Source organism: Neolamprologus brichardi, chromosome 11 (genome assembly GCF_056152115.1).
Source record: "Neolamprologus brichardi isolate AB-2024 chromosome 11, ASM5615211v1, whole genome shotgun sequence".
Taxonomy (NCBI): domain Eukaryota; kingdom Metazoa; phylum Chordata; class Actinopteri; order Cichliformes; family Cichlidae; genus Neolamprologus; species Neolamprologus brichardi.
The window spans coordinates 29,068,580-29,140,449 of record NC_142114.1 but is presented as its reverse complement, the minus strand read 5'-3'; the positions used below and the strand labels follow the sequence as shown (position 1 = coordinate 29,140,449).

The following is a 71,870-nucleotide window of genomic DNA, read 5'->3' as shown; positions in this document are numbered from 1 at the left end:
GAGAGTAAAAGTTCAGTTTACAGTACACACAATTGGAGTGCCTCGGGCTCTTGTGCTGGAGCTGTATGGACTGGAGCAGACTGATGGACAGACTATTTTGCCATCTGCAGTGATGCAGACACTGTATCTGACACTGTTTTAGTGAAGGAGAGCAGAGTGTGACAGTAAAGCTGTCAATTTACCAGCTGACCTATGTTCCTACCCATATTTATGAATACAAGGTGTAGGTAGTGACTGAATTAAATCATAAATCATGTCTGGCCTCAGCCTTGATGATCGGGTGTGGCGTCTCAGTCACCTTTTGTTCTGTCTGTTAGCAGAGTTGGCACTCTGTGCTGGCTCGTTTAGCTGTTGCACCAGGTGATGTTGCTAATTTTAACCTTTTCACTTGGTGGGCATCCAGCTATTCAGGAATCTTCTGCAGGCTCAAATTAGAAGACTACTGACTGTCAGCAGGCCTCACCACTGAGAGCTTAACTGTGCACTTAATGTACAAAGTAACTTTGGGAAGAGAGTGAGAAAAATGGGCAGCTGAAGTTTGGCTGAACTATAAATGGGGCTCCAGCTGACCAACAGCCCAACAGGGAGTATTTGTCATTGGTGGGTGGGCGCGATACACAGAATTTACTTGAGGGAAGAGAAGGAAAAGGGCAAAATAAGTATAGGTAGTTGGAGTATGTGGAGACCAGGGTGATGGAGGAGCCAACAGAGTGCTGTGAACTAAACCTGTTGAAGGAGCTGCTCTGATCTACAGCCACCCCCCATATAACAATTTGATCACTGTATAGCTATGGAGATAAACCTTTTCTAAAAAGAAGACTCTTGTTTGGAAAAGAAACCTGAGAGAGTTATTAGAGGAGGAGGTTGAGAAAAGAAAAGGTTGTGAAACATACAACAAAAGAAGAAAATAACACAAACGCACAAATGCACAGTCAGTTTGATAAAACATGAACACACATGCGATGAGGATCAGCTTACACTCATTAACACGCCCTTTTCTCAAATTACTGTGAAACTACAAAACCTAACAGACACAGCTATTATTCAGCACATTAGTAAAAGCTGAGTTCATCCACTGCGCACAGGTTTGCCACAACTACCTGTCAGGTTTCCAGGGACAACAGGTTAACTTTACAGTAGATACTGGAGCTAACCAGCTCAGTGGCTTGACTCCATAACCAAACTTAAGTAGATAAAATCTGTAGGAGAAGGAGGCTTTCTAATGAGTTAACATATCGAAGAAATTATACTTTAAATCCTGTTTCTCAAGGTTTGCTGTTATGGTAAGGCTCACAGCTGAGAGAGTGTGCCCGGGGAGGTTAAGTCGAGCCTGTAGCATAACAAAGGCACAGCATTTATCGGGGGGCACAACATTCAGTGAAGGGTATGTTTTTTTACATTTGGGTGTTAAATTGAGATAAATGGCATCAAGAGTCTGGAAGACAACAGTGGGGTGACAAGATCAAAGACTAAGAGATAAACAGGCCACTGCCTTCTGTTTACAGGTAATGTAATCAGAAATAGCAGAATGTTGAAGGCAAAAGATTCTGCATCTGTATGCATGTGAGTGGAGATTCCAACAGTGCGTCCCAGGGCAGCTGTGGCTACAATGTAGCTGCCATCACCAGTGTGTGAATGTGTGGATGACTGAATGTAGTGTAAAGCGCTTTGGGGTCCTTAGGGACTAAGTAAAGTACATTTACAGGCCATTTACATGAATGATGACTCACTAAAAGAGCTGTATTTGGGAGCTTGGACGTATTTGTCGACAATAAGCTGAGCCTTTCATTGATCATTTTTGCAAGAGCGATATATTTATTTATTTGCCAGTTAGTAGAGAAGGAGCCCGGATGACACATTTGGCAGTATCGCTCACCTGATTCTTAAGCACCTGGAAAGTCCCAAGGCCTATGCCCATATTTTGTTTATTGACTTTAGTTCTGCTTTTAACATGTTGGAGCCGCCTCTGTTTTTACAGAAACTGAGTCTTTTCCTATCTTTGCTCTCAAACTATAAATCCATCAGCACTAGCGTACCTCAGGACTGTGTTACCTCACCACTCCTGTTTCTTTTATAAAATAGATTGTACTAGCTGTAACCCCAGTAATCTGATTTTCAAATTTTTCAATGACACTGCCATACTTACCCTGCTATACGAAAACTCTGATCGCTCGCTGTACTTCACTGAGGTAAAGACTTTTGTCTTTTATTGTGATGATCACCATCTAGTCATCGATACAAGAAAAACTAAGGAGATGCTGCCTGACCCTGAAGCGGTGACAGCTGACACCCCAGTGATTATTCACAATGAAGAAATCGTTTAGGTTAAATCCTACAGGTGTTTTGGGATTCTCCTCCATTACCCCCGTAGCTGGAATGACCACACTGATAATCTATGTTCTCGCTTACAGCAAAAGCTTTGTTTCACAATTTAATGGAAGAAAGTGGCTTGCCTTAAATAATTTAGCTCATGTTTTTACCTGTTTGGCTATTCAAAGTAGCAAAGGTTTGATCCTGTGTGAAACCTCTGCATGCCACAGTTTAAAATAATCAAAAAATATCATAAATATCAGAAGTAATGGTGAATGTTTAGTGACAAAATACACCCTAAAGCAAAATCCCCAGATGTTGGCCTCACAGGAGTGAGAACCCACCCCCCCAAGATGATGTTGAAAAAGGAAAATGAACTATACAGTTTTCTTCTTCAGAGAAAAGAGACTTATTGTTGCTGATTAGTGAGTTTTACTGCAAATCGGTCCTGAAAATCTAAACCTGAAAGAATACTGCCAAGTCATGATGCAGTCATCAGTTACTGGCCCTCAGTTTCATCCCCAGTATTCCAACAACAGCACTGTGTTATTTATGGTCTGTTTTCACTGACTGCAGCAATGAGTCGTCTGGAAAATAATTTAACTGCAATGCATTTTCTTGTATTGCTGTGCACTGCTCCACTGACCTGGGGCTGCTGCTCAGGTCTGGTTATAGACAGCTGTGAAGAATTGAAATCCCACTACTCTGGGTTGAGCCCACAAACGGGACCATCTCCCTTCACTGTCACTACAGACTTGGAGAGGATGTTAAAGGTAAGTAGACAGGAGTAAAAGGGCGCCAGATCGAAGTTTTACCTTCAGTGACTGAGGTATTAAATCTGCTGTGCAGATTAAGCCATAACACTGCTGAGAGAGGTCATTTTTATTGTGCTAGGGACTCTCCACCATTTGGCTACTTTTCAAGCCCTAAAAACTTTTCCTGAGTCTCAGATCAACTGCTCGTCAAATTTGTCAGGAACCACTATCAACACACCAGAAAATAAATCTAGTTCATATTTTATCTTCAAAAATGCATTTCATTGCTTGATGTCCTTTAACATGACTCCATGTTACAATAAGAAGAAAGTGTTCATAATTACGGTATAGCGTTTGGTACCAGCTATTGTTGCTGTTTTTGATGATGAAAAAGCAAGACTGCGAAACACTGAAAGAGTGAGAAGTAACAAGGCCAGAACTGTGTCGCAGTTTTGAAACAGACCGATCTCTACAGCGATACCTAATCGCCACTTTTGCTACAGTTGCATCTAACTATAATCATATGAACACATTTATGCAGCCATTCTACCCAAAAATGCGTGGGCCAGTCTGACCAAAACTTTGGATGGACACACTGTATATGTGGCAAATGTTTTTGTCAAATTTATTTAAAAACCAAATCACAAACCTTTGGATTGTTGTATATATTACAAAGCTTCTCCATTTCCTTTTTGTTTCATGTGTCATGTTAAACGATTAACGAAATTTGAATCCACCAGGCCGGGACTCGGACGTAAAGTCAGCCACTGGTCCAGGTGTGGGACCATGATCGGTCAAAACAGCACAGACGGTCCAGTTAAATTTGTGCAATTCCTCAAGGCAATGTAAAGTTGAGTAACACAAGAATAAGAACATAGAATAAAGTTTAAATAAATTTTACTTGAGTCATTCACTCTTTAATCCTTATTACATCCCTCCAGATATTTGCTTCCCACGTTAATTACGCCTTTTCTCTTCCTCGCCGTCTGTTTTACCTGCTGCACCGCAGAGGCTCCGCCCCCCTCATCTTTTGCTTCATCTCTTTCTAGTTTCTTTATCTTTGTTCTTTCTCGCCTTTTCAGCTTGACTTTTTCGCTTTTATTTGTCAATCTTTATCAACTTGCATGAGCGCAATGGGAAGGTAGAGAAAGACCGAATGCGTTAAGAGATCTGATTGGGCAATCCAGTGTTGGTAATAAGAATGAGCGGCTGTCAGTAATTGTAGGGCAGGTGTTCAGGATCCCTTCGAGTCGGTGTTGTGCCGTTGCCTGTATACTGTCGGCCTAAATGATTGAGCCGACACTACATGGGTAAGGAATAAAAATTTAAAACGCATTCGCTCTGGCTCCACCCCTGCTTAGAAGCAACAGGTAAGCCACCTTGGGAAACTCCATGGTGACGTGGGTGTTTTGACCCACACTTTGAAGCAGAATTCCTGAAACACCTGCGCTTCTTAAGCTCGACACACTGTCGAAGCAGAAGTATCCCTATTCAACACCTATTGCTTCTCCCAGATTCACCTGCAGTGCTCCACCCTATACATCAGTAGCACGCGGTACTCGTTGTTTTTCACTGACCGCAGTAACGAGTCGCCTGGAAAATAATGTATCTTCTTGTATTGCTGCTGTTGTGCAGTGCTCCACTCATCCGAGGACACAGCTCAGGTCTGGTTATAGACAGTTGTGAAGAGTTGAAATCCCATCAATCAGGGCTGAGCCCACAAACGGCACCATCGCCCTTCATAGTCACCACAGAGCAAAGGCGCTACAGAGTTGGAGAGGATGTTAAAGGTAAGAAGAGAGGAGTAAGAGGGTGCCAACTATACGGACTGGTGTTCTGGTACCTTCAGTATCGAACAAATAAATCCGATGTATAGATTAATGCATAGTGCTGTCGCGGGAGTTAACTGGTCGTGAGCTAAAGTCGGGAGATTCAGATTTGCTATTGTCGGTCAAACGGATAAAACGCTACGTCCTGATGATTTCATGATCGATCAGCTGTTCTCTCATTGCCATTGATATGTTTGTGATTTCAGCCATGCAACTAAATCAACAAAGAGCATTAAACCTCAAAGCAGCAGGATCTCAGTACATAGAGAAAATCATAATACAAATGATGTATTATTATCTAAGAATTTGTTTTTAAGGGCTAACCCCAAAATAGGGAAACGATTATATATTTTCAGGCAATTTAAGATGCATCTGTTTTATATGTCAGACTCTGACATATCTGCTTGTAATACAGTAAAACTTTGTTTTCATCACATGACTGAGAACACCGGTGCCGGTGTTGTGCCAAAAACTGATTTCCAATGTTTCTGTGTATTTTTTCTGTGTAATATCTTTACGTATGTTGGTAAATAGACTTCGGTGAACAGGGTTTACAAAGGGGTTATATATAGAATTAAAAAATTATGTTTTTCAAGTATCTTTATAACTGTTATTGTACTTGCATTATAACCAATCCGGTGCTTTATCCCCACTTAAAATATTTTTACTGAACTATTGTAATATTTGCTGCCATTTCTGTTGTTGTCTTGGCCAACTTACTCTTACAAAAGACATTTTTAATGTTAATGAGATTTTTTTTTATTTTTTTTTAACTGCATAAATAAAGGTTATATAAAAGTCACTGCCACAAACTGATTGCGGCTTCTACCTTGTTACACGAATGTTGTTTGTGGCTCAAGATGACTTTATGTCATCCGTGAAGGATGCATTTGACATGTTTCACATATTATAGCCCAACAAGTTACTTATAGCAGTTTAAATACGAGCAATCAGTTTTTGGCACAACACCGGCTGGGGTAAGGGGGGCAACTCTCCCTTAAACAAACATCCTGCCCCCCTTAAATCAAACTTTTAGAAGTTGAGAAAGAAAATAATAGATTACCCAAAAACTGAAAATGGGCATGATTTGCTACAGAAGCTGGAAAATCCGCTGGAAAAGGCACAAATGAGATGATAGGTTTCACCTCTGGTTGGCTCTTTCCCTCCGTGCTGTTGGTGAGGCTCGCACAGCCTAGGCAGAAAACCCCCACTCACCCTCCCGCCAGCTGAACAGCCAGTCACTGTATGCAATGAGCTGGTGTCAGGTTTCTCAGCAGGCAGGGCTGAGCAAAACGAAGCAACACATGTCTGTCGTCAAAATCATAGCGACTCTTAAGATAATTAACAGCTAAACATGCATCTATCTTTCTACACTCAATGGGAGACTAGTCCATTGTTCTTCTCACAGTTTCAGTCCGGAAGAGTTTCTTTCTGTGAGCCAGTCTGCTGCATAGAGCAGACTGGAGGATCTGTGTCTGTCAGACACCACATGTAACAAAAATGAACAAGCAGAGTTTCATATACTGATGTAATCACAGCGATTTAAGTAAAGCTTGTTCATTTTTGTTACATAAAAAGAGGAATTTAGTGATTTTGGCCCATGAGAAGTCCATAAGAAATAACTTGGATATGAATCTATAAGAGTTTTTGGAAAGGGAAGCAGGAGACTGTTGTTACAGAGTGGATTGAGGAGAAAGGAGAGTGGAGCTGTTCAGTTGCAGACAGAGTTCAGTTCCTTGCAAAACAAACAAGTTTAAAACGAGACCAAAAAATTAAAATGTTCTGTTCTAAATCTGTTGTGTTCTACAAATTAGTTTGAGAATTGTAGGAAAAGACATGGTGAATTGTTTTTTTTGTTTTTTTTATTACTATGCCAACCCTGTTTAGTTTTGTAAATACAGGCTATATTGAGAGGTCTTATTTTATTCTTGCTTTATTTTGCAAATTTATTTGAGAATCAGGTCATTCAATTAAGATACATTCTATGTTGTTGGCTGTAAAGAGTTGAACGGATACTTAATTTTATTCTGTGTTTTAATTTTTATTGTATTTTTCGGTTTTATTTCTTAAGATTTGGTGAACTACCTTTTTTTTTTTTTTTTTTTTTTTTTTTTTTTTTAATAATTTGGCCTACCCAGTTAGTTTTGTTAATATTGGCAATTGTTATATTTAATAAAGGCCATCCAATTAAGGTAAATGTCATGTTTTTAGTTGCTATAATCTGATGAGGAAGATTTTATTTCAATTTTGGTGGTTTTATTCCTCAGTGTTCCCCCTTAGGGATTGCCACCTTAACGTGGTCAGGGGGTTTGCATGCCTCGGTGACCCTAAGAGCTAGACCAGCAGAAGCTTAGCGTTCAGGTGGGATACTGGTCATTGGTCAGGTCTTAGGGAAGAAGTGCAATCCAATTACATGACAAAAATTGTTATCCAGACCCAGATCCAACCCACCACACCCCACCACTTTCCTGCCTCCGTTGCCACCATTTGCCCCGTTTACATTTCTGTCTGGCCCCTCATATATGCCTGTCTAGAAGTGGCCCAGTTGAGAACTGTCCAACTGACTGAATAAAATGTTTTTCTGTGATTCCAAGTTGAGCTACAGGGTCCGGCCTCCACACCATTCACAGGTTTCCTGTTGGAGGCTATAGAAGTGGGAAGTGAGACTCCTGTGGGTTCCTTTGCCATACCAGCAGGGGCTGCTAAACTCCTCGCCTGCAGCCAAAGACCTGTGAGTTTCCTTTCATGTTAATGTGAGCATCATGCATGATCATATGTTATACCTTAAGTCTACTGAAGGGCATATCAATCAATGAAGTAAAATGAAAACATTTAATCTATTCAATACATTACAGAAAAAGACAGTCAGTTTTTTTTCTGATGCAAATACTAAAGAAAACAATGTGAACATGTGCAATCTTAGAACTACCTATTCTAAATACAAAGTTAATACATAGTTTTAGTGACAAGCTGCATAATTAAAATTATATTGCAATATGTCACATTGTGTTTCACAGCACATCATTTGATTTGCTTTCCTTTGGTAACTTTAACGATGTATAACAGTGACTGTAACAGTATAAACATGTCAAATAACAAAAACAGATGATATACAGTACATTCAAACAACATAATGATGTCATAGTCTCTCTCACGTTTTTGTGTCCAGAGCTCGGCGGTGTCCCACACATCAGGCTTTAATAGCAGCTACATTCAGGTGACATGGAGCTCAGAACCATCAGGAGACATCAAAGCTGTTCAGTTCCGGTAAAGTTTATTCATTCTAGCAAAGCACTTTGATAACAATTAAGTGTTTATACCCCAGTTGACACTGGTTTTGGTGTCGCTGCAGTGCATCCTTTGTGCAGAATTCTACAACATTTTGGGTTAATGTGACGAGCCCTGTCCTGACCTTCACTAACGGCAGAGCTGCTAGATCTGCAGGTGCCCTCAGTGGGAGTGGCAGTACAGACCCTGCACCACTTGTTGTAAGTAACAATGTCTGTTTTGAACACAATATGAAATTCACTGCCAAACAAGCTGGTTGAATCATCGGCCAGTTTAACTGGTTTGAAAGTATCCGTTGGTTTTGAGGCTGATGGCAGTCTACACATCTTCTACTGGGGCTGACTGTGGATCAGGAGATAGAGCAGTGTACACCTATCTAGCACAGACACACTAAATGGAAAGCAATAAATATTCTGGCCTGGATGGACATATAAAAGATGAAAAAGTCCGTCTAGCAAAACTGCTGTTTATGTAGTTCATGTGTAAACCTGAGTTTTTAGAAATCTGCATCAAGTTTGTCATACACTCTTGAATTTCTAGAGCTTTTCTTGAGAGCCCAGAGTTAGCATGGCCCATTGAGCTAGGTGCTTTCATACAATAGGTGTTTTCTCAAAATCAGAATTTTCTTTTTTAATATTTGACTGTTTTTTTGTTTTTTTTTTTTATTAACTCTTAATATCTATCACGTTAGTGTTTGGTTTTCTCTCAACTGTGAGAGAGATTTTTCAAGCGAAGTCTCACACATGCATTTTGGTCTTGCACTTAATTTCCCAGTTGGGAAAATAGGCAAAAACCTCAGAGTAAAATGGAGAGAGTGTTGTCTCCGGGAGTTTAGCTGATTTGATTTAGAGCGGCAAGGTATGGTGGGTGTGTTCCGGTTAAAGAACACTGAGGCAGCTTCCAAGTTTAGGAGATTTATTCAGCTGTGGTCTGTAGTAACGATACATAAAGCAACTATCAGTACAGCACACATAAAACATTCAACATGTCCAGACATTATTCTAGCACAGAGATAGCACAAGGAACTGTATTCAACACTCTCATCTATAACAACTTCAACAATTACACAAGATTTATAATTAGCATTAACTAGCTTAGTAGCTTACATAGCGTATTAGCATAGTCACGAGGGAACAAATACACACAATAGCAGCTGACATACACAACATCATGTAAACAGAACCCGCCTTCTGGCATTCACACACAGCAATAAACCAAAACCCACGAGATACTGGTGAGAGGACACAAGGAAAAATGCTGGCTATCAGCAGCTACAAAGGAAGGCTAGCAGCACATGGCACATCATGGCGCATTCATGGCGCGTCAGCATAGATATGGTGAGTTCAATGACGTAGGACATATCAATTTCCACAGCGCAAACACTATCTATAAACAAACCACAACAATTCAACCAAGCAAATAACGTGTAAACAGTGGGCTTTCTAACACAGAGGTTGATGTTAGGGCCAACATGGTGGTTAACGGTTAGTACTGTCATTGACCCAGGAACTCTGCGTGTTCTAACTGTGCCTCTGTGGATGATATGCTTGTTAGATTAGTTGGTGATTGTAAACAGGCCAAAGGTGTGTATATGAGAGCTGGATAAGTGGTAAAGGAAATGTATGGATGTACTCAAGCCATTTATACCTAGTTTCTAAATAGCTTGTTAGCAGAACTATAGAACAGTAACGTGCAGTACTGAGCTCGGCTTAATGTTAATATACATGCAAACTGAGAAAAGAAAATGCTAAATGGTATATTCAAGTACAACATGACGATGTCATGGTTTCTTTCTCTCTCTTCCTCTGTGTATGTCCAGAAATCAGCTGCATCCATCTCTAGCGCTAACTGTGGTGTCACCAAAGTGTGCTTCAGTCAGCCTTCAAACTGTGACCCAGCGGTCAGCGCTAGCTGTTATTTCATGTCAGCCATGATGTTAGCCGGTGGTACAGCTGTGCAGTATGAGATGACTGGTCCTTATGAAGGCTACATCGCTTTTGGATTCTCTGATGATCGGAAGATGGTAGTGTAATGAAAATGTTCTTGATTCTATGACTTGTTACATTTTTTAAGAGATAACAATAATAAGGCTCTTGGCATTCTTGTACATGAGCAGCACCTGTGGGTGAACAGCTGCTGTTACAACTTCAGTTTGTTTTTGAAAGGTCACAATTTTTAGAAAACATCTGGTTGCCTTGTTTTCCCAAACAATATCAACAAGTTTGGATTTTCCCCCCCCCAAAAGAATTAATCATTAAATAATAGTTAAAAACTTTCATATGTGTTATAAGCATGCTAATTCTTTACTATATTTGTCTTTCCTCAGGGAAACGATGACATTTATGTTTGTGGAATGAACAGTAATGGACAAGTTGGTGTGCAACATATGTATTCAACAGGACTAACAACTCCACAAGTTGTTCCTCTGGTACTAAAGTTTTCTGATATCAGCGATTTATATGAGGCTAGAACGTTTAGATATAATGCTTTTGTTTCTGCTCTTAAAAATTGTGAAATTTCTTATGTGTCCTACAGGGGAACGTTTATAATATAACAACGTCATTGCAGAACAATGTCATCAGTTGTTCCTTCACTACTACGGAGATAATTTCTATACAGGGGACTTCAGGTTTCAGCCAATCCTACTACTTCATGTTTGTCCACGGACCCAGCAGCAATGGTAACGTACATGTGCCAGACTGTTTCTTACACCACAGCAGTGTAGTTTATCTAACTTAACCTATCATATCAGTAAATTGAAGATAGCATGCAATGAAGAAGACTATGGACTTCATAATATACTTAGAGAAAATAGCACATATGTCTCAAGACATGCATGCAGGTGATTGGATGAAAACGATACCTACTAGATAAGGAGTGTCCAAACTCTTCATGTCAAGGCTACATGGTGGTGAGGGTTTGTCGCTCATAAGAAAGATCTTATTTACATGTGCAATCTTTAAGCACTTCACTCTGAAAAAACGTACTAATAACAAAATTATACTCAAGTAAATACTTTTATTTTGAACAGTTAAGCAGGACCTTTGATTGTACTTCCTTTTCCAATCATGTGAACATTTTAAAAGAAGTCACATGTTTAACAACCCTGGCCAGTTTATGTAAAAAATAAACATGTTTCATTGTCTATGTAAACCTTAAAGTGTTTTTCTTTTGTAAAACGACAAAAACATTAAATAAAAATATCAAGGAATCATACACCAGCATGTATCTAAATTTTTGATTACAGATTCAGACTTACTCAGCCATTGTTGTTGTTGTTGTTGTTGCCATGGTTGTTGATCAATGGTCATGGTCATGAGAATTTGCATAATTATGATTAAGGAACTGACCTCCCAGCCCATAGTACATTTGCATAATGACTGAAACCAGCCCACTGAAGGAACAGTTTATAAGATTGAAACCTGCAGTCAGCTGAGACAGAAGAAGTCACCTGGATGAGTGACAAAACATTTCTTCCAGAAAACGCTACGTCCAGATGAACAGAATCAACTTTTGGAAATACTCAGCCATTAGCATTAAAATAATGTGTTTCATGCATGGCCATGTAATCACTTTCATCACCTTTCAATACTTCAATGTTTCGTCTCGACTGAGAGAGCAGGTGGTTATTTTCCTTCATTTGTCCTGGCCGTGTTACTCTTTTTTGATTCAACATATACAAACAGTTGTGTATAAGCTTTGCGATATCTTTCCTACAGGACAAATCCAATTCCATAAGCACGACTTCGTCAGCACTACTAAGATGGCCATTCCTACTCCTGTGGTTGTCAGTAAAAGGAGATTTCCTGATATCATCAAAGCTCATGGTAAGATCCTGCACAGAGAGGTCTCTGTGTGAAAGAGTCACTATGTAAAGTCCTTTGTCACTTACTTTGGCCAACCAGTTGACAGTTAGTACACTGTGTTAACCGGTGAATAGTCAGGATCCTCAGAGGATAAATGCTACTGGGAACATGGGAAGACATTCAAGACATTAAATTTTTTCTTCCATTAAGATTAAACTATTTTATCTATAATACCAAGTAGACTTACATTTCTGTTGTATTTCACAGCGTTTAATGACTAGATTAGATTAGATTAGATTAGATGAAACTTTATTAATTCCTTGGGTTGGTTCCTCCGGGAAATTCAGTTTAATCCCTCGACGTGACAAAATAGACCAAAAAGGTGGATTGGGTTTTACAAGTCTTGCCTCTTTCATGAGACAGTGACTTATCATCATGCAAAACAATCATTTGTAACATATTGTACGAATGTACACCATCAAAATCGATTGTTTGTATACAGTTTGAAAGCTATAAAAATATTTCTGTTATACTTCTAATGGCTTGCCTTGGTTGGTTTAATTCTTTTTACAGTAAACTGATATATAGACTAAAGACATGTTGGGACCAGGGAAAGAAATTCATCTTAACTCATAAAACAAAGAGAAGTGGAGAGAACTCCAAAACTAAACTCTGTTTCAGGGTCACTGATGCTGATTGCCTGGATGACCACGGGAACACTGGGAATGATGGTTGCCCGATATCTGAAAAAAATGGCCAAGGGAACAACAATGTGCAACAAAGATCTCTGGTTTGTGGTGAGTCATAGAAAAAAAAATTAAGTATTATATGTCAGATATGTTAGACTTTTAAGACAGTTGGTCCAAGCTTAATCTTATTTGGGAACTGTTGATTTTGTATATGTTTGGCTGTCTTAATATCATGTTGTATTCTTTGTGTTCCTCCAGGTCCATGTTGGAGTAATGCTGCTGACGGTAGCAGCCACAATCATTGCTTTCATCCTCATTTTCGCTCATACTCGGGACTGGTCTGGGGTTGGTACACTAACTCTGCTAGTATCAGAATTATTACAGTTTTATATTTTTTAATTACAGATCAATCAAACAACAAAACTGGCTTTACCTTTGTAACACACTATCATTTTCCAGTAAATAACGATTTTTATGATATGAACTTGGTCCTAGTGTTGAAGTTCACAAAGGTTTTGGTTGTAATTACTGAATACCAATTATTGTTTATTTACATGAATCCAAATATCCTTCAGATTTTATTGTACCACATTTGAGTCTCCTTTAATACCAGCTTTAAAATGTTCTGCAATTAGTAAATCTACGGACAAGATACTGTGTGTGTGTGTTACAAAAGCACTTAGGCATAGATAAAAGTGCTAAATTAAGTGTGTTTGTGCATGGATAACCAACGGTAGTACTAGGAAATGCTCAACCCAAGGATATATATGACTGCTATTAGGATTGATAAAGTCCAAAATAGCACTATTTGTGTACCTTCATGTAGGATCTATTCAATTCATTTCAACTTTATTTATATAGCGCCAAATCACAACAACAGTCACCTCAAGGCGCTTTATATTGTACAGTAGATTCTACAATAATAGATGCAGAGAAAAACCGAACAATCATATCTCGGAAGCACTTTCCTTAGCAATGCTGTTGGATACCTCGATACTTTGTAAGCTAACTAAGTTAGGTTATGGAGTTAAAATTTCCAAGGACCTTATTGTTGATCTTTATTTCAGGCATGCTGGCTGTTGACTATAGATCAGTAATCAGGGTCGAGGAAGTCTTGAAAAAGTGATCTAGTGACTTTTGTCTTTGCCTTTAGGCGCTGAGCATTAATTTTACCTCCGTCTGTCTTGTGTGTGATCTGGATGGCTATATTTAAGTCTTTGAAAGCAGAGAGAAGCAACATCTAAGACGGAAGCTGAAGAGTGTTGGAGCATCCTTGCTTGACTTGAGTGATGGGAAACTCATCATCATCTCAGCCAATGACCAGTCTTGTGTTTACACCAGGGGTGGGCAACGCCAGGCCTCGAGTGCTGCAGGTTTTAGATGTGTCTTTGATCCAACACAGCTGATTTAAATGGCTAAATTACCTCCTCAACATGTCTTGAAGTTCTGGTAATGAACTAATCATTAGATTCAGGTGTGCTGAACCAGGGTGAGATCTAAAACCTGCAGGACACCAGCACTCGAGGCCTGGCGTTGCCTACCCCTGGTTTACACCATCATGAAAGAATCTGATTCCTGTTCAGAAGATAGCATCATACCCAAGATTGTGGGCATGACGCTAATGTTGAACACCTTAACAAAGAGGTTTTACAGATGCATATTTTGTTTCTTACATTTCTTCTGGATCTATCTTGCGGCGAGCATTATGTCAACGGTGCCTCCGCTCTGGGGGAAACTGCACTGGCTTTCTGGTAGTGTCCCTTATGAAGATGGGTATTCAACATTTTTAAAATCACCTTATAGAGGATCTTGCCTGCTTGTTAGTTGACACAACTGGACTTTTCACCTTTGCCTTTGTGCAACTGCACAAATAGTCATCCTCACACCACATAAAAGGAAGTGAGTAGGAAGGTGCTTTATAAGTACCGATCCATTTACCGTTTAAGACCCACAGACTAGTGTCCTTTGAGTTATCATGCAGTTTGTCACTGTGTTTTTAATTTCATTAAAAAATTTGCTTATCACTAAAAACTCCTTTGCAACAAGAGATAATTACACCTTACAGTAATTGAAGTGATGTAAATTAAACATTAAACAATACTATAGAATTAGAATAGAATAGAATAGAATTCAACTTTATTGTCATTGCACATGCACAGGTACAGGGCAACGAAATGCAGTTTGCATCCATCCAGAAGTGCTTTAGCCATGATATAGATATATTACAATATATATTGGCAATAATATAGATATGTAAGTATATTACAGAAATGGGTCTATTGTGGTATGTTATAATGTACACGGTATGAAGTATGTTATGAATATTCTATAACTATAAGTATGTACAGGCTGTAGTGAGTACAAGCTATGTACAGGATATAAATATGAAATAAAAACTATACAGAAATATGAGATATACAGTTATACAGAAATGTGAACTATGCACGTTATAAACAGTTGTAGGATTAAAAATTATCGTATGTACAGAATGATTATTTACACAGAACTATACAGTAGTGCAGTTAAGATAAGTGAGATATGTGGATAATTTCTAGAGGCTATATAAAGTGCTAGTGGTTGAGAGTGGTGGTTCAGTCCATGTTATTGTGTGTTTGAGGGTACAGTTGTCCATTGTGTGTGTAGGTGGTTGTGGGTGTGTGTATGTTCAGTCCATGAGTTTAATGTGGGTCAGATGTCAGGAGGCAGAGTTCAGGAGTCTGACAGCTGTGGGGAAGAAGCTGTTCCGGTACCTGGTGGTCTTAGTCCAGAGGCTCCTGTAGCGCCTCCCAGAGGGCAGGAGGGTGAAGAGTTTATGTGATGGGTGACTGGAGTCTTTGATGATTTTCCCAGCCCTTTTCAGACACCGCTTCCTGTAGATGTCCTTTATGGCAGGAAGTGGTGCTCTGGCGATGCGCTGGGCAGTTTTCACGACCCTCTGCAACGCCTTCCGGTCCGAGGCAGAGCAGTTCCCGTACCAGACTGTTATACAGTTGGTCAGGATGCTCTCGATGGTGTATACACTATACAACACAGATCAAAAGCACAGCCAACATACTGGAAGATATTATTAATGAACTCTTCTTGATAGTAATGGTAATTATTAAAAACAGCACGGGGGACTTTTTCTTTGGTTTATGGCCAAATGATGCATCTCTTTAAAATCAAAGTATCATTTTAATTTTTTATTTGTCTTGACCCTCTTTAAACACTCTCTTTAAACACTCTCTGTAGTTACGTGTTTCCACTGTCAGGCTGATATTTACATCATCATGATTACCAGTGTCAATGCTTTTGGTTTCCAGGGAGCACATCCAGTGTTGGGGTGCCTGGTTATGATCCTCTCCTTCTTCCAGCCTATAGTGGCTATGCTGCGCTGCGGACCACAGCATCACCTGTATGTATCCATCTGTGTGTGTTTCTAATTTAATTTACTATGGCATGCCAACACACATTTTAGAGTTCAATGACTGTTTTACACACATTGTTTTTTAGTACACTTATTTGACAAACTTTGGAAACCCCATCGGGGCAGCACCTGCTTAATGACTGCATTCACTGTTCACTCGTTTCAGTTCAGTGTAGTTGGCACTTTACTGTTCAGTGTGTCGAATGTTTAGTTATTTCACTGAATGGCTGCAGCTTTGGAGGCCATGCTCCATGTTTAGCCCCAGTTAAGTGACTGTGAAGAAGGAGCCACCATCATGGATTGAACACTGGAGAAATGACTTCATTCATGGATATGTGTGCTTATTTAGTATTTTGGGTGGATGGTTATATTGGTGACACTGGGAGATTGGCTGAACTGTTCAAAGGGAAACAAAACTTTTTTTTTCAATGGAAACACTCAGGCCATTTCATTTCATATCAAATCACTTTTATTGTCACATCACATGTGCAGGTACACTGGTACAGTACATGTGAGTGAAATTCTTGTGTGCGAGCTTCAGAAGCAACAGAGGTGTGCAAAAATACAATAACATGAAACAAGCAAAATATAAGGATGGTTAAATCTGGGAGTAATAAATATATGTACAATATAAGAGTGTATGCATTACTGGATGTGTATACTAAATGGTTTTTCTGTGTGTGTGTGTGTGTGTGTGTGTGTGTGTGTGTGTGTGTGTGTGTGTGTGTACATATTTTACAAATTAAATAGAGTAAACAATAAAATAAAATATATAAAATATACAGAGGTTGGTAGTTGACATGTGCAAAACAGTGGCATTTATATACAGTGTGGAGTGCATAATGTTGAAGTTCCAGTAGTGAAGCTGAGGTATCTATGAAGTGTTCAGCAGTCTGATGGCCTGATGGAAAAAGCTTCTCTCAGTCTGCTGGTACGGGACCTGCAGAACCTCCTTCCTGATGGAAGTAGTCTGAACAGTTTATGGCTGGGGGGACTGGAGTCCTTGACGATCCTCCCCGCTTTCCTCAGGCACCGCTTCCTGTAGATGTCCTGGAGGGAGGGAAGCTTCCACGAGTGTTGAAATGGATGTGTTGGTGGAGTTTTGGTGAAACTTTCTTCAGGTTTCCCTTATTAAAGTCCCCGGTCGTGATAAACGCCGCCTCTGGGTGTGCGGTTTCCTCACTGCTGATCGCGCTGTACAGTTCCCCGAGCGCTCGGTCAGTGTCTGCTTGTGGGGGAATATAAACAGCCGTAATAATCACTGCTGTAAATTTCCTCAGTAGCCAGAATGGCCGGCACTTAATCATCAGGTACTCCAGGTCCGGTGAGCAGAAGGATTTGACCGGGTGCACGTTCGCATATCTACAAGACCTCGCGGTACCTTATTATCCTAACAGAACACTTTGCTGTCAGACTGGCTGTTTTTCCTAGAGTTTCAAAAGTAGTATAGGAGGCTGCTGCTTTCAGCCCCCTCTACCATGAAACCAGCTCTCAGTCTGGATTCAGGAAACAGCAACCCTCTCTACTTTTAATTTTAGGCCTAAAAATTTCCGTTTTGTTATAGCTTTTAGTTGGGGCTTAATCAGGTGACCCAGAACCATCCGCTGGTTATGATGCAATAATGCCGGGTGATGCACTGAATCTTTCTCTTTTGTCTTTTGTTTGACAGGCGGTATCTATTCAACACATCACATTTTTTGAATGCAGTGATAATAAAATCTTTAGCCGGTAAGCCTTTGTTTTACTTCATGCTGTTCTGCACTCTTTAATAATTTCTAATTTATTTTCCAAAGCAGACACGCCGTCACCCGTGCTGTTGGTCGTAAATGTCTGTTTCTTTGTGTCACACAGTGGCAGCCATATTTACAGGCCTGAACTTGATTGACAGCAGTGATGGATGGTTAATGAAAGTGATGGGTGGCTTTCTTGCCTGGGAAGCTCTCTTCTACATCATGTTGGAGGTTCATAATGGGAAATCTAAGGAGAAAGGTACATCTTTGTTTTTCCTCATTATAATCATCACTTAGAAAAGTGCATGTAAAGGTTAAAGGTTTTTTCTTCTCCTCATCTCATCATTCTAGTACAAAAAATATTTCTTCTCCTTTTTTCCAGAACTTTTCCTGAAAAGTTTTCTGACAAAGTCTAATCAACCTTACTGTTCTATAGTGTAACCCCTCTGGAAACATGCTCCTCTGACGGGCATTCATTCTGTCTAAGAGTATTCCAGATTTGGCTCTGTCACGATCCTGGGTCTTATGAGCCAGTGTTTTGAGTTTAGTTTATTTGGATGTTTATATGATTAAGCTCATGAGTTTTTCTAGTTCTTTGTTATTAGATTCCCCTTGTGTCTTCCAACCCCTGTTAAGTCTCCCCTGCTCTTCATGTGTTTCATGTCTGTGTCTTACGTTGTCAAGTTCTGGTTGTCATGTCTGCGTCTCATTATATTTCCTATTTTATTTTGAAGAGAACTTGTGTTTTTATATTATGGATTATGTTTTGAGTCCTTTGTTGTACTGTTTCTTGTTTTCCTTAGATTTCAGTTATGGTTATCATAGGTTTATATCTTTGGCTTTGTAATATGGCTTCCCTGTGTTCAATGTTGTGTCTACTGTGACCATTTTGTACCATGTTTCTAGTCCCTATGTTCTGTCTTCTCAGTTGCTGTTAAGTTTGCATGTTTAGAGTTCAGTCAGTGTGTTTCCTGTTTTACTTTGAAGGTCCACGTCTCATGTGAGTGTTTCTAGTTTTGCTTCCCTTGTCTCGTCCAGCCTGATTACTCCCAGCTGTGCTCTCCTTCTGTGTCTCATTCCCTCGTTATCCCTCTGTGTATTTAAGCCCTGTGTTTCTCTTTGTCAGTGTCGTAGTCTCCGTCATGGCTCTGTTTCCCTGTGTGTCAGTTCATCCATGCCCCAGTTTAGTTTTGTTATATTTTTGTGCCATTCTGCAATAAAGCAGCTTTTTGAGTTTTATTTCTGCGTGGTGAGTTTTGCGTTTGGGTCCTTCTCTTGCCTGCACACAGCCGAAACATGACAGGCTCCTCTTTTAAGTTTTTTCTATTTTAGTTTTCAGTCCAATATTGACCTCCCTCCTTTACAGTAATGTCTCTTTTTCAGTTATATAAAACTACACAAGCTTCATTATTTCATGACATGAAAAGGGAACCGGCCTTTACTTGAACTGTTTGTTAGTCTAGTATAGGCCAAAAGAAACTGAGTGTGTATATGGCTAAATGGTTAATGAAATTGTTAATGCATTATTATTATTATTATTAACAGAAATTTAATCACATATTTTATGATTTTAAACTGTTTAAATCATATGTAAATGAATATGTAAACGAATTTAAAATTAAATGAAAGCTGAAATCAAATAACTTAATCTACAGGTATAAATCAAATAATTAAAAACAAGCCAGAACTAATCTGAAGTAAACTGAAAAATAAGATTCAGATGAGGAAACACTCGGGGGGTTGGTTGTGCCCTTTTTAACTGTTGTTTCTGCTCTGGTTTTCAGACAGTGCTGCTGTAGAACTGGAATCAGAATCGGTAAGTTGAAAGGGTTAGGGGTTAGGGTTAGAAATATAAAAGCAAATAACAATTAATCACCATAACACTGCAATGATCTTTTAATCTAATTACATTGTTTTGTTAGGTAAAAATTGATGGTCTGCTGATCGGTCTGTTCTTTCTGGGAAACATTTGCTTTTTGGTGGCACTTTTGGTTGGAATTGGGGTGAAATAAGAGCCTCAAAAGAAATGTCTGAAGAATTTTTTTTCTTTTGGTATTTTATCCAAATACACCTGATGGGAGATTGTGCACTGAAAGTTTGGACCCATTGAGATTGTTTTCTCTTTCAGTACAGTCTTCCTTGTTTTGTTTTCTTTTAGTGGATGTTTTTCTTCGATATTTTTCTTAAGCTTTCAGTTTCATGGCTAAACTTAAGTTCAATTACTGAAGTAAATTGGCAATCAGCATTTAATCAAACTCCATTTGGTCAGAACTGATTGTCCATTATAGAGTGCAATGATGATTTTCCACGAGCATTATAAAACTTTTAGTTGTTGATTTTTAGGAATCCTCGTTCCTGTTAGAGGTAAAGACCTTGTATTTGATTCCATGTGAGCTGATTTCTGTCATCCAATGTTTTCTTGTATTATGTTGTTAAGTCTTTGTTTCCTGTTATGTTGCTTCCTGTTTTATTTTGTGAGTCTCTTGTCTCTTATGTTTTGTCCGTGGTAAGTTTAAGGTGTGCTTCATACACCCATTTGTTTCTAATGCATGTATAGTCTTAGATTCTCTTTGTCATTGTGTTGGCTTACTTACATGTGTTTCTGTGGTTTTTGGACTTTGCTAATAAAAGGTCACTTTATGAGTTTTACCTTAAGCCTGTCTCTGACTGCTGCTGTATTTAAGTCCTGTGTCTCCCTCAGGCTTTGATAAATATAAAGTAAAGTAATGAATTTTTCTGCAGGCAAGCCAATTTAGCTACCTACCCCCCCCCCCCCCCCCCCCCCCAAAAAAAAAGGCATTTGATTTATTTTATTTTGAATATTATTTTGAAGTTATTTTACACAATGTGAAAGCTCAGAACCCTGAGCACAACAAAGGTTTGTTTTAAAAAGGTTGGACATCAAAATGTTGTGAAAAAAGACCAACGTGCTGCTAGAAAAAGAATAAAATGGGTGGTAGACAAGGAGCATGTCATCTGTCAGGATGCTTAAAAAAAGATTATTTACCATTCGTGGTGCCAAGAATTTAAATTATAGGCGATGGCAGTCAGCAATTTTTAATAAAAAATGAAACCTGAAATATTTTTAAATGAAAAGATTAAAGCCTTCCTTTTGATTTTCAATTTTGTTTTCTTTACCTGCATTTTTTTTCAATTAACTGTGAGTAATTTGTGGTTTTCCTTTTCTTTATGAAAATGGAATTGACCTTTTAAACAAAATAATTATGAGAATAATAATAATAATAACAATATATAATTATTATTATTGCTACAACAGTGTGGGATAATAATTATTTTATCCCCAAGCAAAGCATCACTTATTGTTTGGTGGAGAAACCTTTGATGGGTAATGTGCATGTACATGGTAAGCTTCTTAGTTTTATCTTTATATTACTATAATTATTGTTGTTGTTGTTTTCATAATTGTAACAGGTTTGAAATACAAATGGAAATTGTTATGAAATCCTCGAAATATTGGTTTCACTTTCATATGTTGAAATCTGTGAATGCTAATTACAGAGGATTTGAATAACATTCACCATAAAGTCATATTTACTATTGTTCATAATGCATCCGTAAATAATGTCCTTTTTAATGATGGCTTCAATAGGAGAAGCCAGTCATGTACCTTATAGGTTCTACATACATACATACATTTGAAAAATAACGTGACAAAGGAGTCGACCACAACCCGGTACTCTGTCTCATCATCCCTGCTGATGCATCCAACCACCGCAGAGCCATCAGAAAACTTCTGAAGATGGAGGTCTCTGTGCAGTGGCTGAAGTTTGTGGTGTTGAGGGTGAAGAGGAAGAGGGAGAGGACGGTCCCTTATGGTGCCCCTGTGTTGCTGATTACCTTGTCAGACACACAATGTGGAAGACGTACATATTGTGGTCTTCCTGTCAGGTAATCAACAATCCAGGACACCAGAGAAGCATCCACCTGCATCGCTGTTAGCTTATCACCAAGCACTGAAAAAGTAAAAAAACATGACCCTCACAGTGCTCGCCGGCTGGTCCAGGTGGATGTAGACACGAGTGAGCAGATAGATGATGGCGTCCTGTGAGACGGCTGGTAAGCAAATTGAATGGGATCCTGATGTGGTCTGACAATGGGTCGCAGCTGGTCCAGGACGAGCCTTTCCAGGGTCTTCATGATGTGGGAGGTCAGTGTCACAGGCCTGTAATCCTCGGGGCCACTGGGACGTGGCGTCTTTGGTACAGGGACGAGGCTTGATGTCTCTTCAGACTCAGCATGAACAGTTTATGGAAGACCCCACAAAGCTGGGGGGCACAGGCCTCGAGGACACGGGGACTCCATCTGGTCCAGCAGACTTGCCTGAGTGGAGTTTCCTCATTTGCATCTGAACATGGTAAGCATTTAACTCTACTACACTGACATACATAGATTTTCAATTTAATGAAGTTAAAAAATTGTTGTCTTATTGTCAGTTGTTGACAGCAAGATTATTAGAAATATATGAAAAAAATGTAACATCTTTACTGCCAGTGAACAATACATATATTTGAATTTGAACATTTTGTCTGTAATTGAATACACCTGGCACACATTCTACAAGAACTGCACTCCTTTCCAGAGTTAGCCCAGTGGACATCTTTATCTGTAATTAATGCTTTGAAATAGAACCTTTGAATGAGAGAGGAGAGTTGGCAGGCAGATGAGGTTCCTGAGGTCAGGCTAACTGAAGCTAGAACACAGGGATATCAAAGGTAAGCAGAAGGCAGTCTGCGTATAATATTACTGTAAATGTTTTGCTGAAAGTGAGTGGAAGAAGCAAAGAATAGAATAAACCTTTATTATACCACAAAAGAGAAATGTGGGTGTTACACAGCTCTTATGGCAATGGGAACAAATACAAAGGCAGGCATTGTTAAACATTAAACAGCCGTGGCAGCCTGGGAACAGAGACGCTTCAAAGAAGATGTGACAAGCACACAGAGCTTTAGACACATTGACAAAAGAAAAAAAGAACAGACTGAAAAATGAAATGGAAAATTAAAATAGAAGTAAGCAACATATATTATAATATATAGCAATTTGTAGACTGGAATTGTTTTAGTGGGGTTACCTGACAAATTTGTAATGTGGGATGAAATTTTATTCACTTTGTTAATTACCCCATTTTTATTTAAATCTGTTCTTTATTTATTTCAACTTCAAAGAGTTTTCTCTCAAATTTCTGCTAAAATATATAAATCGGAGAGAAATAATTTAAAAGGATTTGCAGAAAGTAGCTATAATGCTGTAGCTATAGCTATAATATCTGTTGCATGTTTCCTTTATGAAGCCATTACTAGCTGAGGTTAAAGGAATACTCCCAGGGTTCTGAGACAAGAAACCTGAGGTTGTTCAGATTTCTTTCAATCAGTGAAGAATAAGTGGTCTGATTGGGGACAGAGAAATGTGACCGTGCAGTTCTAATAATTGAAAATAATACAGTTTTAAAATAGAAACGCATAAATGGCCGTGTGACACATTCAGTTCTATTTCGCTCTAAATTCAGGCAAATGTTAAAGTGATGCTTGTTTGTCCAGGCTTTATGCCTGTTACACAATCTGTTGACAAACAGAGGCTTAAGGGAGAACCACAGGTGTGTCTTTGTTTTCATGTGATGTTAGTCCTGAATGCTGAGGGATAAGTCTATGTAAGTGGTACTTAAAGGTACAAAGCAAGTCTGAAGGTTGGTATCACTCACAATAATAATGTATACTTTATTGATCCCCACGGGGAAATTACTCTCTCTGGTTTTGAGGCCATTGAAGTCTTGAGAGCTTAAAAAGAAGGCAACTGAGCTTTCTTAGGTTTTTATAGACATTTTGCGTCTCACTCAAGAGGCTTCATTTAAAAAACAAAACAAAAAAACTGGTGGGTAGTGGCAGGTATTAAACCCCCAGAGAACGCTGTCCCCCTTTCAAGTTGGTCCTGAGCATCGCCGACCCACTGTTGATTATGTGAGTCACTACATGAGCCGTCACACCAGAGCAGGCAGCTGAAACCTCTGTGAGACATAGCCCCACCCCACCATGATGTGAGCTACTGATGTCTTTGTAATGGAAACTTTCTGTTTCAACTCATCCAACCTCTGTGCACTTTTGGTATGTAACTGTAACTTTCTGTCACAAAGGCTGAGTGTTCAAAGATGGGAACACAAACTGAGCTGTGTTCACGATGGACTTTGTGTATTTTCATTAATAGGCTGGTGCCTACATGACCGTGTGAAGAAAACTTAGAGCTCAACCTACAAACACTGTATACACACACGCACACGCACAGACACACACACACACGCACACACCTACACCTTAATTATCAACTGAAAGCAAAAGAGAAAAAAAACATAAGTAATATTTTTTTAAAGACATTACTGAGAAACTTTCCAGGATTTGCCAACTGATGCATCAGTGGGTCTGAATTTCCAGTGCAGTCTCTCATCAGGTATGTTAAACTACAGGGAAACACTTTGGAAGATTCTGCTGCTCATTTTTCTCCAATTCCAACCAGAAGTGCCACCAAAAAGCAAAGGTTTCCCAGAAGGTACACAGCGATCAGGCAACTGTCACCTTTGACCTGACAAAAAAAGTAAAATTATATTAGAAATACTCCATCTTGTGGCAATCAGTGATTGCTTGCTTTTATATTTCTTTCAGCTTACCAATGCTGATTCCATTTGATCAGCAGTACCATCTGAAACGCAGAGAACAGTGAAATATTGCAGGGCACATTAACTGAAGTGAACTAAAGCAGTCAGCTATGTTTTTAGTCCTTTTGTTTATACAGGTTGAGTTATGATATTAGTCCATCCATCTTCATCCGCTTTATCTACATAAAGGCCGGGTCGCGGGGGCAGCAGCCTAAGCAGAGAGGCCCAGACCTCCCTCTCCCCAGCCACCACCTCCAGCTTATCCGGGGGAACTCCAAGGCGTTCCCAGGCCAGCCGAGAGATATAATCTCTCCAGCGTGTCCTGGGTCTGCCCCGGGGCCTCCTCCCGGTGGGACATGCCCGGAACACCTCACCCAGGAGGCGCCCAGGAGGCATCCTTGTCAGATGCCCGAACCACCTCAGCTGCCTCCTTTCGATGTGGAGCAGCAGCGGCTCTACTCTGAGCCCCTCCCGGATGGCCGAACTTCTCACCCTATCTCTAAGGGAGAGGCCAGCCACCCTTCGGAGGAAGCTCATTTCTGCCGCTTGTATCCGCGATCTCGTTCTTTCGGTCACTACCCACAGCTCGTGGCCATAGGTGAGGGTAGGGACGTAGATCGACCGGTAAATTGAGAGCTTCGCTTTTACACTCAGCTCCCTCTTCACCACGACGGACCGGTGCAGCGTCTGCATTACTGCAGCTACAGCCCCAATCCGTCTGTCGATCTCCGGCTCCCTTCTCCCATCACTCGCGAACAAGACCCCGAGATACTTGAACTCCTCCACTTGGGGCAGGAACTCATCCCCGACCCGGAGTGGGCACTCCACTATGATATTAGTTTTAAGCTTTAACAGAAGAAGAACAATTTGAAATCAATTTAAATAAAATTGAGTCGAGTTGAGTAGTTGTGGTGATTAAAAAAACCCCGTTCAGAACGATAACAATGTGCTGGAAATCTCGGTGTTCATCACTCCAAGCTCTATGTAAACATTTAGCCATGTCAAGTTGCCATTGGTCATGGAAAGTGTGTGTGTGGGGCACGGGGGGGTGGTAAAAAAATTTTTAAAAATCACCAAACATTAGCCAATTTTTGTAGACACAAAGAGGTTGTGATCATATTTTTGTAATAATTTGTGTGACTGAGCCACACATTGAGCCACAGCATTGTCACACACATACACGTGTCCAAAATTGGATGGTTTCAGTTGAGACAATTCAATGCAAGCTCTGTCTGATAACATTAGGTTGGTGGTGCATAAGCTGACCCTTGGTGTATATTATTCCCAGAGTATTTTCATGTATGCTGTCGCTGTACTTGAGCACAGTTAAAGTGTAACAGTTTTTGTTCCAGCACGCTACCATTGAGACGTTCTTACGCGTTTTCACTCATCAATTCATAAATATTATATATTTGATGCTACTGTATTATACAAAAAAAATCTTGTGATACAGTGCTGTTTATTTTACCCATCCAACCCCATTCTGAAGTGTACAGGGGTTATACTCTTCACTCAGTCAGCTAAAAGCTGCTGAACTGATCAGGTGGCTCTTCACCGTGCAAATGGACTGTTGGGTCTAGATTGGTTTTTGTCATTAAAGTGTATCTGGGTAGTGATGATTGTTTCCTCCATCACTGAAATGCAGAAAAAAAAGGCTTACCTCTGTGTTTAACTATCCAATCATGGACCTCCAAAATGATGATGAAGAGAACTTCCCAGGCAAAGAAGCCACCCATCACTTTCATTAGCCACCCATCATCACTGTCAATCCTGTCCAGGCCTGTAAATATGGCTGCCACTGTGTGACACAAAGAAGCAGGCATTTTAAGACTAGCAGCATGGGTGACAGTGTGTCTGCTGTTGAAAATGTTAGCATATATACAAGATGGAAGTAAATGAATGAAGTAAAACACAAGCTTACCAGCTATAGATTTTATTACCACCGCATTTAAAAAATGTGTCCAGTTGAACAGATACCTCCTGTCAAAGAAAAGAGAAGAACTATAAAATCATCAGCTTCTGAAGTTCTTGTCTAAAAAAACGAAAGACAAAAAAAAACAAAACACAAAAAAGAGACAGAAAACGAAAGACAAAAAAACACAAAAACAAAAAACGAAAGACAAAAAAACCCACAAAAAAGACAAAAAACCCACAAAAAAGACAAAAAACCCCACAAAAGACAAAACGTAAGACAAAACAACAAAAGACAAAAAAAAACGAAAGACAAAAAAAACACAAAAAAAGACAAAAAAAAACAGAATCTCCTGCATCCAATTTATGAAAACAAGTGTCATTACTGAACATACAATTTTACTAAATCTATATTACACTTAAATATTTCATTTACTGAGTCTGGCCTCCAAAGCTACAACCAGGCTGTATTTATTAAAAGTACCATTATTACTAAGAGGAAGGAATAACTTTCACGAGTCATGTGCAAATTATTTTCCTACTTGGTGTTTCAGTGTGAAAGTGTGCTCTGATAAAGCACATGCAGGCTACACTTTGCAAAAGTTTGACATTTTAAAAACTTTTATGGTATGAATACAACTCTTAGGGTTATCAAATAACTTTATAACCTCACTTTGCCGAGTGAGCAGTGCATTTAGTCATTAAGCACGTACTGCCTCATTCCTTTGGTTTATCGTGTTTTCAAAATGTGTTAAATAATTGTAGAGAAAAAAAAGTGAGGCCATTTTTATTTTTTTTTTAAATAATATGTGAACAGAGTATTCTTAAATGTGTATAGGCATGATATAGTATATTGATTAAACACACAGATGGATACATACAGGTGATGTTGTGGTCCGCAGCGCAGCAAGGCCCCGATAGGCTGGATGAGTGAGAGGATCATAACCAGGCACCCCAACACTGGATGTGCTCCCTGGATACCAAACACATTAACACTAATCATGGGGCATAAATATCAGTCTGAGAGCTGAAACACAACTAAAGAGTGCTTAAAGAAAAAAACCACTTTGAAGAGGTATATTAATCTTGCCTGTGGATGCAACCTGCAGACTGGAGGAGCTGAGGATTGATCTATGGACCTTCTGTTTGATAGATGACTTGCTCTACTACCCAAGTGAAGGTAAAGCCTCCACAAATAACCCCAGAGTGAAAAGTACGAGAGTATCTTTGAGAGTACCATGAGAACTTAATCATTTCTAGATGTACCTCCCATGAGGGGCACTTCTGCTCCACTTGCCTTTTGTCTTAATGACTTGCAATATTGGCTTATAAATATGCACCAACTTTTTGTCATCTCCACAGTTTGCATTTTGTCCTTTAGGTTTTACATGGTGTCGCTATTCTCTTCTACAATCACATCACAACCAAAAGCTGGAGATGACCGTCCTCCTTCAGTCTGGTTTTGCCAGAGGGTCCTACTGTTGCACGGGAGTTGTTTCTGCACACCAAAGCCAAGGGGTGGAGGGGTCCATACCTGGTTGGTATGGCTATCACATTCATATTAAGTTGAATTATATTAAACTCCCTTGGCTCATCCTTCTAATGTAAAGCACCATGAGATGACTGTTTTATAAAAAACTTAAAGTGAAACTAACTGGATGCAGCCCACAGATTCCATTTATCCCTCAAGTTATTTCTTGAACCTGTTCATATGTGGATTGGTTGTCAAAAGGCATAATGTTTCTGCATCACTACTACAACTGGTGGAAGCAAGCTTTTGGTGACAGTGGGAAGGAAATATTCCCTTCTTTTCTGTTAGAAACCTCCAGCAGAACCAGGCTCAGGTGATGCAGCCATCTGCTGCAACTGGTTGGAGGTGATGGGGAGACGCGACAGGCAAAATGTTACGGGAGAGAGCCAGAGAGTAACTAAGGATTAAATGCAAAGTGGTGTATAAACACACTCTTTGCACTTTCTAAGCAACAGGTCTTGCATAGGTAATGGTAAATGGCCTTTATTTGTATAGCGTTTTACTAGTCCCTAAGGACCCCAAAGCACTTTACACTACATCCAGTCATCCACACATTCACACACTGGTGATGGCAGCTACATTGTAGCCACAGCCGCCCTGGGGCGCACTGACAGAGGCGAGGCTGCCAGAAACTGGCGCCACCGGGCCCTCTGACGTAGGCGGTGAAGTGTTTTGCCCAAGGACACAACGACCGAGACTGTTGGAGCCGGGGCTCGAACCGGCAACCTTCCGACTACAAGACGAACTGCCAACTCTTGAGCCACGATCGCTCCAATCCATAGGTGTTTGGACTATTAAAAAAAATGAATGGCTGACAATTTTCTTCAAACAAAAAACAAAGTCCTTGTTTGTGCCTAATGTAATTAAAACTCTTGATGTCTACGCGATATCAACCAAATCTTCAATGAGGAACTTTTGGGGTTCTTTTGACTCGGCCTTTAGATAAGTATGCCAAATCTCTGGTTCACTCTCTCTTTTTTTTTTAACTTAAGAAACCTTGCCAAGTTCAGTTCTATTGTATCACAATAGGAATTAGAAATTGTTCATGCTTTCATTTCATTTTTCTGCATTATTGTAATTCCTCATTCACTTTTCTCAAAACCTTCTTGGAACATCTGCAAATTGCTTAGAATTGAACTGTGTGGCTTCCAAGTCTTCAAAGTACTTTTAAATCACACCAATGTTAATTCAGTGGTACTGGCTCCCTATCAATTTGTGGTCAAGATTGTGTGTATGGCTTTTTAGAGTTTTGCATGGGGTGTATATCAGTGAATCTTTATAGCTATACAGAACGAGCAGTCCCCCTAGGGGGTTGTGATCAGGGCCTGCATGCTGCGCAGCATACAAGGCTGAGAGCTAAAGGAGACTGAGCTTTTACCATAGTGGCCCCAAGATTCAACATTGCTATCCTGTTATGCCTGAGATCTATGGACTTGGTGGTTTCTGTTTTAAAAAAACCAAACTGACATTTTTAATCAGACTTTGGGTAACTATTTTGATTGTGAAGCACTTTGCAGAAATGATCTTGAAAAGTGCTATATATATAAATTTGTACTTAAATATAGGGTTTAAAAACTGGGATTAAATGAAATGTTGCAACATAATTTGGAGAGTATTTGCATTCATATAATTCATATAATCAACAATTACACCCAATCCTGTGTGAACAACACATAAAATTTAGTTGGAATAAATAAGAAAAATATTATTACACAGAGAAACACGGTTTTATCATTTGATTGTCGCTGTAATGAAATGTACAAAACCCTAACTTAACTAAGATTCTTAGAATCTAGCAGAGTCGGTGTACTGACCCCAGACCAGTCCTGAGTATGAACGAACACGAGGATGAAAGCAGTGATTGTGGCTGCTACTGTCAGACACATTACTCCAACATGGACCTGGAGGAACACAAAGAAAACAGCATGATACTGTGGCAGCTAAACCAATACAGGTTTGGACCAAGCTGTCTTACAAGTCTATTATATCTGAAATTACTTATGAAGTTATTATTTTTAGTCATGAAATTTATTCTGGAAACACACCAAGTTTAAGTTATTTTCAAGCCTGGTTTAGTTTACAAAAACTTTGGTTCCACATTGAAAAGATAATACATGGTTTTGTCTATGATGTCTCACCACAAACCAGAGATCTTTGTCGCACATCTTCTTTCCCTTGGCCATTTTTTTTAGATATCGGGCAACCATCATGCCGAGTGATCCTGTGGTCATCCAGGCAATCAGCATGAGTGATCCTGAAACACAGTTAAATATTGAAATTCTCTCCACTTCTCTTTGTTTTAGGATTTAAGATTAATTTCTTCCCCTGGAATAAACATGTTGTCTGTCAACTGACTAAAAATTTAGAGTCAAATTTTGGATTTAAACTAATGAGTCGACAGAGCAAAGGTAATATGACAGTGAGCAGCCAAACAGCAACCTTGGGCCAAGAAACTGAGTCCATTGCCATAATTACAGGTATACCATTAGCAGAAAAGCGGCACAGAAATGTTTTTCACATCTTCAAAATTCTATTAGTTTTCAAACATCTGAAGATTGTTATAAACTACTGTTTTGCATATCCTTGTCTCATGAAAAAGGACAGTTATGGACCCATCTAATATGTCCAACCTCATCCACTGTTTTGGTTCCTTTTTTGTGTAACTTGTGTCTGTGAAAAATGTGCAGTTCAATTTAAAGGACTGCAAGTCTACTCAGTTTTATAGATTAAACACTTTAATCGTGCTAAAAGTACAAATGAAATGAAGTTCCTGGTAGCATTTATCTTCCAAGCACTTTCAAATCATTTAGCTGTGAACAGCTTAGCAAAAAAACGAGGACTTTGCTGAGATTATTTTGGACTAAAAAACATTTTTATTTTACACGTATTACTTTGTGGAAGGTCTTACCATGAGCTTTGATGATATCAGGAACATCGCCTTTGCCAACAACAAGGGGATTATTAATATTGATCCTTTCATTGCTGGTGAAGGTACCCACATGGAATGTTATTGATCCTGTAGGAAAGATATATCAAAGTTTACAGACATTTGTATACGTGTATGCATGTGTGAGTGTCACACAGGATAACATTTAACCACACCAACATTTAAATTTCACAGAATAAGCTATGAATACGTTTCCACATACCACAACTAATCTCTCTCTTGTGGTGGCATAAATTGAAAGCGGGATTCATGAGTCAATAATACATAAAAGGAAATAGTCTGACATTGAATTTGATGTGAAAAAGACAAAGTGTAACATGCCTAGAAAAAACCCCCGTAGGTTGGAATAATGAAAAAAAAAAAGAAAAAAGGTGAAAGTGAATATGGCCAAAAGGCATCAGCTTTATGTGCATATAATACATTCAGCTAATGCATGAGTAGGTGTAAGTTTGTAATCTACTATTTAGATACAAGCTGGGTTAGGATTGGTAAGGTTTGCATGCCTATGAAACAAGTTTCATTTTCATAACCTGGTAGAGACAGAGTTATTAAAAGTGAACTCATTTGACACTTTGTACATTATTGGAAAAGGAATCACAGTCAAAGGCGCTGCATAACCGTTCGAAGTAAAAGTATTCACTGGAGTACAATTGTAAACAATAAAAAACACGTGCTTATTAGATCGCCTGCAAAGTATCATTTGAAAGAGACTTTTCCAAACAGTTTAAAAGACTGACTTGTTTGGTTTAACAAACCATCTGGCACATCAAATTATGTTACCGTTGTTGGTGGGTCCATAGGAAAACAAGAGGTAGTAGGATTGGTTGAAACCAGAAGTCCCTTCAATAGAAATTGTGTTTGTGGTAGTGAAGACACAACTGATGACACTGTTCTGCAATGACGTTGTTGTATTATAAACATTCCCCTGTTGGAACCAAACACACATAAATCTCAGATGTAATTTATGGAGTAAAATGGAAAAAATACACATGCAGTTCACTTTTTCCACAGAACTGAATGGAAACATTCTAGCCTTGTATAAATCGCTGCTATCAGAAAAAATGTAGTACCAGAGGAAGAACTTGTGGCTTTGATCGTCCTGTTGAATACATATGTTCCACCTCCACTTGTCCATTGCTTTTCATAACACAAACGTAAATGTCATCATTTCCCTGGGGAAAGACAAATTTGGAATGAATTAGCATGTTTTACAAGTTGTGAATGATTTAGCATTGCTCACAAAATTGGTGGGACTCATCAGAATATTTTATTAATCCTATAGGAAATATGCAAATTGGAGGAAGTGAACAATGACTGCGATACAGCAGCTTTTCACCGACAGGTGCTGTTAAATACAAATACACAAAGAGGCTTATTGCTGTTATTGCTTAAAAAACAAACAAATAAACAAAAACCTAACTTTAGCTTCAGAGGACTGATAATTTTGTCTTTACATTACCATTCTTTGATCATCAGAGAATCCAAAAGCGATGTATCCTTCATAAGGACCAGTCATCTCAAAGTGGACAGCTTCGCCACCGGCTAACATCATGGCTGACATGAAGTAACAGTTAGAACTGACTGCTGGGTCACAGTTTGAAGGCTGACTGAAGCACACCTTGGTGACCCCACAGTCAGCACTAGAGATGGATCCAGCTGATTTCTGCACACACAGGAAGAGAAAACTTTGGCATCATCATTTTAAATATACTGTGTAATCTTATTTTCTTATTTATACGGCGCCAAATCGCAACAACAGTCGCCTAAAGGAACTTTATATTGTATGGTAGACCCTACAATAATACATACAGAGAAAAACCCAACAATCATATGACCCCCTATGAGCAAGCACTTTGGCGACTGTGGGAAGGAAAAACTCCCTTTTAACAGGAAGAAACCTCCAGCAGAACCAGGCTCAGGGAGGGGCGGGGCCATCTGCTGCGACTGGTTGGGGTGAAAGAAGGAAGACAGGATGAAAACATGCTGTGAGAGCCAGAGATTAATGACAGGTATGATTCAATGAAGGGAAGCCAATCTAGGAGAAATATGCTCTCTCTTTCTAGTCCCTGTCAGGACTCTTGCTGCAGCATTTTGAATTAACTGAAGGCTTTTCAGGGAGTTTTTAGGACTTCCTGATAATAATGAATTACAGTCGTCCAGCCTGGAAGTAATAAATGCATGAACTCGTTGCGCAAATGAACATAGTTGTTTAATATGTGCACTGAAGGACATGTCCTGGTCAAAAATGACTCCAAGGTTCCTCACAGTGTTACTGGAGGCCAAGGTAATGCCATCCAGAGTAAGAATCTGGTTAGATACCATATTTCTAAGATTTTCAGGCTTAGTACAATTACTTGTGTGTTATCTGGCTTCATAGATAGATAAAGTTGGGTGTCATCTGCATAGCAGTGAAAATGTATAATATGTCCTCTGATGATGCTGCCTAAGGGAAGCATGTATAATGTAAACAGAATTGGTCCTAGCACTGAACCCTGTGGAACTCCATAATTGACCTCAGTGTGTGAAGAGGACTCTCCATTTACATGCACAAATTGGAGTCTATTAGATAGATGTGTCCAACCTTTGGTTTTGGACACATCTATCAAACCACTGCAGCACAGCACCTGTAATACCTACGACCTATGGTTGACAGTATCGAACGCTGCACTGAGGTCTAGCAGGACAAGCACAGAGATGAGTCCACTGTCAGAGGCCATAAGAAGATCATTTGTAACTTTACTGCACATTACTGTTATGCAGCCCTACTAATAAATGCTATAAAGCGCATCCATACATTTTAATTGGTTATTAAACTTAACACACAAGATTTAGACATTAGCTGCTTTGAAACTTTTCTACTTACTTTTTTCCATAGACAAAGCTAACATAAATTGCTTCTTGTAACAGTACTTTTAGTAAAGACAGACTACACATCGTTTATAGTCATCCATGCAACTAGATCCATTTAGTGTGTACTAAATACTGTAGGTAGTGCTTAATGGGTGCAAAGCCATAGTATAAATAGTAATTCAGGGGTCTCAAACTTGCGGCATGGGGGCCACTTGCGGCCCACATCACCCCTACTTGTGGCCCGTATATTGACGTGAAGAAATATAAGGCAATTTGGTCTTGAAGTTACTTTTGTTAGGGAGGATTTGTTTGTTGTTGAGTGCAATGGTAAAATAAGTTCTTTAAAAAGCAAATAATTATTTAATATGAAGGCAATAGGAGCAGAGAGCACAAACATGTTGAGGGATTGGCTGTGTTAGGTCAGTGAGAGAGCTATTTGTAAAGAAAATTTTCACTAGCAGTCAACAACTAATGTGTACACGTATGTCCGTATTTTGATTTTGTTAAATACTAAGAAGTGCTGCCATGCGTGTGGCCAGAAAGAGAGCACCAATTTGTTTATTTGGTAGTTCAATGAAAGGCTTCAGTTAGTTAAAAGTGAGAAAAAAAATGTGTTCACGTTTGCAGTTTTGTCTTGTTATACAATATTGGAAATTTTAAAAACAAAACGCTACATTTTCAGAAGTATTTGTTGGCATTTTCTTGTTTGTTTGTTTGTTTTTGTGCTACTTGAACACTAAAGTGGCCCTTGAGTTGCAGAATACAGAAGATGGTAGACTTCCATCAGCCTCTAAGCCAACAGATAATAAATCAGTCCATTTGTAGGATGAAACTGCCAACCAAACTATGTTTAAAACAGACATTGTTACTTACAACAACTGATCCAGGTTGTAAACTGCCATCGTCAGTGGATGTAGTGAGGGCACCTGCAGATCTAGCAGCTCTGCCGTTAGTGAAGGTCAGGACAGGGCTCGTCACATTGATCCAAAATGTTGTAGAATTCTGCACAAAGGATGCACTGCAGCGACACCAAAACCAGTGTCAACACCTGAGCTTTATGAAAGTGCTTTGGCAGACAATCAAATTATTCTTGTTAAAAGGGAGTTTTTCCTTTCCACTGTTGCCAAAGATCTTGCTAATAGTAGTGATGATTGTTGGGGTTTTCTCTGTATGATTGTAGGGTCTTTACCTTACAATATAAAGCACCTGAGGCAACTGTTGTTATGATTTGGTGATTTGGTAAATAAAATTTAATTAATAGACCATTTACCAGAAATGAACAGCTTTGATGTGTCTTGATGGTTCTGATCTCCATGTCACCTGAACGTAGCTGCTATTAAAGCCTGATGTGTGCGACACAGCCGAGTTCTGGACACACATTTGCATAAAGGGAGAGAGAGTGCAAGTGACATGCCAAACACAATATACCTTGCTGCATAGTTTTCATTAACTTGTCACAAAAACTAATGACACTGTATATAGGACACGTAAGTCATATGTTCTCTCCTGCACAATGCTGCACATTTTTCTTTGTTAGAGTTTCTTGCTAAGAACCAGCAAAACAAATGACAGTGTATTCAGTGACAGCGTCCCCGAGGAATGAAATAAAACTATTATGAGTAGAACAGGTCGAATTATTGATAGTTCATTGTTAAGCTCCATAACACTATCACGCCTACTAAAGACCCTTTGACTGGGAAAAGAAGGGCTGGAACCTTAGAGCACCCTCTGGGTGACAATAGGGTCTATAGCATAGATCCCAACATTTTTTCTCCTTCCCCCTTTTGTATACTCAGCCACGTTTGTTAGGTGTTTTGTTGTTATACATTGCTGCTCTGAGCAGAAAAGGGAAGAGTACCAGAGATTTTGTGGTTGTAATACAGTCAGATGTCTAGTAGGCCTATAAATTTTGTCTCTTTGAATATAAACGGCATAATTAATCCAATTAAAAGATCAAACATGCTATCGCAATTGAAAAAGACTAAGGTTCAGATAGCATATATGCAGGAATTTCATCTCACTGATAGTGAACATACAAAATTAAACAGAATGGGACACTCCAAGGTATATTTTTCCTCGCATAGTTCTGGGAGACGTAGAGGGGTAGCAATTTTGCTTTCCAATAAAGTTAATTTTGATTTCATTTCCGAGCACAAAGATAAGGAGCGAAGATACACTATGGTTAAGAGTAAAATAGATGGAGTCTTAGTTAGACTGCTAAATGTTTATATGCCTCCAGGTAGCAACTGGGCATTTTACAAACAGATACTTGAGCTATTCACAACCCAAAGTCCAATATGTGGGGGTGATTTAACATAAGACTGCATCCTAAAATGTTTAGTTCTAATGGGAGGACAAATACTAAAAGCATTAATAAAAAGGTTAAGAATTACATGAAAGAGCTTGGAATAGTGGATATATGGAGATTCAAGATGTTATTGTCATGTGTCACACGAGAAAAGGCATTTCTCCGTGCAATGAAATTCTTTTTTTGTTGTCCACTCAGAGATGCCGACTAATATATACAATAGAAATAGAACATATAAATACAAATAGCACAAATAAATAAATGAAGATGGAAACAAAGACAGAAGAAGGAGACAAAATATGGAGATTTCAAACAGAGATGTGTGCAGGGAACATAACCTTACTGTACGGGATTATACCAACTATTCCTCAGCACACAATCTTTACTCCCGAATTGATTTTTTCCTGACGTTTAAAAGCAACAGGTACAGATTATTTGAATGTGTCATCGATACCTGTACCATTTCAGCTCATGAGCCTGTGTATTTGACACTTAATATAAACAATGAAACAAAATCTACCATCTGGAGGATAAATACAAACATTCTGAATCAAACTGAAGTTAAAGACATTTTGAAATTAGAAATTCAATCTTATTTAGAATATAATGATAACGGTGAGGTTTCACCAGTAACACTATGGGCTGCTTTAAAAGCACGATCTGATATCTTCGTGTTGGTGTTGTTCCCACATCATCATGACCAATCACATTGTTGTGACGTCATACTTTTGCAACTTTGGAAAAAAACGCCGTAAAAAAGAAAAGTACTTAACTTGCGAGAAACCGCCTCTGTCTGCCGATCCAGCAAAATTCTGAATTCTTTGCATTTCAGGATACTGTTCTTTAATAAACGGTAAGCATTATACATATTGTCCTTGCAACATTGGAATTTCATAAATGAATGACTCGCTTGGCTTGCAAAAGTATTACGTCAATAAGGTGATTGGTCACTTGCAATGTTGAACCTTGAACAACATTTATTACGATGATGTGGGAACAACACCAACACGAAGATATCAGATGCAATAAATATAGAAGAGGTTCAAAAGAACCTTCTGTTTACAAAACAACGGTACTATGACACAGGAGGAAAAGCATTAAAACTTCTGTCATAAGGTTAAGAAAACAACAGGCAGAAAGAACCGTCTAGAACAAGGATGTGGAGCTTCTGCACTTCTGTTTTCTCTATTTGTCAATATATAAGACAAAGCGTAGAAATAACAGGGGTCCCCCATGGGTTGGGGGAGCAAAAATTTGCCCCATTTGCTGATGATATATGGATTTTCTTGACTAATCCAACTGAATCACTTTCAAAATGTGATGAGATTGTTAGATGACTATGGTTTTCTTTCAAGACATAAAATTAACATAACATAATAAAACTCAAGTATTAAAGCTTAACTACCAACTAAAATTAAAAACACATATAAATGGAACTGGGACTCAGACCACATCAAATATTTGATGTTGTCTGACTGAAGATCCAACTAAACTGTTTGAAGCCAATTATGAGTCTTTGCTCTCAATGATTAAGAAAGACTTGCAAAGATGGAAAACTGTTCCCTTGTTGACGCTGCAGTCTCAGGTGGAATCAATTAGGATGAATGTCCTCCCTCGCTTACCGTATCTATTTCAAAGCTTACCGATTTGGATACCACAGAAACATTTTGAGGTATGACAGAATATTGGACAAGTAAATAAAAGAGCAAGAATTAAATATAAAACAATGCAACTATTGGAAGAAAAATGGGGCATCAGTTTACAATGCCTTCATGACTATTATTATGCAGCCCAATTAAGACCCCTGATGTGTTTATGTTCACCAACCTATTCCTCAGGCTGCAAAGATGTTGAAGGGACGGTTATAAATGGGGTGCCAATTATGGCACTTTTGGCAGATAAGAAATAAAACTGGCGTCTTGGGTGATTTTATGGTCGATTCTCTCCTGAATAGTTGGGATGGTGTTATTCAGACTAGTGGGCTGGAGAAAGCAGTTACGACATTGCGATGATTGCTTATGACTCTGACTTTTTGCCCAATATTCACAATAATAGGTTAACTACTTATTATTCTCTTACCCATGAGGGGGCAATCTTGAGTTTTGATATATTAAAACTAAAATATGGATTGGGTCAAGACTATTTTTACAGGTATTTACAAGTCGGTCATTATTTTGATCAAAAAATTAAAATTCTAATAGAAAACAGTGAATTGGGCTTTGTGGAAACTTTTTCCACGTTAACAAAAGAGACAAACTCTGAATACATTAAGAGAAGGAGGGAGACGGAGGGCAATGTACTCATCCCGAGTGAAAATTGGGCAAAAATGTGTCAACTGCAGCGGACCACAACAGTCTCCATTACATGGCGAGAGTTTGGATGCAGAAACTTAGTGAGATATTTTACTACACCAATTCAAAAAAGGCACCGAGGAGGTGGCGACTCATGTTGGAGGCTTTGTGGGACCTCTGGAGCTAAACATTATCATGTCTTCTGGGGATGTAATGTACTAAGGTCATTTTGGTCCTGTATTTATTATCATATAAATTATGTTTTTGGAGCTAAAAACCCCTTGGGAGATGTAAACACGCAAAATTGGAAGAAGTCTGATATGAGACTGTTGGCAATTCTATTGATTGCTAGCAAAAAAGCCATTACAAGAAAATGGTTAAAGGTTGAACCACCGTCACAGGAGGACTGGATCAATATAGTCAACCAAAACTACATCATGGAAAAACTATCATTCACTTTGAGGATTCACAGTGACAAGTTCTACGAGCAACGGTCAAAATGGACCGAATATGTTAAACCCATAAGATCTGACTTTTTGTAAGGTTCTGGAAGTACGAGTGATACATGGATTTCTGGGGGGCCTGTAGGCCCGGTGGCGCTGAAGCAGCTGACTTTTCTATTGACCCAAATTAATTTAACTATATACGTAAAAGTACATATATTAAATAATAATAGAAAAATTGATAATAATAATAACAAGAATAATTAAAAGAATATTATAATAAATAATTAGACCAGCAAAGTGGCAAATAAGGATCTTTGGAAGAGTCGGGCAGCCCAGCGTTGCTGAAAGTGAAGTTGTCTAAATCTGGGGTACATTTGGGTACTCCCGGTCCTTTTTGGACCAATGATGTACTCATATATGTCATATATATCCTATTCTTTTTTCCTTCCTTTCTGGAACGTATGTATGTGGCAGGGGGGTCTGTCTGTCTGTCTGTTTGTTTGTTTATGCTGCACTGTTGTTATTGAAAACTTAAAAATAAGTATATTTAAAAAAGAGAATGACAGCAAAAACTTTGGCATCAAACTGATAGCAGACTTAAGCTCCAGTACATAAACATGCTGCTCACATTAACTTCCAGAATACTCACAGCTCTCTGGCTGCAGGTGAGGAGTTGAGCAGCCCCTTCTGGTATGGCAAAGGAACCCACAGGACTCTTGCTTCCCAGTTCTCTAGCCTCCAATAGGAAACCAGTAAATGGTGTAGAGGCTGGACCCTGTAGCTCAACTTGGAATCAGAAAAACAAAAATGAAGCTGAATGAAACTGGTGTTATTCTTTGACAATAAGATTTTTGAAAAATAACCTTAGTCACTTTTAGGGCTGCAACGATCAACTTACTCAAATACCTTTATTATTTCGAAAAAAGACAAAGAAAAAAATTTATCAAGGATTTTATTTGGAGTTGATGCTTCGTTTAATGCATGACTGGAGAGCTCAGTTGTCAACATGTAAATGCAAGCGTGTCACCCACATCTGCAGCTAATATATATATATATATATATATATATATTATAACTTAATAGTATAGTGTTTATGTTTTCCGTCGGGGTAGATTTGGTTATGAATGAGCAAAATAAAAACACAAGTCCCAAAAATGTATCCTGTTGATCTGGATGTTGCGTTTTCAGATGAATAAAATGCATTTTGGGGGATTTCCTTACCTTGATGATTGAGCATGCATCAAGACACAACACATAACGTTATGTTATTGAGTTTTTATTTGGGAACAGGCAGAACGTCCTGTCTTCCTTGCTGGTCCCATATTTCACACGCTGGTTTGCTCCCACAAAATCACCTCCAAAACACGCTACAAATTTCACCAATAATTCATTTCCTTATAAACCACTGAATCGAGTGACATACCAACGGCCGTCGAGCTTTCTCTCACTCGTGTTTACTTACCTATGACATCGTCTCCGAGTCCGTAGCGCCTCTGCTCTGTAGTGACAGTGAAGGGTGACGGTGCGGTCTGTGGGCTCAGCCCAGAGTGGTGGAGTTCCATGTCTTCACATCTGTCTACAACCAGACCTGAGCCGTGGCCCCGGACCAGCGGAGCAGTGCACAACAGCAGCAACACAGGAAGAGCCATTGCAACAAAAGTATTTTCCAGTCGCCTCCTCTCTGAAGTCAAGAAAAACTGCAAAACAGAGTAGCACAGTACTACCGACGAGCGGGGTGGAGCACCGCAGGTGAATCTGGGAGTGCCAGTAATTGATAACTAGGGATGCGACGCTCGATACTTCTGTTTCGACAGCATGTCGAGTTTAGAAACGGTAGATGTTTTAAAATTAAGTAAGTAAATACACCCACGTCACGTGACCATGGAGTTTCCAAAGCTGACTTACTGTTCCATTGCAATGAAATGATTATTTTATAGGTAATCCATTACTGCACTGAGTGGAAAAACACAGACCATAAATGACACAGTTATTGGATAGATTGGACCGGAGATGAAACTGGGAGGGCCAACAATGCTGCTGACTCCACCGTGACTCAGCAGATCTTCTAAACCTGATTTTCAGGAAAGATCACAATAAGATTTACTCAGCAGTAACAACAAGTGTCTGTTTTTTGGTTACAACTGTATTTTCATATTCCTTTCCCCTCATCTTTCACACTTTGTTGTCATGCAATCCTGATGGCAGACCTGGTTTAGGGTGTATATGATAGGTTTGTAGCTTGAACCTATTCGCTGGAACGTTGAAGACAATATAATTACACAGCAAAGCAAGACACGAAGTAGGCAAAGTTCTTCATGTTTCTCGTGCACGGGAGAGAACCGGACAAACGCCGTTCCTTCGCTTGACCCCAGTTGCTCTCGTCCGCTCCCCCGTAACACTGCTCTTTTATTGAGGTTACATGAATATGCATAGGTTCATTAACATACGACGCCTATATACAAACAAAGAGTACCTTGCCTGTGCGGTGTGTGTGTGTGTGTGTGTGTGTGTGTGGGGTCAGAGTGTGACCCCATAAATGACTTCCCTAAACCTGCTGGTCTGGAAGTCCAGTATTTCATCTAAACAAAAGGCACTTAGCCTAAAACAGATATAGCCACGTTTATCCTACCATAAAACAATAAGAGAAGGTACGACCTCTTCCCATGCTCCCAGAGTATGGGTGTGGATGCCAGAACACTCTGGAATGCGCACAAAGCTTTTGCAGACTATTAAGGATCACACATCCTATAACTACACAATTAATTATACACCTCTAAGCATATATGGTTAAATATTTCTAAGCATAAATGACAATCAACATTACAAAACCTAACAGTATATTTTTCAGTAAACTTTTAACAGCATATGTCTTGATGCACGCTGAGTCGCACAGGTAAGGAAATCCCAAAAAGTTGATTTTGTTCATATGGACGTAGAGCAAAAAGGATTTTTTTCTAGTGAAGATAAGAACAAATTTAATTTGGGGAAAATGAAGGACGCATTTGCCGCCTTCGTCGCCTGGCTGTTAAGTCATCGCCCTTCAAATGCGGCCTCCGAAGGATGCGGCCTACATTTTGGGACACAGCTAGTCTCAATCTGCACATCATTTAGTTGGAGTGTCGCACACTCTTTTTACAGCAGGGCACTTTTTCACCCCTCACTCTGTTGTTCCAGTGTGACTGTCCGACCATAAGAGATTTTCACAAGCCTGTGGTAATGCTACAAATTCAGCAACTTAAGATGAATAAAGAGATACTAATGAGATACTAAATAGTGCAGCTATTTTCTCTGCAGCACAATTACCCATTGCATGATATGGCCTCAAACACAAAGAGTGAAATGTTACAATTAACCCCATAGTCTGGGTTAGTTGTAACATATCCTGGGGTGAAATGTAACACAATGAAATAAGGATACTAACAAAACATTAACATGTAATCTTTGTTTATTCAACACATGAATGCACTTAGAGCCATTTATTTAACTATGTGTGTGTGTGTGTGTGTGTGTGTGTGTGTGTGTGTGTGTGTGTGTGTGTGACAGAATGCAGAAATCTAGCTTTTGAACATATTCCAACCCCCCAAAAAAGACAAATTATGGAATTTTCTGCAACTGAATATTTCATTAATTTTGGTTGGTCTTCCTTGAGTTTGGCCTCATTGGCTCAGTGGGCATTATAACCTACAACTCTTGCACCAATTTTGAACATAACAATGAAGCTGAAAAAATGTAGTTGTTCACCAGCATCGCAATTCCATTACTTTTTATCATGGCTTTCCTTGGTGTGGTTTGCAAAGTGCTTCAGAAAGATGAGGAAATCTGTTTCTTGCACCCATCCTGATTTATTTCCACTACCAGTACTTCCTACTGGTCCATCTCTGACACAGTGGTCTGCATAATGTATGTGTGGGAACACAAACAGTGGAGGAATTGTGTTGCCAATGGCATTAACCGCATATACAAAGGTGACCAGTGAACCTCTCTCTGCTGATGTCGTTGCCCCAACTTGTTTAATATAAGTTAAAGTAATAGTGTGGTAAGTTTTAACATCTGCATTATTGTTACAACTGACCCAGACTCCTATAGCCATGAACTAGCTAACATTACAGCCAACGGCTAAAACATTAGCACTAAAGACCTACACAGAATATATCCCCATAGACATACAAATAACATAATTTAAGTTTGATGAGTTTAACTGCAAAGCAGATAATGCTATTAGAAATTGAAATAAAGTAGAAAAACTTACTTTTTGGCATACAAATTACTTTTTTTCGTGTTAAATTGTCTGTGTTTGACAAAATGTGCTGATTTTTCACATGTGATAGCAGAACTGAGTTGGGCATGCACAGGATGAGTCACATCATTTGAAACTTAGCCCTGATTGGAGAAATTGGAAGTGTTACAACTGACCCACGTTACAACTATCCCCGGTCTCCCCTAAGTAAGTAAGTCGTTTCTGCTTGTCTCCTTAACCCATAGCCTGCAGAAAGAAGATCCAGAGGTAATTTCAGGACACAAATCAGTGATGCAGATTTATAATACACTGTAACTGCTTTTTCAGTTTCTTATATTTTGGTATATTTTCTGTATTATGATTTATGTTCTGGTTCTTTAGGCTACGTTCACACTGCAGGCGAAAGCGCATCAAATCCGATTTTTTTGACCCTATGCGACCCATATCCGATCATGGTAATGACAGTGTGAACGGCACAAATCCGATATTTTCAAATCCGATCTGGGTCACTTTCGTATGTGGTACTGAATCCGATACATATCCGATGCTTTAGAAAGCGACTGCTGTGTGAACAGTCAGGTCGCATTAAATCCGTCTTTTACGTCACTGACACAAGACAGACGCCAATTATCAGCGCCCGATAAGACATCGCGAACGCTTCCTGGCCATCCAGTGAAACTGTTGGGAAGACAACGTTGGAGAAACGTGAACATTTTATTTGTACTGTATAATCTGCAGATTCTGACAGAAATCTGCAACTATCCTTTGAAGCACCGCTCCTCTAAAACAGCAATAAGGATCATTATTAGGTTATTTACATTATTATGTAAATAACAAAATAACTTAAAGCAAAAATTGGGAAACGTGAAGTCCGAAGTCTTTATATTAAGGACCATCAGTCAAACATACTGTTTGCTCTGGGTCTAAACAGAGCGCGTTGTGTGTGACGTCTTCTTTTGCGCATGCGGCCGCTTTGAGCGTTCACACTAGAGCGCGTTTGCTGTCGCATTTTATTTGTAGTGTGAACGAGCAGACAAAAAAATCGGATTTGATCAAAAAATTGGAATTGAGCATTAAGACCTGCAGTGTGAACGTAGCCTTAGTTGTGCTATTTTGATTATTATTCTAGATTTAGTTCAGTCTGCGTCTTTGTAAATTGTTTCTTATTTCCTGTTTTACTTTGAAGGTTCATGTCTGATGTCAGTATGTTCAGTTTTACTTCCCCCTGTCTCGTTAGCCCTAATCTCTCCCAGCTGTGTCTTCCTCCTGTTTCCCATTCCATGATTACTCCCCTGTGTATACGAGCCCTGTGTTTTCCTTTGCTCTCTGTCGTGTTGTACCCTCACTTTCACTGTGTGTTCTGTTTGCTTGCCTGTTTAGTTTGTTGTGTTTTTGCAGTTGAGTTAGTTTTTTGTTCAGTTGCTTTCCTGCAATAAAGCTGAGTATTTTGAGTTAAGTTTGCCTCTGTGAGTCCTCCATTTTTGGTCCTGTCTTCCTGCCTGCACACAGCCGTGACAGAATATATACACTACCAGTCAAAGGTTTGGACAGACTTTCTCATTTAATGTGTTTTTCTTTGTTTTTACTACTTTCTACATTGTAGATACATACTGAAGACATGAAATATGTGAAGCAAGATGTATAGAATTATGTAGCAAAACAACAAAAATCATTTTTACCCTTGTCGAGGGAAATTCACTTGTTTCCCACTCTTCTTTATCAATTGAGATTTAAGTACTGGCTCTGTCTTCCCTCAATTGTTGACCACTCATCTCTTCAATAATTTGCTCTGGGGTAAGCATGCATTCAAACTCACTGAGTTGACCTGCAGATTTGCCAGGATCAGCATGAAAGCAGAGAAGAAATCAGTGTTAAAAATAAAAAGAGTGTTGAAACCATACTGATTTTGTGAAATTCATCAAACAAAGCTTTTCCCTTTATAAAGGAAGGAAAAAAAATCAGCTCTTTTACACCCATTGTGTCGACATAATCTCTGTCCAGCTGTGAGGTTTCTTCTCATAGTCATGTAGACACCAGCCTGATAATGAGGACAAATAAAATGTGTGACCTCATATGCAGCTTATAGTTATCACACTCTCTTTGTACAAGAAAATTAGATGAGATGAAACAGATTGTCCATTCGAGTGGCCACAATAGCTCACATGATGGTGTGGCAATGTCTCACAGAGGTTTCACCTGTCAGCCCCAGTGATAGCAATGATCAATGCTGGGTTTTTTTTACATTTTGGCTCCTGTGATTCACAAAAATCAGCAATAACCTTTTAGAACCACCTCCAAAGAGCTAGGGGTTTATTACCGGGGACTCTCCAGCAGCTGCTCCAGAACGAAAGAAGCCTTTTGGATGAGAGGCAAAAAAACTAAAGTCCAGTTGCCTTTTTTTAAGCTCCTGAGACTACCATTACCTGGATGACCAAGAACCTCTGACAAGGTTAAACTGATATTTGTTCAGAATGATAACAGCTCATAGAGAGATGTAACCTTTGATAAGACCTTGTAAAAATGTGTTTGCTTATTCTAGATTTGGAACATATGATCTGTTGCCACAGTCCTGTGTGTATCTACATGCTCTTGATAAAGTTCATGTTCAAGGTCTTGCAATCTAATACAAGCAAGTTTCAACAGACTTTGATCACAAAGTAACCTGAGAGAAGATAAAATCATTGTATTGCAGTTACTTGGAGTGGATAGATGGTTTATAGCTCAGCTGTCATATTTATTAGCTAAGATATCAGCATTAATTAATAATAGTAATAATTATCTTTATAACTCTAGAGCTCTATTTTTGATATCCACCAACTCTTGAATGAAATGTGTCTCTTCACGTGCTAAATACTCCTCTACGTTTAAAGGCTAGTAAGGTAACTAGGTATCTTTTTCTGCTGTCACTAGAGTGGAAATATGGATGGGGATCAGTGATTGTGAAGAAACCTACATGCAGTCATCACCTTAATCAGCAGCACAACTAATTGTAACTTTTAGCCCACTGCAATCAGCAGATTAGCATTTACGGCCTGCCTGCCCTCCTGCTCCTTGCTTACCTCTGGATTGCTGGTCAAGAGAGAAAGGCTTGGACGTCTTGTTTCACCCACCTCGCCACTCCAACCAGCTCCCAGTTTGGATTCAGAAGACAGACACCCTCTCCTTATTTAAGATTAGGCTTAAAAACTTTAGTTTTTGATAAATCATATAGTTAGAGCTGGATCAGGTGGTCCTGCTGCTGTTACTGTGTATATATATATATATATATATATTTATATTTATATTTCTTCATACATTCTTATATATTTCTATACTGTGTATTGTGTATTTTGTTGTACAGTTATTTTATTTTTCAACTTTAATTTATATATTTTATCTTATACTTTCCCAGTTAAATTTACCCTTCATTCTAATTTGTGTTGTACAGTTATTTCATTTTTAACTTTAATTTTTATATTTTATTTTATTTTATTCCTTCCTAGTTAAATTTACCCCTTTTTAATTTTCATATTTATTTCCTATCTTATTCATAGCCTCTTCTTTTTTTCTTTAGGTCACGAGCAGTTGTCTAAGCATTTCACTGCATATCGTACTGTGTATGTGACAAATAAAATTTGAATTTGAATTTGAATTTGAATCCTCTCTTAGATTGCAATAGATCTAGGCTTCTAGGGGCTTGATGTTCAGTCACCTTTTTAACTCACTATGTGTTTTTAAACCTCTGTGCATTTAATCATTGGTTATTATTAATCTCTGGCTCTCTGCTCTCCCACAGCATGTCTTTGTCCTGTCTTCATCCACTCAGCCCCAACCAGTCGCAGCAGATGGCCGCCCCCTCCCTGACAAATGGATGGATGGATGAATGTTATGATGATGATGAATGCAGCACGCAAAAGTGACAGCACACAATGTGCTTTGAGGTAGCAGCCAAGAAAGGTATAGTTTGTGTCTGTGAACACCCGTGTACACAGGCGTGCTTGTAGTCAAAAGGTTTCTGCATGTAATCTGCTAGAGGGTGACGGGAGCGCGAGAGCGGGGGGCTTCTTCCTGTTAAAAGGGAGTTTTTCCTTCTCACTGTCACAAAAGCGCTCGCTCGTTGGATGTCACATGACTGCTGGGGTTTCTCTGTTTTGTCTGTATTATTGTAGGTGATTGTTGTTGTGATTTGGTGCAATATAAAATAAAATTGAGGAAGATGGAAATACTGTAAAAGAGAGCAAATGAATGGATAATGAAGGCAGCTGGGAAACAGTAACAATTTTTCCTAAAATGATTCCGCATCCATTTCAGAGATGGTTTGTGTGCTTTCCAGTAGCACGCTTAAAAATGTCTAAACCAAACATATTGATATAAAGAGTCAAATTTTACATAATTCATGTCACTCTAAACATGGCATGATCGGGATGGGTGCCGCAACATTGATGTGACAGACTACAAATCCATTCTCCACTTTTGGATTTAGGGTGCATGAGGCTCTGTGTTGAAGCTACACAATAAAGGGTAGGGTTTGTATAAAAACTCACTTACAAGTTTTCTTCTTGTCTTTATTGAATGATGCCAGTATGCTTGATGATTTGACGCTGAAGGTATTCAAGAGACTGAAACACGGTTGTTCATGTTTCTCTTCTTGTCTGTTTTGCAATAAATTGTTTCTTAACTAAGAAAGTCTAAAGTCTGAGAACTTTGCCTCAGAAAGGTTGCCGGTTTGAGCCCCGGTCGTTGTGTCCTTGGGCAAGACACTTCACCCGTTACCTTCTGGTGGTGGTCAGAGGGCCCGGTGGCGCCAATGTTCGGCAGCCTCACCTCTGTCAGTGCGCCCCAGGGTGGCTGTGGCTACAATGTAGCTGCCATCACCAGTGTGTGAATGTGTGTGTGACTGGATGTGTAAAGCGCTTTGGGGTCCTTAGGGACTAGTAAAGCGCTATACAAATACAGGCCATTTTAGGGTCCACCCTAAAGCCAATATTTTACTACAACATGTTCATATTCATTCTAAAATTCCGCCTGTTCTTCATTTTCTACTTTAAACAGCAAATGTGTTTACAGCCTGAAGTGACTTCAACTTCTCTTTAACCTGCACTGACAGCAGCAGCCCATATGAACTCAATGAGAAATTACAACCTTGCACACATAGTACACTCAGAGAAATGTCAGCCCACTTGTTGTTGCAATACCAGTGTGGACTGCAGCTTGTACTGAGTTTTTCAAACTCCAATTAATTTTAAAAAATCACCTGCAAACAGCCATAACTGACGAGTGCCTAATGACCTGGGAGTGCTCTGTGTAGAGACATGGAGGAAGTCTTTAGATGTCAATGGCTTTATTTGATGATTTATTAGCGAGCACAAAAACCACAGACTACAGTTTTGAGACAGAGTGCAGCTTAGCTGTGTGATGGTGCAGGTAATACACACGAATAGAAGGAAAGGAAACTTATCAAATGAGTGTCCTATAAAATGTTAATGATTTTATGTATTTGAGATAAATTGGGTTGTGGGGCAGGTTATTGCAGGGCATTTCTACAATACCCTGTTCAGTTCTTTCTTCATTTTGAGCACATATGTGTGCAACGAATGAAAATGGAGTGGGATAGTTATTTCATGAGACACAATAGAAACTTTTCTATACATAGTTTGAAACAACTGTGTTAACTTGCTGGTTACTCGCTAACCCCTTAGATTACACCCTAGTAAAAGCATCTGGGAACTGGATTATAGATGGCAGACAGTTGGTGTCATAAACCACCGCCTCTGGTCAAAGATGGCCGTGCACAGTGGACATAGATGGCTTCTTTTACTCATCCTTCAAATCACCTTTCTTCTCTGTCCAAAATGTGAACATTGGCACATTTTGTCTTGTCCCGTGGAGGTGGCTCTTCTATTGTGTGCCATGCGTTTATGAAGTGGCTGTGTGGTCTCTACAATGTAGAGGTCTGGGCGTTCCTCGCTACACTGTACATCATACAATACAATGTTTGGGAGTTTTGTCTTTGGGATGAACCAGTTTTTGTCTGAGTGTGTGGCTGGATCTGAAGTACACTGGCATGTCGTGCTTGGAGAAGACTCTCCTGAGTTTCTGTGCATCTTTGCTGACTTAAAGAAAGCCCACTTAGGATATCCACGTGTTTGAAGAGCTTTCTTTACGTGGTTCTTTTCAGTCCATACTCCTCTTTGACTCCCAACACCCTCTGGAAGACAAACCTGGGGTAATCAGGACCCTACACCACCGGGCAGAACATGTTCCCTGTAAGCTTGAAGGGAAAAAGAGAAACGCACATATTTACCCATTTCTTTGTGATGTCATGACACAAATGGCCACTAGGTGGAGTCCTAATTTCACAAAGTATCACATGCAGAACTGAGTTGCTGTGCTCATAGTTTCATTATTTTGAGAAGATAACCATAATTTTTTTTATTAGATTTTTTAAATTAATTAATCTTTTAAAAGATACTATGTAGATGTTTCGCCTTTAAACTAAGCATAAGCACAAAATGTTAGAGTATTAAAAAAAACACACACATGAAAAATAATAAAGAAAAACTGTTGCTAAAGATCTCTGAGTAACAATGTTATAGTTATTATTAAATTAAGAATGAGAGAAGTGTTTATGGAGTTGTTTTGTATGTATCCAGTTTTGTATTTCCAAGCCAATTTGAACTGATTTGCACAATTTAAGCCCATGACTCAATCATGTATTTATTCTATCTAAAGCTAACAGAAAATTTCCAAATCTTAGCTAACCATGTGAGCCAGTGTGAAATGTCACACGTAACTTTGAACTCTGATTCAGCAACCGTCATCACACAGTTTCTTTATTTAAATCAGCTTAAAATTACACAATGACTTTGACTAACAAGTCATTCCACTTTTAATAATTCAAAATAATCCAGTTTTAAAATAGAAACACTCAACTGCCTGCAAAAAAATGGATTCTGTGGAAATAATTAATGTGTCTACAAAACACTGATCAGGACATTCAGATTAATTTCCGCTGAAATCACAGCAGGTGCTGCAGAGATGCTTGTTGGTTCATGTTGAATGCCTGTTACACAATCTGGTTACAAACAGAGAGGCTTAAGGTAGAACCACAGGTATGTCTGTGTTTTCATGTAACTTCAGCCCTGAATGATGAGGTGTAAGAGGTATTCAAAGAATGAATGCAGGATTGGAGGTTGGAATCACTCACAAATACTGCACTATTCAACAATGCTGCTCAGTTTATGATCTTTCTGTGAAAATCAACAACCCAATGATCTATGAGAGGAGCTTAAAAAAATCCTTCAAATCTTAAAAATATAATCTTAATAATAAAAATTATAAATACAACAAAAATGAATCAGTCTATGACAACAATTGATGATGTAATAAAAATGAGAAACCACAAATCCTACATTTATTTTAGTCAGAGTATACAGTGGGCAGTTGTTTTGTTTGATGCGTCATGGCAACCGAGTGTGTATTTAGTTGTTAGAGCAAATGTCTTTATAAATTATAAAATAGGGAATTTTCATTGACATTTTTACAGTTAGAAACAATTAGATACAATTTATCTTTTAGATAAGAGCATGAGAGCGCGCTTTGTTCAGGTATTCTAATGGTCAGTTATGATACCAGCTTATTCTTGTATGAAAAGCTATTCTGAAACCGTCTCTTAATCTTCTATTTAATCAGCCAGTTTTTATAGTTAACACTAAAAAAGACATTTAAAAAATGGAGAAAAGTCTGAAGCCTGGGGCAAAAAAAAACAATACCACCTCTAACACTCAATAATAAAGTCAGCTGTGCCACATGTGCATGCTGGTTCTTGCCTAGACATTGGTATGTAAGGAGAAAGGACATTACAGTAGGTGAAGGGGACAGGGAGATGTGGAGGCAATGTCTTTGAGTAGTAGTCAAGTGATCTGCGTTTCTTTACCTACAAAACAGAACCATAGTATCTTATCAGTTTGGAAATAATCAAAACCTTTAAATATTAATGTTCTGAGTTGTGGTCACATGGTGACAGCAAACTGAACACACCCTGGACATACTTAAAACTCCCAAACAAGACTGAAATGTCCAAATATTGAAGTCATATTCCACTAACTGTGTGCTCCGTTGTTAATATTTAAAATAAGTCATACACTGTGTGATTCTTTTAATGGATCAGCTGTATGACATGTTGGCATTAGACGGTCCTAAAGGAGTATTTAGCAGTTAATAAAAATGACAATTCATTCAAGAGCCGGTGGAGACAAAAAACAGAGCTAAAAGTTAACAATGCTAGTTCCTGTATTTATAAAGATAATTTTAATGTTGGTTGCTCGTCTAACAAATCTAAATGCAAAGCTGTAAGCCACTTCTAAGCCACTTATACGCTCAAAGCAACTGCAATACGATGGCTGAATAACTTTCAAGTATTTTAAACAGTTTCATACTGTAATAACTCTAAATGTAACTAAAAAATAAATTTGAGCCATGAATCTGAAATGTAAGCCATGTTTTGGGTAAAATGTAAGGCTATATAAACTTTACACAGCCTGACATTAACAGCAGATATGAAAAAGATGATTAAACACAACCTTGTTAATGCTAGTTAGTAGGCTCTTCTGAAGTAAAATAAGCTGTAAAACTAATTAACCCAGCTACTGCCAGACTATTTAATAGAAACTGAGTAAGAAAAGTAAAATTGGACGTTGGAGACAGCAGCTGACCCACAAAGATGAGACTCCATGGACTCAGACATCAACTACATGAAGGAGCAGCCTAACTTCGTTGGATTTTCTTTGAAGTTTCTCCCACTTGGTTTAAAGTTGACACGCTGCTTCAGGGTCTTATGACACAAATACAACATATTCATGTCTGAATCTCCAACTGAGCTGCAATCAGGACCCTGAAGCAGAGGATGCATGTCAGATCTTAGCCCCTCCCACTCACCATCTGCGCTGCACCACCTGACTAAAATATGTGACCTTTTTTTTCTTTTATTAAAACCAAAATGTCTCTTTTTCTATTGAGACTGAATTAAATCAGAGTCGTGGGTTATGCCGCGGTGATGGTAGCAGCACAATGTATTCCTGCAAGTCGGGCGAATCTTTTCGTGGCCACGTGATGTTTTTCTGCGTTCCTGAGATCACCTGATGGTTCAGCCTCAATGCAGGGCTGTGTGGCCAAATCATATTCATGGAAGAGTAATTCTGGTCTGATTAAAAGCATCACTTTGCTTATTCAACTGTTTTGGGTCAGCAGCCCCTTTAACCTACCTGGTTGGACACAAACTTGCCTCTAGAAGTGAAAAAGCACAAGTGTAAGGCCAAAAAGCTCCTTGTGATTCTGAAAATATTTATTTCTAACAGTTTTCCACTGTGAGCCTCGAAGTTTAGATTAATATGGGTTTCATAAAAAATCATCACTGCCTCAGAAAGTAATTAGCATAACGATGTCTTTTTCGTTTCTTATATTGGATGTCTTTACTTATTATATCTTTGTGCAATGAGCCGATAAAGTCATTCTCCTTATAGTAATTGGTCAAGTCAAGTTGTAAAATTCCCCCAAAATACAGTGTAGTTGTTTACACTAACATATTTTTCATTTTTGCCCACTTTAGGACAAAGGGCAAAGGTCATGGATACAGTTTGAAATGCCTTTTGCAGTAATTCTATTTGCAAATATTTGAATCTTTGCATATAGTTGTTCTTTTGGAGTTGTGTTTCTGTCCACATGATGAATATGTCCAGTTTTACTTTCTTTTAGCTCAGTTTTTGGTCTGCACCTACCTATAAAAGACATATCTGGTTCTTTTGTTACTAAATGCTTCAGCATACTTGCTAGCCATGCTGTTTAGTGTTGATAAGGAGATGTGAGGTGAGAAGGGAGGTCTTGAACATACAAAATTAGTCAACTATACTCAAACGGTGCACTTTTGAAATGTGGTGAAACTGGGGAATTGCACTGTTGATGTGCTGCCAACCAATCTGCAACAACTGTGTGATGCCCTCATGTCGATATGGACCAAAATCTTTGAGGAATGTTTCCAACGCTTTGTTGAATCTCTGCCACGAAGAATTAAAGCAGTTCTGAAAGCAAAAACTAGGTCCAAGGTTAACCTTATAAAGTGGCTGGTAAGCATATATAAATCTTCATATGTGCCTTTTTTTTAAGGAGCACCTGTAGCAATGAACCTAAAGAATTATGGCAATTCATTTTCTTTCAGCTCAGTTGTGCTATTTCAACAGCGTAAGCATTTCTCAGTTTGCATTTTGCTGTTTTAGCTTGATTGTGGGCCCCTACAGGCAGCCAGCCAGGTGCTTAACAGCAGAAGAAGAAGACAGCCACAGTTAGCAAGGAGTAAATGAGCATATCTGTAAGGTCCAGACATTTCAGTCAGTAGTTAGTAGTTAGTACGGAGCAAAGAGTGAAGCTTGCATTCACTGGATGAGAATCATAATGATGATTTTATTGTGTTTCTGTCGGATTTACTAGACGGCTTTTAAATCAGCCCCATTTACCAATAGTTGTCATATTTCATATATCTCCTTCAGTGCAGTCTGTTAGTTATTTGCTAACAAGTTTTCGAGGTCAACGTAAAATGAAATATGTAATTGTTGTGAGGCCAACCCTTCAGTACATGTTGATCATTTTCAGGCTCCTTATCTCAAAGCTTTGCTCTCTAAGTTGCTGATGAAGCAGACTGTGAGGTCTCAGCTCACTGATGTAACCGAGTCAATTGCCAGTGGAAATTTGGAAAGCACTTAAGAGAGATTTGGTTTGCTAAGAAGCAGAGGGAAAGTTTAAGCTCCTTGGCAAACAGGTATCCAGACAACAGGCCCCGTCTGCTACTTAAGTCGGATTTGGTAAACAGAGCCAAACAAAAGAAAATCTGAGCCCTCCAAATTTATTATAAAGTTCCTGCTGCAATTATAGTTTTCTCTCTGCTTTCTGATTTTCTCCCATGACCTTTTTTTTATTATATTATAAGCTTTAAATCCAAGTTACAGGCAGTGTTGTGTATAATTTTGCTGCATCAGTTTCTTTGTTTGAGTTTTCTTTAAACTTCTCTTTGTATCCTTTTGTCTTCTCCGTTCATTTTACTATCAAAGTCTGTTGCTGCTTGCTCGTATTAAATTCATGACCTTGAACGTAAACATGATTAAGAGTAGATGCATATACAGACAGGACTGAGACACCAGCCTAGACTAAGCAAACTAATTTACAAGCTCTTGTCAAAGGTTTCATCTTTCTATGAGCTTTAATCATTTTGAGCAAAGATCAGTAAAAACCTTCTCAGAGTTTAAGATCTCAGTCATCCAGGTAACAGTAGTCTTCGTTTGGTTTTTGTAGATGTTTTGCCTTCTTCAGTTTTAAAACAGCTGGTGGAGAGTCCCAGGCTGTATCCCAATTCAGGGTCTGCAGCCTTAAAGTACGCAGCCTCAACGGTCCTCAAGGGCCGCGTACTTAAAGACCGCTAAGGCCGGAAGTGCGAGGCTTGTGAAATGGGACGGTCTAGCCTCCGTTGCGCTGCCCAGGTTGCCTAGCAACCATGATACTAACAGCTGGAAACGTTTCATACAGCTTTGTTTGACAGAAATGAAGGAGAAAATCTTTTGTTCATTTGTTTGTTTGTTTCTACATGAGCTTTGATCATTCTCTGTAAGATTAAGCTCAGCTATTGAACGGCGTATATTTTAAAGTAAAGGCTTTAAAACCAAGTTAGTACAAACGTCACTAATGTCACATAACTTTGCCGACATGTGGCCAACAGTAATGTTTTAATTATCTTTGTTAGTAAACATTTGCACATAAATAAGTGACATGATATTCAGTACTTACTTAAAGTTTACTCTTTGGCGCCCCTCATCCGCCGTTTTTTTCCGGCAAAATTATCCACACCCACCGCCGCGCTATGCATTCTGGGATATGTTGGGCCACGAAGTCTACACCGCCACGTCCTTAAAATTCAGAGAAATGAAGGACGCATTTGAGGGCCGCATTTCGAGCAGCCTTCGAATTGGGACAGCCTTCGTCGCGTCGCGGTGACGTAATCGGCCTTAAAATGCGGCCTTTAAGGCTGCAGACCCTGAATTGGGATACAGCCCCAGATTGCACCCCTAATGAGAGCTGTCCTCTTCAGAGGTGTTCCCCTGTAAGGTAGTTGTATTTCTATTGTAGTTCAACAGTTTAACACAGGAGTCTGTGGGGGACGGACTCCGTTTTGGAGCCAACCTCAAGTGGACACTGAAGGAACTGCAGGTTTTTGGACTTGTGTCGGGCTTCATTTTTTAGCAGTTGTTAATGGTTCTTCATCTCTGTTTTCTTGGAGCATTTTGTTTTGAAATCACTCACCTTCACATTAGTTTTTGTTTAGTTCTCCGTGGCTTCCTGCTTTGCTAAGCAAAAATCATTGAGACTTCCAGATTACTGATTAAAGATTTGAATGTTGGACTTCAGTCTGTCTTTGGTCTCCTCCTCCTCCTCCTTCATCTATAAATTATTAAAATGTTTCTGACAGCCCTCAATTAAACCATTAAAATAAGTGTAAAGCATCATATATTGTGACACTCCTTAAGTTTCCATTTACTCATTTTATTTATTTTAAACTATAAATATCTCGTTGACACACTGGAATTTTGTTGCACTTGCTCATTTCTGCTGGGGCACTTGACCCACAGTGCAATGCGTTGCTGGGACATGAGTGTTTATATGCCGAAGATAGAAAAGCCACAACCACATAATTACAGAGCACTTTGGGTGTCTCCAAACTAGAAAACCATAACATCCTTCCTTTTTTTCTGAGCTGTAAAATAGCCACAGAACAGCTGAGAGTTAAATATCTTACTCAGTCTCAATGGGGCAGAATTTTATGTAATATTACCTCTTTTCCTCTTTCTAGATAATTGAAGGTCTCTCTCTGCTGCTTACCTGAGATCTTGACTGGTGTGGAGGTAGCGCGGTGGCACGGTAGTTACGTCAGCAGATAGCCAGCTGGTGTATTCTCCCGTGTCTCCCCGTGTCTTTCCAGGCACTCCTGCTTCCTCCCACAGTCCAAAGACATGTAGTTAGTTGGGTTCGGTTGATTCTCAGTTCCATCTGTCTGAATGGTTGTCTATGTTAGCCCTGCAACAGACTTGCAACCTGTGCATGCCTCCTGTTTTTTGTAGCTGGAATAGGCTCTAGCTCCCTGTGTGGAAGAAAATGAATGGATGGACTGGCTGGTGTGATGAAATTATTTCAGAATGCAGTGGTCAAGATCACTGGGTGGTCCTAATAACGCAATTACTTATCACATTTAATAGGGCTTCATCTCGGCATTAAATTTAGCAGTGCTGGAGCTTCAGAGCAGATTCTCTAAGATCAAAATTTATGGACTTTTTGATCAGATTGATAAATATTCTCTCATTTACATTTGTGATTAGAACGAGGTAAAACTAACTTTTATCAGGATGTTTCAGCTTCACATTTCATTCTGTGGACCAGTCAAATGTTGATTTCACATCTTCATATTTACTGACTGAATTTGAGGATGTCTTTATCAAGTTGAATTACAAGTACAAAACAAATAGCTCAGTGTTCAAGTTTTTTGTTTTGTTTTTTACAACAAATGCAGCACGAATGACCGCTGAAGTACCAGTGACAGCTGGAGCCACTCTGCTGCTGATGCTGACTTTTTAATTGAGATTTCACCCTCAAGAATCAGCAATCAGCAAAAAACACATATTTTGATGAATAAATGTCTTGACAACATTGGAGTCAATAAATAATGTTGTTTGTTTTAGTAGTAAATCAGGTCTTAAATTATTTTGTAGAACTTAACACTAATTAATGCCTTGAGGCGACATTTGTTGTGATTTGGCGCTATATAAATAAAATTGAATTGAAAATTGAACTAATTAGCCAAAACGATCCCAGATTACAACATTTGCCAGTTGGAAACAGTTTGGATCTTATAATGAACACGCAAACTGCAACTGCAAGAAATTAATGATGATAAACAAAGAAAAGATGCATGATTATGTTTACTTGGAAGATTTATTACATTCAGTGCTTTTTGTGCGTAAATTTTGATCTGAGACACTAATTTCCCCAAAACACCGTATAGAAATAATATGACACATTATTTTCTGTCAATCATTTTTACATTCAAATTGGTGCTGCATACAATTTTATTGATAATTAGTAGAATTTATTAGACGTATATAATAACATAAAATAATAAAGAAACAGAAGGAACACAGATTGGTTATAGCGGTGTGGAAAACTATGAGCAGCTGCTGCTGTCCTAATAAAGTAGAGCCCATATAGTGGTCAGATTATACAATTTATGTATTAAAATCTAAATAAAAATCTATTAATTTCATATCCCAAACCCAAGATTGATCCCACAAAAAAAAACCTGTTTATACCCTCAAAAAAGTGAAGGTCGGGTTTTGAGTACGTCCAAACTTCCAGTTTATGTTGCACAAGCTCACAGGCAAAATTGTGACACAAGAATATTTTAGGCACCGGTCTGTAAACAAAACAGCACCTCAGCATGTCAGTAACAGGGTGTGTGAATAAAAACTGAGCCCTTTTCTTCTGTGAGCTCTTGTGCTGTGTGCTGTACAGCTTCAAGTGAAGACATTTATTATTATTTCACCAACTGAGAACAAGAATAGTTTCCATTTCAGTCTCTCAAAGGCTTTGGTGTAGACGTCCTCAACAGGGCGACGTCGGCACTTATCAGCACCAGCACAATCTCTCTGTGACAGATGAACTGTAACAACAAAGTCCGCAGCATGTCCTGCTGCAAAGAAACAACCACGTCCTCCCAAATTTCATAACAGTGGAAAATATTAGCTGATTAGCTCCTGGCAAAGTTTCTGTAAATTTTTAAAACCCAAAACTTTCATAAAAAAAAGATACAATTTACACTAATGCAAAGTAAGCCAAGAGGTGAGCACTTGTATCTGTCTTGAGAAAGAAACAAAGCTCAGCTGTGTTTTAGTCAACGCTGGAAAAAGTCTTACTACTCTGCAGTCACCTTAGCAACGCCTTCAGGCACGTTTGGGCTATTTTGAAACCTTCTTTCTCTCTGAACAGGACGAGAGCCTCAGGATTCATTTCTGTGGTCAAGGGAAAGCGAGACAATGCTTCCTGAGTTTGGAGATTTTGTCCCAAAATAATGTTTAAAAAACTTTTAAGCTTTTTTAGGTGACACATATACCACACTTATTATTGTTATGCTTGGAGTTAGCAGGAAAAAAGGAAAAATGGCACACTTACCTATAGCTTTACTAGATAACAAAGAAATATGCCTCCCACAACACAATTTAAGCACAATCATGAACCTGAACTGTGGAACGTCACGCGCCACTACATTTCAGCTGTTGATCGGTTCGTTAGTGGATCAAACACCATGTTTGCTGTTTCATTTCTCTGTATTTTTGTTTTCACAATTCTTGGTGCCTTTTCTCCAGTCTAGTTTACGTGAACTTCTTGTGCATGAATGTCAGAAAAAAGAACATTTCAGCATAAAAAAATGATTGTGAAAGTGCAGTTTGGGAAGGCATATACTGTATTAGGGATGCACTGATACCGATACCGGTATCGGGTATCGGTATCGGTGCATCCCTATACTGTCTAATATCAGACACTGGTACTACAAGAATCCTGAATACAAATCTATGGAAGTCTATGAAATTCCTTAATGGCAAAGGCTGCAGATGTTTTGACCCTAATCAACACCTGGGAAACATATTAGCCATATCCATGTCCACTGTAACTGTTTAAACATGTCTACTCCTTTTATATATGCAAAATGTCTGTTCCGTGTGCTGGTGACTGATTGTGTCGTCTCTCCAGACTGAGCAATTAAATGAGTTGTAACTAGGGATGCACCGATACCGATACTGGTATCGGGTATCGGGGCCGATATTGTAAAATGTGTGTGTACTCATACTCGTAAAAGTTAACCGATACCAACTTATTTCATTAACCAGACGGTGGCTTGTCATTTCTGTTGTAGTTTTTTAGATTGGCCACTAGGGGGCCAATTATTATTTTATTTATTATTAATTTTATAATTTTTTTATATTTTATTATTTATTTAATAATAATTATTTTGTTTGTTTGTTTGTTTACAATATGGACACTCTGCAATAATTTAAAAGTTTATTTTATTCTCAAACCTAATTTGTATTTATTTTATTCCAAACAGAAGTGTTTATTTATTATTCTGAAAGCTCAAGACAGTGCCAATAGTTCAGTGATATTTTGTAAAATTACAATGTGGAGACTCTGCAATAATTTAAGAGAAGTGCTAATTTTTCACTTGAAATTTTTTTGTGGTCATTTTTATTAAGATTTTATTTTTTATCGGCAGAGAATAAAATAAAACCTGTCTTCCAATTAATTGTATTTGTGTGTGTGTGTGTGTGTGTGTGTGGTAGAAGTATCGTTTTTTGTACTCTGTATCGGCAAGTACTCAGATCCAAGTATCGGCATCGTATCGGTTTGAAAAAATTGGTATCGTTGCATCCCTAGTTGTAACATTATCAAACTTTTCATTAGTAGAAGTATAACTGCTGAGAACAAATCATTTTAACCGTTCTTTTGAAAGAAACGTCTTTTTCTCTTCTAATGACCACTGAAGTAAATATTCTGGCTTTGTACCCATTCATTTAAATAAGGGCTTCAAAATAAGTGCCCAGAGGAGCAACCAAGATGAGAATAAGGTTAAACAAAAGTGCACCAATTATCTGTGCAGAAATGATGACGTGGTACACAAACAAACACAAACACAGAATTAGTGACTTTTGGAGTTTTGTTCAGTGTCTAAAACATCAAGCTGAGTGAACGCAGACGTAGAAGTTTTTGTGCTCCTCCCAGTAGTGAAGTTCATCTTCGAAGCTCCACGAGCAGGCCAGGTCTTTGGAGGATTTGATTGTGTGAACCACACAGTCGCCGGGTAACTTCTCGAACAGGAACTCAGCGACCCCAACCACTGTGAGTTTCTTCTGAGACTGGATCAGCTGTTGGATGTGGCTCTTGTCCACAGGCTCAGGCGAGGAGCTGTAGGACACCCACACGTTCAGTTTCTCATCCGATGAAGGCACTTGGAAGCGGTGCTTTCCCGTTGCGCATTGGAAATCCCTCTTGGTGGCAAACAGGCCTGAAGGAGATTTAAATATACGCACAGACCAGCCCACCCAGTCATACTTCTTCTTTAGCATCTCTACCATAGCATCAGCTAGCTGTTGGTTGGTTAAATCTTGCTGATCTCTCACCAGTCGTCGGGAGTCTTCTTCGGCTTGTTTAGGGAAGCTGACGATGCAGTCTTCAATGACAGCGTTCATTTTACCCTGGACAGCCTTCATCTTCTCACCCCACTCTTTCAGAAGATCGTCCTCCTCGTCATATCCTTTCAGAGCAGCGTGGCCCAGCAGCGCAATGAGCGCAATGCAGAAGAGCTTCTTCAGACGGGCGCAAAAGTCTTCCATCACCCGCCGATTTTTCTCCTCATAGTTAAGGACGATCTCGAGCAAAGGTTCCCCAGAGAAACTTTCTCCCATCACAACATTGAATAGGGTGTTAATATTTTTGTCGCCTCCGGTCTTGGCGAAATGCTCCAGGAAGAGCTTCTTCTTCACTTCCCGGAACTTCGGTTTGGCGTTGAGGATGTCCATGTACTTCCTGAACTGATTGGTAATGTTTTCCTCAACGGGGAAGTACGTAGTATCCACGCCGCTCTTCTTGATCTCCTCGTTGATCCGCTGAAGCTCCTCGGACACCACATCCAGCCGATCTCTGACCTTCTGAAACTGCTCCTTCATGAATGCGGCCTCTTTGCTCTCCACGTTGTCCAGAGCTAGCTTGACGATCGGGGCTGCGATGGCGAAGACGGGGAAGAGGTCACCGGCAATGCTGGCCACCACTTCAGCTCCTTGCTCAAACACTTCCATCACTGTCTCCACCATGTCCTTTTTCTCAGACACAAGCTTCTGTAGTGGATTTGCCATCTTTGCTGACGTCTGTCTCAGACCGAAGAAAAACAATCACATTCTTAGATACAGTCAGAACAGTCAAAGTAAAACAGAGATTGAGGGGTCGGTTTTTGGTCTTCTAACTCTACTTACAGCTCTGTTCCAGTGTTGTTGGACTGTAGACTGTAGGCCTTGTGCTTCTTACTACGCAGCAAACACTGATAAGGAAAGAGAGAAACAGCCAAGTGAGCTTCAGTGCTGGCTGCTGGTCACACCCAATGAGCAATGACTCAACAATGCCAAGAGAGTTCAGTAATGACGGACTGGTATGGGCTGAACTGCTGCATGTTATTCATATGTTAACCGCTGGGAGGTAAATTGTATCTGCTCAACATTTACATTCAACTTAAACAGCTATTCCTCAACAGAGTGACTATTATGCAAAGACAACATGGAGGAGACTGACTGGTTTCAAGCCAAGCCTAACCGAGAAACACCGAGCTCACATGCTTACCATGGCAAACTTGCAGAGAATAAAAGCACGTGGAACTAAATGATGTACTTGGACTGTTAAATGAAACTATCTCCTCTTTAAGTCACACTGTTCAATGGGCTGTTTTCCAAGTTAAAAGTAAAATTAAATGCCTAAGAAAGAGTTTGAAATCCATTATTTTGTTGCCTTTTTTGCAAAGGGTTAAATTATAAAATAGATTCATTATAATGAAGCTGTAGCCAGCGACTTAGCTTAACATAAAGACTGAAAACATGTCTGGAAAAACTGAAAACTCAAGGCCAAAATTATCAGGAAGTCTCTAAAAGTGTAACACGTGAAGTCAGGACAGTTCATGAGCTTCTGGCAACAGATCAGTTCCCATAAAAGCTGAAGGAAAGGAAGACGGTGTGATATGTCTGAAAGCTTCACTTTGAGTAGTGAAAGTCTGTCATTTCCGAAGCGTTAAAAATGGCCATAGAACCAAAGCTGCTAACCGACACATATAAGGTGTGTGTGCTCGATGCTCTGGGTTTATAGAAGTGAAACAGGTCATGACAGACATATGAGGGCTTGTAAAGAATCCCTTAGTCTCATATATTGGACGGGCTTCACTTTTCTACGCAGGACTAACGTTGTCGAAGCAGTGAACTTTTCCTAAATCTAATCAAGCAAGCAAGAAGTAAAATCAAGGGTTAAATTCAAGATGGCAATAACCCTTCCACAGATTAAAGCATGCTGGGCATTTATTGATATGCAGGGAGAAAAAGTTTTCCCTTCATTTCAGCCTAAAAACCGGATCCCTATTGAACTTGGAAAGTCTTAGTCTGAACAACATTTCCAAATTCCAGGACTCACAGCATGAGCAACACTAACTGATTTCCTGGGCATGTTCAGACATGTCCTTGGTGCAAATCTGGAAATGTGCAATTTTGGAAGAAACTTTCATTTGTGTGGAAAAAAAAACACAGTCCACTGTGACTGTTTATTTCGCAGCTCTCGGTAAAGAATCTGCCGTCACACTCTTCAGTTCAGCTTTCTGGTCTTGATCACATGGCGTGTTTCATTTGGAGCTGAGTGAGAAGCAGCAGTGCTGTTTCTCCTCAGTCGATATCAGAGCAGCAGGCGTGGGAAGTGATTAAGCGTAAAGAGGTTAAACTTGCTGGGCGAGGGTGCGTTTTCCAGTGAAACTCAGCAAGTTACCACGACAACAAGAGAATGGAAAATAAACTGTCAGCTCGTTTATCTATCTGCTGAGGTCAAGTCTGTCCCAGGGGGTTTATGTGGCTAAACTGCAGAAGATAGCACCCATTTCTCAGGCTCACCTCACACCTCTGCAGCTATCAGACACCAGCACGAAGGATGTCTAGACAGGTGATCAGATTTTAGCAAAACACAGATTAAAGGAATAGTTTGGCCTTTTTTGAAAACACACTGACTTTTTTCTTGGCAGGATGCAGATAAGAAGCTATCCTCTGACAATAAAACAACGTTATAACCAACACAATGGGTGGTGGAAATGAAAGAAACGTAAATGTAATCGTCTCTGACTATAACCTAAGTAATATATAAAAATAGACATATTGTCTTTTTGACAATGTCAGCAAATACTGAACACATTCAATCTTTATTTGAGGGGAAAGCTGTTGCACTGGGTTGCATTCGATTTTTACACCAGTAAATGTTCATCTTGTTTGATTAATTTATACAAAAACTTAAGCGCAAAAGAATTTGGGGTTTAGCTATGTTTTATTGGCTACATTTTGGCCTGGAGTCAAAGTCACTGCTCCCAGCCAAGAATTCTTTGGGAAAGGGCCAGACGTGTTGTTTACCCGTCTTTATGACAAACTAAGCTAATCAGTTGCTTCATATTTCATCTGTTCATCAAGTGCCACACCTGTGAATAAACAAACACAAACCTCTTCAACAAAAAAAGTGATATAAAGGATATGATATGTTCAGCAACCCAGACAGCAAAGAGGAAACATGAATGCTGTTCACTTGGTTTCTCAAATATACTATATGTAGGATGTTATATTTGTGCAATTTTGTTCTAAAAATCAAGAAAAACAGCAAAGTAGGAAATTCCAGCAGGAGGTTAGAGCATTTCCAGTTACAGCATCTCATTTGATTTAAGCATAAAAAATGTTTCCACTGATGGTATCTCTCGGTTTCGCTACTTCTCGGGGTCTCGTGGGTTTTGTAACTGCAGTCTGAGTGCATGAAACACCTCCACGCAGATGCTTCAAACATAAAAGTGCTTAAAGAAATCACATTTTCATAGACAAAGAGCTGCTGCGGCTCACATAACAGAGATGCACACCGCAGTCTGTGCTGCCATTTAGATGCTGTTTTAGTCATTCTCCTGCTGCTCCTATTTGACCAGTATATTTTCTAACTCCAGAGCTTTTCAGATCAAGCTTTTACATTAAAAATCTAAAGAAAATGCAAAATGATTTCTGTGATTTTTGGGGTCTTTAGTTACATTTCAGGTATCTTTAAGCTGTTCAGTTATACAAACATGAATTTGCCTTTTTAAGTACTCAAAGACCAAAGAGGAGGGTAAATACAGTATATTCTACAAATCAGCAAACATTATAAAAGTGTCTTTATCTTTTTTGTATTACATTAATATTATGATGACCTTTCAGTTGTGTGTGACCCACTGGAGAGGCGTAACCTTTAGCTATGTCAGCTGACCAATAATATGCTGCTTATGCGTTGATACGGTCTCAAAGAGCAATATAATAAAACTATCAGCCAGGGTGGCGGTTTTCTTCTCATCTATTATTACTGTGCAGAATTTAAACACTGTGATATGCTAATGGCAAATTTATATGAGGATCTGTGCAGTGGCAAGAAACGCACAACGCGCATGCGCTATCTGCACTGACTTTAGTGCCAGCTTCATCTGGACAGTAGAACAAACCCTCCATCTGACAGCTGACCACTCAGTCTGACCACTGAGCAGGGAAAAAACTTAACGCTCTGTTAAATGCGCTCTCTTAATGGATGAAGTATCGATCAGTCCGCGCGCGAGGGTTGTAATTGTATCGTTTTACATCTGATGGGCAGAGAAACAAACAAACACAGCAGCTTCACACCACAGATTAGGTTTGCGTTACAGCGCAGCCGCGTCAGTGGATTAAAAAAAACACAAGCACTTCCTGGAAAAAGTAAAGCGGTGGCACCAGATCTGGCAACCAACGCCCATAAAAGTTTTGCCTGAACTGCATTAAATGTTGCAGATTCGTCTAATCACCCACTCCGCTTTATTAAAACAAAATATACGAGGACTTTTAACAGCAGTGAACAAAAAGCGGATTTAAAAAAAAACAGCTCGATTATGTAACGAGAGTGGCGTGAAGTCGATTAAGCTGAATCGATCCTCCGCTCATCAGCACTAACACTACAGGACCCTTATAATGTCGCTGCTCACACGCAGTTAAAATGTGCCTGTCCACTATGAAACATTTTCAAGAGAAACGGACTCACCTCATAAAGTTTGCGGAAGAACTCTAACTTCCAGACTGTTTGCCTTCCTATTGGTCATGTGGCTCTCATGTTACAGAGAGCAGACACACCCAGTCAAACCCAGAAGAAGTACAAGAAAAAAGAAAAAACCCTTGGTGGTGGAGGTTGTGAGCATAATAGACTGTTGTTGATATTGTATACAGATCGGCCTCCACCCATCTAATAAACAAAGGCATGTTATTACAGCATTATAACCGTTAAAGAGCTAATCTGACTGAGTTCGTTTGAACGCAACACGAGCCTTTAAATAAGAGAGTAACGACGATAACAAAGGATGACAAAATATCCGTAATTTTAGTTTATTAAGAATGAAAGTAAAACATTAATCGTATGTGAAAGGTTTCCCACACAGCACCAAACACAGCAAAATATTTGATTTTTTAAAAATAGGCTTTTATTTGGAGATTGGGTAATATTAATTACACTGTCTACCACAGTATTAGTCATTTGTGCACTCTGGATCATTCTTTATGTCCTTTACATTTTGAAAAGCTTTACTGATTACAAAACAAAACAAATTTCCACCTGTAGGACTAATAAATGTTATCTTATCTTTTTATAACAGGGCACCTGAATTTTTTAAGTGGTTATTTTTTGTTTGTTTGATTGTTTTGTTGAGATTAGACGAGCTCTACTGCTCTAATGTGAACTTAAATCATTCTTAAAGCCTTCATGAGTGCTTTGGCTTACACATAATTGTGACTCTAAGTGGTTCTCAGCATGAATATATCTCTGTCTGATATAGTGGTGATCCATGTTACCTTGGCCCTCACCTGTGACAGCTGAGGTAGGCCCAAGGGACAAGCAGAAGAAAAAGAATGGACGGATTTCTCTTTTGATTTTTAATATAGAAAACGAAGGCCAAGCAAGCAAATATGCACATTTCCCCCAAATGTAGAACTACTCTTTTAATTGTTGAACACCTCTTTAATATAATTTTTTTATTCAGAACCAAGTCGCTGACTAATAATCCCATCCAAACCCAGTTTTGATAGTCACGAATGTCATCTTCAGAACATCCAAAGCCAGCATTTTTCCAAGGGTAGATTTTCACATATAATTTTAAAATCTCTGAAAGCTCACAAACACATATTGCTCAGTCATCCACCCTTAGCCGGCTAATATTCAGTGGGAACAGATTGACGACCCTAATGCTAAGACAAAGCTGGCATGGACACATCTGGCTCTGAATTTTCTCACCTCAAAGCTACACATATGTATGTATAAGAATATAAATTGTTGCATTAGACAATGGGTCACATAGCAAAACCCAGACAGAGCTGATTACAGGTCAACAGCGGCAAGATTTAGGAATACATTTCTATATTGAATGGAGATGTGTTCAAGTCTCTGATAAAGACATTCATAAATTCATCAATAAGAAGGCACACATTACATTTTTCATCGGCCTACTCAGGATGAATGCACAAGTACGCTCGTTTGTGTTTTCCAAAGTAGTAACAATCCTCTTGGAAGTTGGTGGACTGCACCACTGCCTTGTAATGGCTGACAGCATGGACCAGGCAGTTGGGGAAGCTTTTGCTCAAAGACAGAGCAACTGCCATCATGTTCCCCTTCAACTTCTCCTGCTCAATCTTCTCCTGGATCTGACTCTTGTTGATAGGCTTGGGGTTGACGCAGAAAGAGACCACAATCTTGATCTTGTTCTTGGTCAAAAGGTCAAACCAGTTGGCTCCCCCACTTCCATGGTACTTCTTTCCAGCTAGCCAGTTAAAAAAGAAAATGCGCTCCCGGTCATTAAAGGCCCTGATGGACCAGTTCACCCAGTCGTATTTCTTAGCAAGAGCATCCAAGATGGTGTTGGTGAAGTTCTGGTCGGCAGTGCCCGGGTTCTCCTGAACTAGATGCTCTATGTCCACCTTGGCTTGTGTGGCAAAGTTCTCTGTACAGTCATCCACAGCTGCTTTCATTCGCTTTTCCACTTCCTCCATTCGTCCTTGCCACTTCTTCACCATCTCCTCCCCAACTCCTCCTTCCTTGAGGGCAGCATAACCCATGACAGCGATAATGCCAACCACAAAAAGCTTCTTCAGTCGAGCACAGAAGTCCTCCACTGCTCTTCTGCTTCTCTGCTCTGTATTAACTACAGTTTCCAGCATAGGGTCTCCTGAGGTGTTCTCCCCGGTGACAGAATTGTAGAGGGCATCCAAGTTTAAATCCATATCGGTGCTCTCATAATGGCTGATGAATTTCTCCATCTTTTTCTCCTTGAACTTTGGCTTGGCGTTGACAAAGACCTGAAACTTCTCATACTGGCTGATCATCTGTGCCTCTCGATCAAAGTTTTGCTTGTTCATCGACGTCCTCTGCAGCTCCAGGGCGAGTTTATCAACCTCATCTTGGATTCCTTCAAGTTTCTGGTTCACCATCTCGAATTGTTGAGTTAAGTAGCGAGCCTCTTTGCTGTCTGGGTTGCTGAGCAGCTCGGCCGAGGCCACGAACACGGCCTCCAAGACGGGGTGTAGCTGGCCCACGGTGGCAGCTAGCACCTCAGAGGCTTGCCCCATGATCTCCACACCTTTCTCTATCTTGTCCCTGTTGTTCAGGAGCCAGTCTGCCACACTGTTCATCTTTGAACTATATGTTTCACAGTAACTAATCTAAAAGGATTTCCAAAGGCTTTGCTGGTGCCTGAAAGGAGAAGAAACACGAAACCCTTGTGAAGTTCATTAATTTGAGACTTTTTAGCATTTCAGATAAAATATGGCTCAGCTTTTTCTTTATTTTAGCAAATATAAGTAATGTGAAGTCTCTCTCTGTCGTTTTCAATCCTTTCTCAGCATGCATGGTGCCCCTGTGTCAGGAATAGGTTCTCTAAGAACAAGTTCCTGACAAACAAACTCTACAATAAAAGCAAACAGCAGGTCATGTCTGCACATGTAGGCATCCAGTTTCAGGCCGCGCCCTCAGAGCATGAGTTAATGACAGGGACTCGTTTTTAAGTCCTGGTGGCATTGACATAGGTCCAAAAAAAAAAAAAATTAAGTACACAAACGAGGAGTCATGGATGGTAAAACAGAACAGATGTCAAATATGGTATGTGTACTCATGAATTATGACGTGGACGTATTGTGCAACGCTGCAGTGCTGGCCTTTTGGGATGTCATTTTTACTTCTCTAACAATAGCCAAGAACCAAAGCAAACACAGATGTTCACAACATGGGCAAAAAAGGGGATTTACTTCGATGACGATTCTATATTTTTCTATGTAAAATACCCAAAAGAGATGAGCTAACTAATTTCTAGTTCCCTGGAGCTCAGAAAAAGGCACACCCAAGACTGGGAGAAGAAACCCCCCACCAGTGCACTTGTTCAGTAATACAACCACATTTCCCTCCTCATTACAGCCTCAGTTTAATTGAATGCACCCAGATGTAATATTTGTGAGGGTTTACTTTTGTGTAAAAAACCACAAAAATACAAGTTTATATGTAACAACAGTTTATCAGCTCACCAGTGACTGCTGCAGTGATGAGATCAGTGGTGTCATTTTACAGCCTTTCCTATCACTGTGCTAATTAGATTTACTTCATTTGGTAACATACCAACAGATTTTTTTGTGCATTTCTATGAGAATCAAATGACAAACAACAAAAATTAACTTTTCAAAATGTTAATTTGGAATTAAATAACAGATTTAAATTCCATTCTAATGAAGGAAAACAAAAACAGGGAACATCTTGGTAATAACCTCCCTTGTAAAACCAAAAAGTCTTCTTTGACATCAAACATATTTTGGTGAGAGAAAGAGAGGAGAAAAAGGCGAGTCCCACACAGGCACTTGATCAAACTCTGGTTTCTCCTCTAAGTGCGACGGAGACTTAACGGCTCTGTCGCACTTAGGATGTGGTTTTTCAAGTGCCCACATCCTCTGAAAGACTCACTCTACCTGTGGCATTCCAGTTAAAATTTTCATTTAATGTTGAGAGCACGAAATGAAAAATGTAAATGTTTATATGGATATAGGCAATGAGTTTGTCTTTCTTTCTTTCTTTAAAATAATAATAAATGATGAAGATTCTGAACAAATAATTAGAAAAGAATGAAAAAACTCACCTTTTTAGTTAAATGTCCAATGGGCTGCAGTCCAGTTATCCAGTAGTCCAGCTGTGCCTGTGAGCACCAGCCTCCTTAGGATATATATATAGTCTCTCTCTCTCTCTCTCTCTCTCTCTCTCTCTCTCTCTCTCTCTCTCTCTCTCTCTCTCTCTCTCTCTGTCTGGGCTCTCGTCACTCCCCCTTTGCAACTCCTCTATCCTGTTCCAGCATTCCATAAAATAACCCACTCAGAGGGATGAGAGAGCAGCGCTGACACAGATAACATCCTGTAAACACTCCCCTATGCAGGGACACCAAGCACCCTGGGAACAGATAAAAAAAAAAAAAAATAGTGGTTTGTGTGCGTGAGTATGAATGCAAGAGAAAGAGAGACAGATAGACAAAGGCAGTGTGAAAGAGACTAAAAAGGAGGCCAGTCACAGTAGGGCTCAACTACGTGGCCCACCAGCACAAAACCCCTCTTGTTGTGGCTCGAACAAGGTTGCCATGGCCACTGCACCGGCTCCCCCAACTTATGTGAGACGCTGCATGCTTGAGAACCAAAGTGAGAGAGTTGGGATCCACAGCAAGTTAGCTAGACTTCTAGGTGATCTTATAAATGTTGACCTACTTTCTTTTAAATCTGATTATTAGCAATAGAAAGTTACAGCTCTGTGGAGTCAAGCTTTACAAATCGCGATGACATTTGCCCTGCAGGGGCAGCACTTTCAGAATCAGTCCGTCACAGCGCAGACTACAGAAAGGCATCTGTGTTTCTGACATTCAGAGTTCACTCTGAGCCTTTGTGCTTTCTAAAGCAGTCATCTGTGCCACTTTGGGCACGATAAAGAGGCAGGAGGAAGAGGAGAAACTGCACTGTGTGACAAACTGAAGCCGGTCAGCTGGGCTTCCTTGTTCCTGTGTCGTCCTTCTGTCACATCTCACACTTGAACTAATTGTGACCATCGGAAACCAGAGAGTAGGTTTCGCAGGGACTCAACAGTATGTGGTGTGATGGGTGGTACAGACTGATGCTGGTAAACATTCGCTGCAGCTGAGCGTGACGTTGCTCAGCTGGAAGACCTCGGATGCTGCTTTTTCTTTTCTTTATGCCGGCAAAGAAAATGATCAGCAAACACACACATGCACTGTGTCCTGACATTTACTTTCAAGTGAACAAACAACACGGCCTATTAAAGGTAGTCTGGCTCCAGCATCAATAGAAAGTGTTGAATTCGTAGAAAAGTTTGGCCTTTGTTGTTTGTGGTTTCAGGCTTGCCAGGTGGAAACATGGTGAAATATTTGAGATAATGACAGCCAGCTGAGGGGAAAGAGGCCGTTTCATCTCTTTACACTGCATGTTAGGAAAGCTGAAGTCTCATTCCTGATTTTGTGTAATGAGAAGTCCTTTGAAAGTCGTGCCTTCCTTTGTTTTTAATGAAAGTACAAACTTGCGCTTCATTGGCTGCTGCTGAATAATATTTGAATCAGCAAAACACAAGTAAAAAGCTTGTGTAGTTGGTATATTATGCATTAATGGCATGTTAAACAAAGCTCATGACTATTTTGTCTTACCTTGACTTATCCAATCACAGAGTTTGTTTATGTCTGGAAGCTAAAATGATAAACGTCTGTCTTTTTCAAGGAAGCATGGCCACGTTTTATCATTTTGACCTTGGTCAATGACTCGTGTTTTCTCCTCGCCACAAGATGTCTCTTCAGCTCACAGGAAAAGCCCCCATTGGTTCATCTCATGGCAGAAGATGCTCAGCATTTTCTGGGAAGTGTTGAGTGTTTCAAAATATCAATAGCTCTAATTATGAGACAAGAGAAAGCACTTATTCAGAAGATAAGATTTCTATTATGTATATTAAACTATAGATAGAGGTGCAGACACAGGCTGGATACAAACAAGACAGATGGCCAAAGACTTTTAGTTTGAAATTCAGACTTCATTTTGGCAGAGCTACAAGCAAACCTCTGAAAATGTTGAATACATGCCTCAAGATACACGTGCTTCACTCACATCCAAAAGACAGAAGGTGCTTACGGCTGAAAATCCACACAAGAGTATGAGATCAGTATGTCGAAGGATTGCTTCATAAATAGAAAGTTGTTTAGTGGGAAAGACGGGATTTAGTAACTGTCATTGGCTGACTCCCGTGGGAAAATAAAGGTGGGCCGGGCAGACAGGTCCTCTGAAATGTGTTTCCTGGTGAGGTGGATGTTTGATTGTGAGATATTGCCAGAGGGACGAAACAGCAGAAAGAAAGTTGATTCGAGTCCAGATTATCACCTTTTAACTTTTCTCTCTGTGCTGTGTGTATTTGACTGACAGGATATGTTTAGCTGTTCGAAGAGCTCGGTGCAGTAAAAACAGAGATGAGGGATTTAAAAGTGTCCATAATGTCTCATAATGAACTGTGTCATAGTTGAGCTACATCCCACATTATGTGATGTAATGTGTGAATGAAGACAGACACAGTCACGCCTCAAATGCAATAATATGACTTTATTGCTGTCAAAGCCAGCCAGACTCATTTGGAGATCGTAATGCCAAAACTGCAAATGATTTATTCTGATTGATTTATCAGGAAAAGCAACAACCAACAAGTTAAAATGCTGTTTGAAAAACCAGCACGAACTCTGTAAGCAGATTGCCCAATCGGCTCGCTGCAATAATTCCTGAAAAATCTCAGTTTTTCATATCTAAAGCTATTTCAAAATCACCTAATCCTTCGGACAGCTGATGGCATTGTTTCCTTTAACACTGAACATCTCTATACTTAAAACATCTCAGACTAAGTGGTTGTTCCTTTGTCAGCTAATCCTAGTAACACTGGTCTTTATTG

General features: G+C 39.4%; 4 protein-coding genes across 4 annotated transcripts; 1 reads left to right on the top strand and 3 right to left on the bottom strand.

Moving 5' to 3' along the window:
* Positions 1-4,613: 4,613 nt before the first annotated feature.
* LOC102798953 (ferric reductase 1) lies at positions 4,614-20,311 on the top strand. Its single transcript, XM_087847846.1, has 15 exons — positions 4,614-4,855; positions 7,489-7,625; positions 8,064-8,161; positions 8,247-8,382; positions 10,002-10,205; positions 10,509-10,610; positions 10,718-10,862; positions 11,902-12,009; positions 12,670-12,785; positions 12,936-13,022; positions 15,980-16,071; positions 17,753-17,811; positions 17,935-18,072; positions 19,598-19,629; positions 19,736-20,311. Exons 1-15 carry the CDS (start codon positions 4,669-4,671, stop codon positions 19,823-19,825), a joined length of 1,731 nt encoding a protein of 576 aa, XP_087703972.1. The 5' UTR covers positions 4,614-4,668; the 3' UTR covers positions 19,826-20,311.
* A 3,777-nt stretch (positions 20,312-24,088) lies between these two features.
* On the bottom strand, positions 24,089-40,410 carry LOC102789627 (ferric reductase 1-like). The gene is made up of 15 exons (XM_006801804.3): positions 40,224-40,410; positions 39,411-39,547; positions 34,987-35,084; positions 34,590-34,734; positions 32,326-32,529; positions 31,937-32,038; positions 31,647-31,791; positions 30,828-30,935; positions 30,058-30,173; positions 29,734-29,820; positions 27,270-27,361; positions 26,399-26,457; positions 26,138-26,275; positions 24,490-24,521; positions 24,089-24,404 (listed from the first exon to the last, which is right to left on the bottom strand). The coding sequence occupies exons 1-15, from the start codon at positions 40,408-40,410 to the stop codon at positions 24,315-24,317; spliced, it is 1,740 nt and encodes a 579-aa protein (XP_006801867.2). The 3' UTR covers positions 24,089-24,314.
* Positions 40,411-59,082: 18,672 nt separating this feature from the next.
* Positions 59,083-65,205, bottom strand: rpz4 (rapunzel 4). The gene is made up of 3 exons (XM_087848504.1): positions 64,920-65,205; positions 61,088-61,152; positions 59,083-60,982 (listed from the first exon to the last, which is right to left on the bottom strand). Exon 3 carries the CDS (start codon positions 60,968-60,970, stop codon positions 59,795-59,797), a length of 1,176 nt encoding a protein of 391 aa, XP_087704630.1. The 5' UTR covers positions 60,971-60,982; positions 61,088-61,152; positions 64,920-65,205; the 3' UTR covers positions 59,083-59,794.
* Positions 65,206-65,329: 124 nt separating this feature from the next.
* Positions 65,330-69,271, bottom strand: rpz5 (rapunzel 5). The gene is made up of 2 exons (XM_006801802.3): positions 69,037-69,271; positions 65,330-67,610 (listed from the first exon to the last, which is right to left on the bottom strand). Exon 2 carries the CDS (start codon positions 67,547-67,549, stop codon positions 66,368-66,370), a length of 1,182 nt encoding a protein of 393 aa, XP_006801865.1. The 5' UTR covers positions 67,550-67,610; positions 69,037-69,271; the 3' UTR covers positions 65,330-66,367.
* Positions 69,272-71,870: the final 2,599 nt, after the last annotated feature.

Excerpts from the sequence above, each read along its gene's own strand:
- rpz4 (XM_087848504.1), bottom strand. The coding sequence starts at position 60,970 with ATGGCAAATCCACTACAGAAGCTTGTGTCTGAGAAAAAGGACATGGTG.
- LOC102798953 (XM_087847846.1), top strand. The coding sequence starts at position 4,669 with ATGTATCTTCTTGTATTGCTGCTGTTGTGCAGTGCTCCACTCATCCGA. Across the intron at positions 7,626-8,063 it reads TCGCCTGCAGCCAAAGACCT|AGCTCGGCGGTGTCCCACAC; the intron begins GTGAGTTTCCTT and ends TTTTGTGTCCAG. Across the intron at positions 13,023-15,979 it reads ATACTCGGGACTGGTCTGGG|GGAGCACATCCAGTGTTGGG; the intron begins GTTGGTACACTA and ends TTTGGTTTCCAG.
- LOC102789627 (XM_006801804.3), bottom strand. The coding sequence starts at position 40,410 with ATGGCTCTTCCTGTGTTGCTGCTGTTGTGCACTGCTCCGCTGGTCCGG. Across the intron at positions 39,548-40,223 it reads ACTCGGAGACGATGTCATAG|TTGAGCTACAGGGTCCAGCC; the intron begins GTAAGTAAACAC and ends TCTGATTCCAAG. Across the intron at positions 32,039-32,325 it reads TCTCTGATGATCAAAGAATG|GGAAATGATGACATTTACGT; the intron begins GTAATGTAAAGA and ends GTCTTTCCCCAG.
- rpz5 (XM_006801802.3), bottom strand. The coding sequence starts at position 67,549 with ATGAACAGTGTGGCAGACTGGCTCCTGAACAACAGGGACAAGATAGAG.